The 71596-nt window shown below is 44.1% G+C and overlaps 2 protein-coding genes and 1 pseudogene across 7 annotated transcripts; 2 read left to right on the plus strand and 1 right to left on the minus strand.

The window, feature by feature from the left end:
• The first annotated feature begins 4072 nt into the window (after window positions 1-4072).
• On the plus strand, window positions 4073-44321 carry ZNF496 (zinc finger protein 496). Of its 5 annotated transcripts, XR_013992351.1 has the most exons (12): window positions 4167-4303; window positions 4436-4662; window positions 6046-6160; window positions 6491-6917; window positions 7296-7458; window positions 10156-10232; window positions 33255-33387; window positions 33736-33843; window positions 34348-34461; window positions 38760-39579; window positions 42192-42414; window positions 42552-44321. XR_013992351.1 is itself a non-coding variant. In XM_081034994.1 (10 exons), the coding sequence occupies exons 4-10, from the start codon at window positions 6528-6530 to the stop codon at window positions 39503-39505; spliced, it is 1752 nt and encodes a 583-aa protein (XP_080891120.1). In that variant the 5' UTR covers window positions 4073-4303; window positions 4436-4662; window positions 6046-6160; window positions 6491-6527; the 3' UTR covers window positions 39506-41235. The 5 variants fall into 5 exon arrangements, 3 of the variants coding, with proteins under 3 accessions (XP_080891120.1, XP_080891121.1, XP_080891122.1); XR_013992350.1 differs by having other exon boundaries at window positions 4073-4303; window positions 7296-7479; window positions 42192-44321; XM_081034994.1 differs by lacking the exons at window positions 42192-42414; window positions 42552-44321 and having other exon boundaries at window positions 4073-4303; window positions 7296-7479; window positions 38760-41235.
• LOC308491417 (riboflavin kinase-like) lies at window positions 27023-27749 on the minus strand. Its single transcript, XM_081034997.1, has one exon. It carries the CDS (start codon window positions 27626-27628, stop codon window positions 27158-27160), a length of 471 nt encoding a protein of 156 aa, XP_080891123.1. The 5' UTR covers window positions 27629-27749; the 3' UTR covers window positions 27023-27157.
• Window positions 44322-68988: 24667 nt separating the features above from the next.
• Window positions 68989-69437, plus strand: LOC308491953 (coiled-coil domain-containing protein 90B, mitochondrial-like; annotated as a pseudogene). The gene has a single exon. The product of its transcript is annotated as a coiled-coil domain-containing protein 90B, mitochondrial-like (transcript).
• Window positions 69438-71596: the final 2159 nt, after the last annotated feature.

Raw genomic sequence — 71596 nt, forward strand, 5'->3', positions numbered from 1 at the left:
AACTCAAATCCACACGTTAAGAGTTTGCCATAGACCAGAAGCAATGTGTGACACAGAGCGTTGTCATGATGGACAATGATTTACGGCACACTTTACAAACAAACCTGACAATTGTAGCTCATACCTAACTGACAGCACCGAACAAGTTGAAACCTGTCACATACTGTTACTGAGGTTCGATGTGCCACTTCCTGTGTTGAAGATCCCCATGTTTCCATTGGATGGCACATGAACACAACGGAAAGGCTCTGTTTCACACATCTCTTCTAGTATGCGGCAATTTCTGTCAAATACAGTGTGTCCTCATCCATCTTATTCACTGTGTCTGGCACTGTGTGACTTCTGGCTCTTCCCCAAAGTCAAAATGACAATGAAAAGTGAACATTTTGAATCGATTCAAGACATTGAGGCAGCTATGCAGCGCAACTAAAGACACTCATGAAAGAGGAATTCCAGAGCTGCTTCAGAAAATGAATGCAAAAATGATGGGATAAGGGTGTTCGAAGCAAGGGGGAGTATTTTGAGGGGGATTAATGGCAATGTGTCTTTTACTGTAACACATTTTTTTTAAAACATTCATCCTATTGTTTGATCACACCTCTACATAGTTACTACAATATTATTGACTATATTCCCTATACTGTACTTTATATCCCATGACTAATTTTATAACTGGCAATTTGTACTTCTTAATCCATTTCTTGTTTTTTTCGCCTTTCATGTTTTTCGCCAAACCTCCTAACCCCCTTCCATCTGGCAACCATCAATTTGTCTCTGTATCTATGAGTCTGTTTCTGTTTTGTTTTCTTTATTTTCTTTTTTTAAGATTCCACATTTAAGTGAATTCACAGGGTATTTGTCTTTGTCTGTCTGACTTATTTCATTTAGCATAATACTCTCTAAGTTCATCCATGTTGTCGCAAATGCTAAAACTTCATTTTTTTTTCTTACAGCTGAATAGTATTTCATTGTATACATGTACCACATCTTCTTTCTCCAATCATCTATCGATGGACGTTTAGGTTGCTTACATATCATGGCTACTGTAAAGAAAGCTTCACTGGATCTATCATTTGCAAATATCTTCTCCCATTCAGTAGATTGCCTTTTTGTCTTGTTGATGACTTCCTTTGGGACGCAAAAGCTGTTTAGTTTGATGTAGTCTCATATTTTTGCTTTTATTGTCTTTGCCCTAGGAGACATCTCTAAAAACATATTGCTAATACCAATGTCAGAGTTTACTGCCTATGTTTTCTTCTAGGAATTTTATGGATTCTGGTCTTACATTTAATTCAGTAATCTATTTTGAGTGTATTTTCGCATATAGTGTAAGAAAGTGGTCTAGTTTCTCCTCCTCACCCTGTTTTATTTTCTTTTTCATGGCATCTCTCACCAATGGCATCATATTGCAGAGTCATTTATTTAGTATCTGTTTCTCCTTCTAGCTTCCAGAAGCCAGGATCTTCTGTCCCCCATGGTCTCCCCAAGGATGGCACACAGCAAGCATTTTATAAATGCATACACAATCAGCAGCAGTAATATAAACCAAATAAATACGCAGCTTGACTGTGAGACGGCTGGTGGTCCTTCACCAGGATTTACAGCAGGGGTCCCTTTCTGGTGCTTCACCTGTGGCATCTGACAAGCTCACTTGGTGCAGAGGAGAAGCACCTTCCCATGGCCTCCAGTGGTCCCCCAAGCTCTGACACCCCAAGCACCTTGTTCACTGGCCACCTCCCTGTGAAGCCTCTTCCCCCCCTTTAGGGCCTTTGCTGTCACAGTGGCCTCTACCTGGGACTCTGTTGTCACTCAGGCTTGAGCTTCAGCAGCTCCCAAATCTCAGATGTCACTGTGTGTTGCAATGGAGCCTGCCCTGACTATTTTAATACTGTGACCCAGCACCCTGTTACCTGACCCTGCTCCACTTTCCTTTTCCTCCGCCACAGGATCAGACACAGCAGATCATGCTGTTGATTCTGCTAACTGCTTGCCCCACTTCTCCTCCTTCCACTAGGCAGTTGTGTATATGGAGGGCAACCTGCTTTACTCAAAGTCGACTAATTTAAATGTTAATATCATCTGAAAAATACTCTGAGCACCTGGAAAGGCACCTAGCACTACGAGAGAGCCTAGTAGGTGCTCAGTATCTGTTGAATGACAAATGATCCCACAAGTCCACCCAGTGAGGTAGACAACATCATCTCTGTTTTCTGGGTGAGGAAACTGAAGCACAGAAAGTTTAAGTAGGTCTTAGATTACCTGGTGAGGAATCGAGGCAGGATTTAACCCACGTGCTCTGATTCAACCCCCTGTGCTTCTGGAACTACAGAAAAATGCAGAGTAAGGGTAATTCCTTCGCTGAGGGGGTAAGTTTGCAGGGAGGGCAGTGGGGACTGACCTGATGCTGTGTACCAGCAATCTCTGGGCTCTGCATTTTACCTGCTTTAGGGCTGCACTGGGCAGAGCCATGAGCACAGGTTCTCAACAGTCAGCAGCTGGTGCCCAGCTAGTCACGGCTGGGAGCTCTGGCAGAGGGTCGGCTGGGAGCTCTGGCAGAGGGTCGGCTGGGAGCTCTGGCAGAGGGTCGGTCTGTACCCGCAGAGCGGTGCCACAGGCTGGGCTGGTTGCTAAAGCACAACCTTAGCCTGCCTTGCTGATCCTTGGTTCCTCAGGGGCCAGCTTTCCTCCTAGGCCAAGGCAGCCACCATGGTGCCTGCTTGTGCTCCTGGGCTGGGGTGGACAGGGGCATAACTGAGTTCAGTGAAGTCTGAAGAGGCTGGCTCCCATTGGTATCCACAGGCTCCAGGTAAGCTCTGGGTGACCCTGCCAGTATCTGGCATTTGAGGGAACAATCGCTGTTCACTAAAAAGAGCTTCACTCCTTTGCTTTCGTCCATCTGCTTTAGTCAGAGTCCAGACATCTGACATATGGTAACTCCGAATTACTCCACTGGTCAGGAGTGATACTTTGTAACTTAGGAAAAAAAACAGGAGGCACCAGGCCGTGGAATGTGAACCACAGTGCAAGGGTCTGGTGCCTGGGTCCACCCAACTCCACCCCAGCCTCTTCACCATACCATTTTATTTGGGTTAACTGGTTTGTTCTGCTTGTCCTTGAAATAGGGTCTGCCGGAAAGAGGTGTCTGCAGTGGGTGACTCTCTGGTAGATGTAGACAACCTTCTGTTCCTTGGGAGAGTCCAACTTCAGTGCAGGGACGCAGGGAAGAGAGGGTTGAAGGGAATCCGACTGCTCAGGAATCCGGAATGCGCTTTCTCCCAATCTGAAAGACTAAAGGGGACCCGGGAAGACTCCTCCTGACTTTGGGCTTATGTTCAGCATAGGATGGTGGCAAATCACCGTGTCTGAGGGGTCTGGAGGCTCAAATTCCTGCTTGCCCCTCACTGCCACTTGACTGCCAAAGTCCCCTGACCTCTTCCTCAGTACGCCTCTGCCTCAGTACGAACAGCCAGCCAGCTGCCTGACCAGCCGCCGGGATGGGGTTCACCGGGGCCCCCTGTGCACTCCCCAGCCTTGATCGGATGCTCAGAAGGGCCGTATAGCGCGGTGACTTTCTCAAACTGAAACTCCGCAAATCGGCATCATCCCAAGAGGGTGCGAGCTGACACCTGGAGCATCCCACAGCAGGCGAGGCGGGGCGTGGAGGGTCTTCGCTTCTCCCGTCCTACTTTCCTCAGCGGCCGCGCGCGAGCGGAGAGGCGTTTGGGACGCCTGGGGGTGGGGCCTGCGGGGGCGGTCACCAGGGGGTTCCGAAATGGAGCGGCTCCCTTTCCCGATTCCAGCCTTTAGCCCCGGCTCCGGGATCTGCCCTTCCGGCCGCACACAAGCCCGGGGGGCGCGGGAGTGGGGAGGACAGTGGGGAGGAGCCCCCAGGCGACTGCTCGCTTCGCGCCCCTCGTGCGGACCGTGTCCCCTGCCTCCGCCCGCGGACGCCGTCCCCGGCCCCACCTCCCGCGCCCCGGGCGCGCGTCCACCGCGCGAGCCCGCGGGGAGGCCGGGCCTGGCGGCGGGGCCCACACCCCGGCCGGCGCCGGAGCCGGGACGCGCGCGGAGCGGGGCGGGGCGGCGCGCGGGCCGGGGGTGTCGGGTGTCACCCCCGAGCACACCTCGGCCGGGGGGCGGGGAGCGAACCAGTGAGACGCGGAGACCTCCGCGGTCCTAGAGCGGAGCAGGAAGTGTCCCAGGGGAGGGAGCCGGAGGGTCCGGTCTTTCCTTCCCTCCGCGTCCGGCGGGCTCCGGCGGCGGCCTGGCCTGCGCGGCTTGGCCACGGGGACGCGCCGCGGGGGTGAGTACGGCGGGGCTCCGGCGGCCCGCGCGGCGTGCCCCCGTGCTCCCCCCGGGCCCGCGCGCCCCCATCCCGGAGCCGAGCGTCGGTGGATCTGCGGGCGGGGGATAAGGCAACATGAATGTTTTTCAGGCGCCTCCATTTGCTCCCACTGGTTCCCTCCCAAGCGGAGCCGTGGTTTTCTGGATGAGCAGGAGACGGGGCGCGGCTGGCCAGGCGCGGAGTCGGGCCCTGCCGGGAGCCCGCTTCGGGAAGGACACCGGGAGGCGCGCCTGCAGGGATGCGGAGCAGCTGCGGAGACTAGCGCCGCCGCGGGACGGGCTGCAGCCGGGCGCTGGGAAGGAGTTCCCGGCTGCGAGGTGAGGAGCTCAGAGCGCCTCACACTGCGGGCGCGCGCGCGCGAGTCTGTGTGTGCGCGTGTGCGTGGGGCGGGAAGCGGGGGGGCGAGGCAAAGCTCGCCCTTCCCGGGCCTGGAATGCCTTCGCGGTCCTCTGCGGGTCCTGCTCGGCCCTCCTCCGCCAGCTGCTTTAAGCACGCCCCGCCCCGCGGGAATCCGCCCGCGCCTACGTTCCTTCATTCACGGGCCTCGCTCCTGAGCCTCCTACGCGCCAGGTGCCTGGATGACAAAGAGGAAAGCCACTGTCTGATTAGGGCTGATCCTCAACAGGCACAGCGCTGAGGGTGGGGCCCGGGTCCCCTAGGCTGGGGGGGCGGGGAACCTGAGGAATCCAGACGCCCTTTAGATGTATGTTGGCTGAGTTGGGAGACAGTGAGGGCAGGTGGGGCTGAGAGGGGCTGAGACAGTGTTCCAGATGCAGGAGCAGACAATGAAGGAAATCCACCGTGGGGCAAGCTGTAAGGTGCGCAGCCAGACTCCTTGAATCCTTTTCTGCCAGTCTGTATTTGTTTTATGTTGGAAAGCAAAGTGGTCGAGACACTTGGGTTTTTCTGACTGCCATTCTGTGGCTTTTGTGGCTCTTCTGGCCCTACTTGTCTTTCTGGGAAATAGGAGTGAGGCCTGCATTCCACGCGGGACCCTTGCAGGCCACTGAGTGGTTGGAGGTTAAGGTCAGGCCTCATGCAATTGGAGTGTGGAAGGCCAGTGACTGTGCCCAGGGTCTTAGAGGCCTGAGGGTGGGGCAGGGAACTGTGTGCATCCCCAGTCGTCCTCACTTTCTCTGGGTCCCATAGTCTGTGAGTAGTGACCGTGACTCGAATAGGGCCCTGTGTGTGTTCACTGTGGATGTGGAGGGGCCCTGAGCCTCACTGATGTGGGGGCTGTGCCCCACCTCTGTCCTGCCTGGGGAAGTGTGTAGCGGTGCCTTTAGCATGGTTTGAAGATGACAAGTGTAGGGAAGGCAGGTGGAGCAAGGTTAAGGGTCAAGGCATCTTTAAATATACATTAAAGTTCACCATGCAGAATTTACTGAGTCAGGCGAGACTAAGCTGAAAGTGCTGGTGTTTTTTAAATGCTGGTGTTTTTAAATGCATAGCCGTTATTTTTCTCCAGGAAAGTCTAGGTGTGGCTGTCACTTTTAGTCGTCCCATCTCTTGTGTGGGATCTTCTGCGCCGTGTGTTTACCCCTGTCTCCCAGTGCAGACTCCCGCTGCGCCAGGCCAGCTCTGGCTCTACGACCCAGCAAGCCCAGCACCAGGAGTTGGCCCTGGACTGGCACGGTGGGTTTCTCATCCCGGATGTGCTTTCCAGGCTCTTCCCTGCACATCTGTCTTTGTCTTTCCAGCTCATATTGTAAAGGTCTCAGGGGCGAGGACAGTGACTTTGGCTCCGAAGCCCCAAGATAGCAGCCTGCTTGGCTCGTCCTCACAGGTCCTTTCCAGGAGGACCTGACACCGAAGGTACCACATAGTCTTGATTCCTTGTCTTTCCTGCATGTAGCCCCAGATGCTCCAAACGCCAGTGTCATATTGCAAAGCCACCGCTTTTCTCCTGGACTCTGCTGCCTTTTTTGTCTGCTTGCCCAGTTAGGGGAGCACGTGTTGATGCTTTTAGGGGGTGGTCCTTCTCTCTCTTCATTTGTGTAAGGACCCACCACACTGACTCATCACATGTCCCAGGGTTTCTTCCAAGGGCTGGTCTTTGGGCCTTGTCACTTTCCCCATCGGCACCCCCAGAACCCACTGCAAGAGACCACAGCATTGAAGCCAGTGATTTCTGTTTGGAAATAGGGTCGTCTTCTGCTGCTGACCCCCATCAAATCCCATCATGCCCACAGCCCTGTGCCCCCGAGTCTTGGCTCCGAAGGAAAGTGAGGAGCCCAGGAAAATGAGGAGCCCGCCGGGAGAGAGCCCTGGCCCTCAGGGGGAGCTTCCCAGCCCCGAGTCCTCTCGCCGCCTCTTCCGCCGCTTCCGCTACCAGGAGGCGGCGGGCCCCCGGGAGGCCCTGCAGCGCCTGTGGGACCTGTGCCGGGGCTGGCTGAGGCCCGAGCGGCACAGCAAGGAGCAGATCCTGGAGCTGCTGGTGCTGGAGCAGTTCCTGGCCATCCTGCCCCGGGAGATCCAGGGCTGGGTGCGGGCCCAGGAGCCCGAGAGTGGCGAGCAGGCTGTGGCTGCAGTGGAGGCGCTGGAACGGGAGCCAGGGAGACCCTGGCAGTGGGTGAGCAGAGGGGCTGGGGTGGCAGAAGGGTGGGAGGGGAGGGAAAGGGCAGTCTGGGCAGTGGGTGTGGAGTGGGGCGCCACCCTGTGCTTTGGTGGGGTCATCCGTCCTTTGTCCAGGGCTGAGGCATTGTCCACAAGTGGTGCTCTGGTCAGGCCCACAGGGGAGTTGGTGTCCCAGTAAAGCAGGTTACATTCCCTAAGGGTTCCAAGTAGAGTGATGGTGAAGTCATACCTCTTTCTATCCCTGTCCAAGATCTGGACAGAGCCTTCAGTGGTCAGCAGGCCCAGAGAGGGGGTTTGCCCAGTCCCGGTACAGCCACGGACCCTGGCTAGGGACCTCTCCACCAAGCCCTGAGAAAACCTGTCTGGATTGCAGCTCAAGCACTGTGAAGACCCTGTGGTGATTGACGATGGTGACGGCCCTCGGGACCAGGAGCAAGAGCGGCTGTCAGCAGAGCCCCAGAGCCACCTTGCAAAGAGCCAAGACGCCCAGCCCTTGACCCTGTGTCAGGGCCAAGGGCTTCCAAGCAGACCTCCAGGTCAGCTCAGTGCAGACCCAGGTAGGGAGCCTGGGGGAATGGGGGCAGGGGCCTGCAACCCCACCCTGTGCCTAGCTGCTGGCTGTGGAACGCAGACCTCGAAGACAAGTCCTCCTTGTCCCCGAAGGAGCCACGAACCATTTTCAAGGTCTGGGTTTCTCTCTAAAGCAATTGAATCTGAATCTCCTGAGAGTGTTTGTCCTTTTCACGGTGCCAGTCTGCTCAGAGGGACCACTTCTATCAGGTGCTGCTTCTTAGGCTGCACCGTCTCCTTTCCGGGGGCAGGGTGCATCTTTGGGCTTGTTCATTTTGGGGGACAGCTGGGCACTGGTGCTGTCCCCGCAGGGCCTGTGTCAGGAGCCAAGTGTGACCACGTCCTCTTGTCTCTCCCCAAATCTCTTCCCTGGCTAAACAACTCCAGCTGTCAGGCTTATTATGATGCTGTGAGGAAACACAGAAATCCTGTCGGAGGGAACAGGGTGGTATCTCCGGGTTGGGGCTTCAGTCACCTAGACATGTCTTGACTGTTTGTTCAGAGCAGGCTAGTGGCTAGAGGCAGGTGGTTTGGGCACCAGGTACACTTGGCTTGGAAACCTTGAGCTATAACCCTGGCCGTGCTTTTAAACTCTGCAGGCCTCAGTTTCCTGGTTCTTACTGGATTTCCTGAGGATTAAGGGATTATACCCATAACATGCTGAGCAGGAAGCCTGAGCCACCCATGATTTTAGTTGAAGTGATCCTTACAGGAAGTGTGGCGCCCTCAGGTTGAGTAAGTGACCTCTAAGGAGTGAGGGCTACCTTGGGTGGACTTGCCACATTGTGCTGTAGATACAGATGGAAAAGGACAGCATTGGGAGGCCAGGAGTGTGTTCTTAAGGTTCACAAACGTTGTCCTTGGCATTGTGATAAGCTTTTTAATTAAAACAAAAAGCATATTACATTTCTTTATGTGTGAAAATATGTTGATTTCTGTACAAATCAAATTCTTCAGCCTCTCCTTCATTAAAAGTCAAGATAGGTGTGTAAGTTTTCTAGAAATGCCAGAATGAAATCCCATAGAAAGGGCGGCTTACACAACAGACATTTATTGTCTCCCTGTCCTAGGGGCTGGAAGTCTGAGATCCAGGTGGGCAGGGCTTGTTCCCCTGAGGAGGCCTCCCTCCTTGGCCTGTGGACAGCCATTGTCTCCCAGTTGTCCTGACGTGGCCATTGTTCTGTGTGTGTCTATGTCTTAATGTCCTCTTATAAGGACACCAGTCAAAATGGATTAGGGCCTACCCTAAGGAACTCATGTTAACTTAATTACCTCTTGAAAGACCCCATCTCCAAATACAGTCACATTCTGAGGTCCTGGGGGTTGGGACTTCAACATAGGACTTTGGTGGAGACACAATTCAGCTCATGAAGACAGGCGTAAGGGAAACAACCGTTAGTTCAGATGAACGTAGCATGTGCAGGCAGCCCGGGGTGTGTAGGTGGGTGGCAGGAACACCTAGGGAGGAGCTGCAGCAGCCAATGCTGGTGAAGGTCAGGCATAAACCAGTTACCTCCAGGGGCTTTGGGTCCCAGAATCAGCTCTTCTGTTTTCCCTGAGTTATCAAAAATGGAAAAGGAGGCAGGATGTGTTAGGTATTAGGAAGACCTTAAACACGTGGGTGATTTATCATTGGGAGGAGCCTCCAGTAAAAGCCATAGAAAGCCTAATCTTAAAAATCTTCCCAAAAGGCTAGGTCTTGTGTAGAGGCTGAAAGCTTTCCCAAGTGCTTTGCAAGTGTTTATGAATTTTTGTACCATGGGAAAGGTGGCAGGTATGACAGAGCAGAGTTAAGTGTCCCCCTCATATCCACGCACCCTCCGCACTCCCAGCCTGAGCTTCTGGCAGCGGAGTAAGGTGCTGCCTCCCACAAGGATTCCCCACTTGTCACTGCTGGCTGAGCTGCCCCATGGTCCCATCCTTGATTCTAAATAGCTACTCACGTCCCTGCTGTTTGCTGAAAGCTTTGCGTCCTGGGTCTGAAAGGTGAGGGAACTGGCTTCTCCTGTTGGCTTTGATGCTGATTTAACATGTGACCTGGGGTTAACCTTCAGGAGACCAAGGCGCAGTAGTGCAGCTTTCCAAGGCTTATTCTGTGAAAGGAGCACCTTTTGAAACAGCTCATTTTCACATGGCTGCACCTGGCCTAGGTATGTGGCTCACTACTTACAGAAGCCCGAGCAAGGTGCAGTTGAAGAGAAGTCCTGTTGGAATAGTGCCCCCCGGCCCCAGGTCCCGGTCGCCCAGGTAAGGGACAGTGACGTGGCCCAGTGTACACTCTGCACTTCCCAGTGGTGGCAGTTAGGGCACTGTCCTGCATGTCCTTCTGGAGTGTCACACCTGACCAACTGCCACAAGTATGTGACCCTGAGGTCACCAGCAGCTCCTACTGACACCTCGACCCCTAGAGCTCTAACCATCATTTCCCGTACTGCGGATTGTGAGGCTGAGGCCCCTGGACCTGTGGGAAATTGCATCGGAACTCAGGCAGGGCACGGTGAACCCAGGCATTTCCTGTTAAAGTCCCCATTGTCACGTCTGAAAGCAAAATAACAAGTCCTTGGGGTTTGCCAGCAGCTTTCATGTGCATTGTCTGGTGACCCTCCTCCTGCAGGTGAGACAAGAGACCGGGCTCACGAGACACCCTTTCTCATCTCTTTCAGTTCCAGAAGAGGCTTCCCTGCTTCAGGACGCCAGCTTGAGGGATGCGCAGCCCGTGACCGCCCTCCAGCTGCCCCTGGTGAGTGACTTCTGCAAGAGCCCTTGAAAACCCCACTTGCCTCTGTAAGTGACAGGGCAGCTTTACCAGGACCCTGGCTGGCTTGCTGTCTGCCACACAGGCATTTCGACCCCAGCCAGAAAATCTAAGAGGGTGGATGGACCCTCTGTCCTCCTCCCTATCCTCCTCCCACCATGCAGCCCGCTGTACGGTCCAGCTGCTCGCTGGGCTGGTTGTGACATCACCTTCCGGAGCCTTGTGCGGACAAAGATGGCAGGAAACAAATGCCCTGGCATCCCCATCTGTCCTCCTCTTGGCACTTGGTGTCCCCTCCTATGGAAAAAAGGGAGACCTTTTCACTCTTTGACTTCACAGGATATTTTTATTTAATAATAATCTCTGCAATTCTATTTCATAAATGTTAGGAAATGGAGGGAAAGACACAGGACACTTCAGTGTCGTCACACATGCAGGCTTGTTGGGGGAAGTTCCTGGTATGTGCCTCCCGCGGTCCCGTTTACTTATTCAGGCGCCCTCACAGGCTCGGAGCAGGGGTTGCTGTGGCAGCGTCCTCACTCCCCTCTCTCCAGCTCAGTTTCTGCCTTGGGCCATGGTTTCTGATCATGCCCCCTTCATTTTTCTTCTGAATGCTTTTCCCTGGTTGCATAAAATTGAGTCTTTACAGCGTTGTCTCCTCCCACAAGAATGTGGGTACCACGAAGGTGTGGACCTTGTTTGTGACTGGTTCTTGGCGGGCAGGAGACGGAAGGACACTAGACGCAGTTTGCTCTCAGCACAATACTCTTAGCGGGACTATAAGCTTGGGAGGGCCTGGGCCTGGTGGTGGACGTGTCTGGTGCCTGGAGCTGCGCCCGTGGCACACGCCACATGTGTGCTCCAGCATCTGCTGTGTGCTGGGATAGCTGCTGAATAAAATTACCCAAAGGAGGTAAAACTGTTTTTAATAAAAACTGATAACCTTTGACCAGTAAAACTGCAAGGGGAAGCTGTGCATTTAGTATCTGGAGCTTTGATGTTCATCTCTGAATTTCCCAGGTTTCTGTAGATACCTCAGGAGCAGAAGATAACGGATTTTGATAAGTCAGTGCTGTTTTGTCACTTCACTGAAGACTGTTTCTGCCCAGTGCACGAAAAGTCACCATCATGCAGGCCTTATTTTTTAGGGTTTTTTCTTTTTACTTTTAATTGTAAAATTTATACTTGTAACCATTTTTTTCTTTCAATTTTTATTGGGGAATATTGGGGAACAGTATGTTTTTCCAGGGCCCATCAGCTCCAAGTCAAGTCGTTGTTTTCAATCTAGTTGTGGAGGGCACAGCTCACTGGCCCATGTGGGAATTGAACCTGCAACCTTGGTGTATGAGCACTGTGCTCTAACCAATTGAGCCAACTGGCTGCTCAAAATTGTAACCATTTTTAACGTACAGTAGTGTTTTTAAGTGTTCAGTAATCTTAAGTATATTCACATTGTTGTGCAGCCAGTCTCCAGAGTTTTTTCAACTTCCCAAACTGAAACTCCTCACCTGTACAGTAATGACTCTCCCCTCTCCCACACCCCTGGCCCCGGCACCACCATCTACTCTTTCCATGATTTTGACTGCTATAAGTGGAATCATACAGCATTTGTCCTTTCGTGGCTGGCTTACTTCCCTCAGCATAATATCCTCAGGGTTCATCCATGATGTTGTCTGTGTAGAATTTCCTTCCTCGTTAAGTCTGAACGATGTCCCATGGTACGTGTATAACCCATGGTGTTTATCCTTCATTCTTGATGGACACTTGGGTTGCTTCCACTTTCTGGCTACTGTGAGTAATGCTGCTATGAACATGGGTGCACATAAAGTTGTTTTTTAATCTTTTGTTTTTTTTTAGGTAATTGGAGGTTCATGTGCAGTTGTAAGAAATAATGGAGACCCCTTGTGCCCTTTACACTATGTGGTCGTAGCTTGTAGAAACATAGCACAGTGTTATAACCAGCCTACTGACACTGATGCACACAGGATACAGAAGGACCCTTGGAGTCGTCTTTTGTAGCCACACCCACCCTCTCCCTGGTCTCTGACAATCTCTAATCTATCGTCCATTTCCATAGGGCTGTCATTTCAGGAACATCATACATGGTGTCACATGTAGCACATGTGGGGTGGACTGTTGTCCATCAGCGTAAATCTGGAGCTTTGACCGGGATTTTGCATGTATCAGTTGTCCGTCTTTATTGCTGGGAGGGCCAAGGTATGGATGTACCACAGTTTGTGGAACTGTTCACGTCTTGAGGAGATCTGGGTTTCCAGTTTGGGGCCATTTTTTTTTTCTTTTTCTTTTTTCTTCTAATTTTTATTGGGGAATTAGTGTGTTTTTCCAGGACCCATCAGCTCCAAGTCAAGTCATTTTCAATCTAGTTATGGAGGGCTCAGCTCACTGGCCCATGTGGGAATCGATCCAGCAACCTTGGTGTTATGAGCACTGCGCTCTAACCAACTGAGTCAACCAGCTGTTTCCCATTTTATTCTTTTTCAGATTAATTTTAGCTATTTTAGTCCCTTTGTCTTCCCATGTGCATTTTAGAGTATCCTGCTGGTATCTGCACAAAGTTCCACTGATTTTGGCAGGAATTTTGTGAAGCCTGTGTGTCAGTTGGGGAGCATTGACATGTTCACTCCCTGAGTCTTGGTCTGTGAATGCGATGGGCCTCTCCATTGACTTCTTGGATTTCTTTCATCAAGGTTTCGTGGTTCATAGCGTACAAGTTCTGTACGTGTTCGGTACGATTTGGACCTAAATACTTCATTTTTTGAGCAATTGAAAATGGTGTAATTTAATTTTGATGACAACATACTCATTTCTAGCATAAGGAACACAAGTGATTTTTGTGTGTTTATTTTGTATTCTGTGACTTTGCTGGATTCATATATCATTTTAAGGAGGTTTTTCTGTGCGTGTGTTTGTTTTTAAATAAAAGTCCTCTGGATTTTCTATGTAGACAGTCATGTCATCTGCAAATCAGGACAGTTCTATGTATTTCCAGCTTGTATGCCTTTATTTCCTTTTCTTGCCTCATTCTGTTGGCTAGAACCTCCAGCGCAATGTTGAGTAGCAGTGGTGAGAGGGGACATCCTTGCCTTGTTCCCGATCTGAGGGGGAAAGTGTTCATCTTTCACCAATATGACATTAGCTATAAGTTTTTGTAAATTTTCTTTATCAAGTTGAAGAAGTTCTTGATTCATATTTTTCTGCGTGTTTTTATTGTATGTGGGTGTTCAAAGTTGTCAAAACCTTTTCTGCTTCAGTTAGTAGATAGTGTGAGTTTTTTCGTTTTTTTTTTTTAAAGATTTTATTGGGGAAGGGGAACAGGACTTTATTGGGGAACAGTGTGTACTTCCAGGACTTTTTTCCAAGTCAAGTTGTTGTCCTTTCAATCTTAGTTCAGCTTCAAGTTGTCCTTTCAGTCTTAGTTGTGGAGGGTGCAGCTCAGCTCCAGGTCCAGTTGCTGTTGCTAAGTTGCAGGGGTCACAGCCCACCATCCCTTGTGGGAGTCGAGGAATTGAACTGGCAACCTTGTGGTTGAGAGCCCACTGGCCCATGCAGGAATCGAACCAGCAGCCTTCGGAGTTAGGAGCATGGAGCTCTAACCACCTGAGCCACCGGGCTGACCCTGAGTTTTCTTTTTTTTTTTTTTTTTTTTTTTTTTTTAGTTTTATTTTATTTTATTTTATTTTTACATCCCTCACACCGTGAACCCCCCTCCCCCCATCCACCACCACCCCGACCTCACACCGAGCCATCACATTATACACATAAAATTATAGTTGGCATTCATTAATGTCCAGTCTCTGGTGTACAATGCCATGACCAGGCATCCACAGCATCCCTGAGGTGGTCTCCCAAACAGGACACATGTCCATCGGATACCCAACAAAATCCCCAAACACTATTGAATAAGTTCCCCAAAGTAATTTTGAAAAAACCCTGAGGCCATCCTGTGGTCACCAGCCGCCCCCCAATCCCTTCACCCTTCCCCCCATCCCCAACCCTCTCCCCTCCACCCATCTAACAACTCTCGGTTTTTTGTGTCCCCAAAACTGTTTCTGATTAGTTCATTCACATATTCTTTTCTTTAGGCTGGTAATATGGTGTATTATGTCAATTGACTTTTTAATATTGAACCAGCCTTTCATCCGTGGAGTAAACAAACCCCTTGTTGTCATGGTATAAAAATCTCTATATATAGTGCTGAATTTTGTTTGCTATTATTTTGTTAAGGATTTTGTATCTATTCAGGAGGGGTTTTTTGGTTTGTGGTTCTACCGTGTTTCCCCGAAAATAAGACCTAGCCAGACCATCAGCTCTAATGCTTCTTTTTGAACAAAAATTAATACAAGACCTGGTCTTGGGTGGTGAACACACAATGTGATTTATAGAGGATGTGATACAGAATTGTATACCTGAAATTTGTGTAATTTTACTAACAATTGTCACCCCAATATACTTTAATAAAAAAAATTTTAAAAGACTCTGTATTATACTATATAAATTATTGTATATATTATTATGTTATATAATGTTTATTATATTATGTTATATTATGTAAGACCTGGTCTTATATAAGACGTTTTCTTATATTGTATTAAAATAAGACCGGATCCTATATAAATTTTTGCTCCAAAAAACGCATTAGAACTGATGGTCCGGTTAGGTCTCATTTTTGGGGAAACACAGTAGCTTTGTCTAGCTTTGGTCAAATGGTAATACTAGCTTCATAATATAAGTTGGGAAGTATCCCCTCTTAATTTTTAAAAGAGACTCTGTAGAATTTGTGTTAATTCTTTGAACATTTGGTAGAATTGTCTGGTGAAACCATGTGACCTGGGAGATTTGCGGGGGAGGGGGTGATGAAATGGAAATGGTATTTTAATTATAGGCTCAGCTTCTTTAATGGTTGTGGGGCTGTTCATACCATCTACTTCATAGTGGATGAGCTGTGGTTTGTGTTTTTCAGGGGATTGGTTCTTTCCAATTTAAGTTATCAAATGTGGAGTTATTTGTGGTATTCCTTCATCATCCTGTTGTCAACAGGTTCTGTGATATCTGCTTCATCCCTGATATTGGAAATGTGTCCTCTCTTTTATTCTTTGTCAGTCTTGCTAGCGGTTTCAATTTTATTGATCTTCTCAAAGAATTTGCTCATTGTTTCATTGATTTTTCTCTATTTTGTTTTCAATTTCATTAATTTTTCTTGTCTATATCTTCTTTCTGCATGCTTTGGGTTCATTTTACTATTCTTTTTCTAGGTTCTTGAGGTGGGAGCTTAGATTGTTGATTCGGGCCTTTCCTTCTTGTGTAAGCATTTCTAATGCAAGCATTTTATCACTATAAGTTTCCCTCTCAGCACTGCTTTAGTTACTTCCCACAAATGGTAATGTGATGCATTTTTATGTTCATTCATTTCAGTGTATTTCCAATATGGGAGGGTTCCCCCATGCCCACAAAAAATTCTCAAACCCCAGCGGGGTGTCTGAGAATTCAGCTCAATTCTGACATATCTACCTGGAGAGAGCGTGGACCACACAGGCTGAGGGCTCAGTCCTGCAAGACTGCACACCCACCTCCCCCACTTCAGACGCCAGGTACAATCCCAGGTTGTCACCTGTACTTCTGGCTATAAACCCGAGGTTCCTACAACCTCCTCCTTGGGTTTTGATTAACTTGCTAGAGTGGCTCATAGAACTCAGAAACATTTACTTACTAGATTGCCAGCTTATTATAAAGGATATGACTTAGGAAGAACCAGATGGAAGAGACGCACAGGGCAGTGTGGGAATGGGTGCCGGGCTTCTATGCCCTCTCTCAGCCCACCACTCTCCCTGCATCTCTGAACCCCATCCTTTTGGGTTTTATGAAGGCTTTATTATGGCGTTGTGATTGATTAAATCATTGGCCATTGGTGATTGGTTCAACCTCCAGCCCCTCTTCCTTCCCTGAAGGTTGGGAAGGGGTTGGGACTGTAAGCTCCAGCCCTCTAATCACATGGTTGGTTCTGACCAGCCCTCTTCCTCAGGTGGGGTTCAAAGTCACCTCATTAACATAAAAGACACCTTTGTTGCTCTCACCACTTAGGAAATTCCAAGGGTTTTAGAAGCTCTGTGCCAGAAACAAGGAAGAAGGCCAAATATGTATTATAAATCACTGTATCACAGCAGGCTCTGGCTAAACTGACCTAACGGGATTCTTGTTGAAGACAGGCCACGATTATCAGAGGTCACCTGGGGCTGTGCAGGATGAGGAACCTGATCACATATAGGGGTGATCAGATATGCGTGGGGGTGAGGGGACTCTGGTTAAACTGACTTAGCACATTTCTTGGTAAAGCAGGATTTCTCAAAAGGAAGTGCATAGGTGGGCCCAGGAGTAGGTTCAGGAGCCTAACTAAAGTTTGGTCAAGAATTTTTGTCAACAAAGCTTTTTAAGAGGTTAGTATTACACTGCATATACTCGTACATAACTTATTGCAACCCTTACATTCCTTCACCCTCCCCCTTTCCTAATACAACTGATTTAAATAATTTCTCAGCATACATTTAGACCACATCACAGTGTTACAACTTTTGCTTTAGCTATCTGACGTTATTTACAAAACTTCAAAGGAGAAGGAAAACCTATTGTATTTACCTACTTTGCCTGACTATTTTCTTCCTTTCTTGTGTTCCACGGTTCCTTCTTGTGTGAGGGAGAGGGAGAAATGTTCCTGTCCTGTTCTACAGTCTTTTGGCTGGTCTAATTAAATCTACAGGAGAGAGACTGATAAGAGAAAATCACCAAATTTAGTACATACATACATACATATATACATACAGGGACCCCATATACAAGGGTAGTTCCCACACAGAAAGGTAAAATGAGGTGAATATGTATGTCACTCTGCTCTAAGGCTGAGGTCAGGCACCTGGGGCCTTGGGGAGGAGGGTCAATACAGGACGATAAGAGCAGGTGTCCAGTCATTAGAAGTTTGCGGTATAGACAGGTCATAAAAAGTTATTTCTGGTGATAATTCTTGTTACGGAGAAGGCCCCATTTTAAATTCTTCAAGAGAGAAGTAAGTTTCTCACGACCCTGCAGGGCCTTGATTGGTTGCCTTCAGCTCAGAGTACCCACATACAGGTCTGAGGCGGCCTGTTCTGAACTCTTTCAGGCGTTTCCTTGTTTCTTTTCCGTTTAGCGCATTTCCTTCAGCCAGTGTTTTAGGATAAGTCTGCTGGCGGTAAATGTACTGTATTCGATTCATCTGAGAATGTCTTGATCCCCTTCATTCCTGAAGGGTTTTTTCACCAGAAGAGGGAGGTTCTCAGCTGACCATCCCCTCTCAGCACTTGGGAATACGAGCCCTGCCTTCTGCCTCCATAGCTTCTGACCAGAGACCGCCTGTCTTTGAATTTCCTTTTCTCATGTAGGAAAGATAGCGTGTTCCTCTGGCGACTTTGAAGATTTTTTTCTTTGTTTGTCTTTAATTTTTAGAAGTTTATTATGATGGCTTTTGGCATGGGTTTATTTGCATTACCTGTTTGGTGTTTACTCCACTTCTTGAACCTGTGGTTTTATGTCTCTTTCCAAATCAGGGAAGTCTTGAGTCATTTTGTCTTCAGATGTTTTTTCAGCCCTACCCCCTCTTTCCTTCCAGGCCCTAATGACACAGATTTTACTATTTTGCTGCAGTTCCCCACGTGCCTGAGACTCTGTTCATGTTTTTGTTTGTTTCCTCTGTTGTTCAGATTCACAATTTCTCTTCCTGTCTGCAAGTTGACTGACCCTTTTCTCTGTCCTGTCTATTCTGCTGCTGAGCACATCCCCTGAGCTTTTTATTTCAGTACAAGCATACCTCAGATACATTGCGATTCGGTTCCAGACCAGCACAGTGTGGTGAGTCGCACAGAGTTTTTGGTTTCACAGTGTATATAAACATTATGTTTATACTAGATCGAGGTCTGTTAAGTGTGCAGTAGTAGCATTGTCCAAAAAAATCAGTGTACATACCTTAATTTAAAAATAACCTTGTTGCTAAAAAAAAAAAAAAAAAAATCATCGTCTGAGCCCTCAAGTCATAATCTTTCTGCTGGTTGGGAGGTCTTGCTGTGATGTTGATGGCTGCTGACAGATCAGGGTGGTCCTTGTTGAAGATTGGGTGGCTGTGGCAAGTTCTTTTTTAAATTTATTTTTAGTTTTTAATTACAATTGACATTCATTATTATAGTGATAAGACATTTATACAATTTACAAAGCGATCCCCCTTGTAAGTCTAGTACCCGTCTGACACTATACATAGTTATTACAACATTATTGACCATATTCCCTGTGCTGTATTTTACATCCTTGTGACTATTTTATAACCGCCAGTTTGTACTTAATGCCTTTTCCTTTTTTTCACCCATCTTCCTAAATCCCCTCCCATCTGGCAACCATCAAAATATTCTCTGTATTCTTTGTATCTTGTTTGTTCATTTATTTTGTTTTGAGATTCGACATATAAGTAAGATCATATGGTATTTGTCTTTCTTTGTCTGACTTACATCACTTAGCATAATACCCTCTAGGTCCATCCATGTTGTTGCAGATGGCAAGATTTCATTCTTTTTTATGGCCGAGTAATTTTCCATTGTATAAATGTGCCACCTCTTCTTTATCCAGTTATCTATTGATGAGCACTTAGTTCACTTCCATATTTTGGCTATTGTAAATAGTGCTGAAATGAACATAGGCTGCATATGTCTTTCTGAATTAGTGTTTTGGATTTCTTTAGATAAATACCCAAAAGTGGGATTGCTGGGTCATAAGGTAGTCTTTTTAACTTTTTGAGGAACCTCTTCACTGTTTTCCATAGTGGCTTCTCCAGTTTTCAATCTTATCAATAGTACATGAAGTTCCCTTTTTCCACATTCTCACCAACATTTGTTATTTGTTGATTTATTGATGATGGCCATTCTGACAGGGTGAGGTGATGTCTCATTGTGGGTATTATTTACATTACCCTGATGACTAGTGATGTTGAGCATCTTTTCACATGTCTATTGGCCATCTGCATGTTCTTCTTAGAAAAAAGTCTATTCGGGTCCTCTGCCCATTTGTTAATAGAATTGTTTCTTTAGTTTTGGTATTAAGTTATATGGGTTTCTTATATATTTTGGAATTAACCCCTTATTGGATGTATCATTGGCAAATATTTTCTCCCATTCAGTAGGTTGTCTTTTTGTTTTGTTGATGGTTTCATTTGCTATGAAAAACCTTTTTAGTTTGATGTGGTGTCACAATTTCTTAAAATAAGACAACAATGGAGTATGCTGTATCCATTGACTCTTCCTTTCATGAATGGTTTATATTACATTATATAAGTCCTGGTCTTATAGCAAAATAAGACTGGATTCTTATTTTTGCTTCAAAAGATGCATTAGAGCTGATGGTCCGGCTAGGTCTTATTTTCGGGGAAACACGGAACTTACTTCAAAATTGGAGTCAATCCTCTCAAATCCTGCAGCTACTTTATACAACTATATATAATATTGTAAATATCTGATTGTCATTTCAGTAGTCTTAACAGCACCTTCACCAGGAGTAGATTCCATCTCAAGAAATCACTTCCTTTGCTCATCCATAAGAGGCAACTATTCATCTGTTAAAGTTTTATGATGAGATGGTAGCAATTCAGTCACATCTTCAGGCTCCACTTCTAGTTCCAGTTCTCTTGCTATTTCCACCACATCTGCAGTTATTTCCTCCACTAAAGTCTCAAATCCCTCAAAGTCACCCATGAGAACTGGAATCAACTTCTTCAAAACTCCTGTTGATGTTGACTTTTTTATTTTTATTTTTATTAGGGAACAGTGTGTTTTCCAGGGCCCATCACCTCCAAGTCGTTGTCCTTCAATCTAGTTGTGGAGGGCGCAGCTCAGCTCCAAGTCCAGTCACAGTTTTTAATCTTAGTTGCAAGGGGTGCAGCCCACCGTGGGAATGGAACCAACAATCTTGTTAAGAGCTTGCGCTCTAACCAAATGAGCCATCGGGACGCCCCTCTGGCAGTTCAGCGTCAGCTCATTGTCTTTAATCTAGTAGTGGAGGGCGCAGCTCACTGGCCTGTGTGGGAATTGAACCGGCGACCCTGTTGTTAAGAGCTTGCGCTCTAACCAGCTGAGCCATCTGGCCGCCCCAGTGCTGACATTTTGCCCTCTTGCCATGAATCAGAATGTTCTCAATGGCATCTAGAATCGTGACTCCTTTCCAGGAAGTCCTCAATTTACTTTGACCACATCCATCAGAGGAATCGTATTTACGGCAGCTATAGCCTTGTAAAATGTAGTTCTTAAATAATAAGACTTGAAAGTCAAAATGACTCCTTGATCTGTGGGCTGCAGAATGGATGTTGTGTTCACAGGCATGGAAACAACATTCATCTCGTTGTCCATTGGGTGACCAAATGTATTGTCACTGAGCAGTAATATTTTTAAAAAGCATCTTTTCTAAGCAGTAGGTCTCAACAGTGGGCTTACAATATTCAGTAAACCATGTTGTAAACAGATGTGCTGTCATCCATGCTTTGTGGTTCCAGTTTTATAGCAAGGCAGAGCAGATTTAGCATAATTCTTAAGATCCCTTGGATTTTCAGAATGATAAGCATTGGCTTCAACTTAAAGTCATCAGCTGCATTAGCCCCTAACAAGAGAGTCAGCCTGTCCTTTGAAGCTTTGAACCCAAGCACTGACTTCTCTCTGGATGGGAAAGTCTACATGACATTTTCCAATATAAGGCTGTTTCATCTACATTGAAAATCTGTTGTTCAGTGCAGCCACCTTCATTCATTGTTTTAGCTGGACCTTCTGGGTAACTTGCTACAGCTTCTCCATTTGCACTTGTTTCTTCACCTTGCACTTTGATGTTATAGAGATGGCTTTTTTCCTTAAACCTCACGGACCAACCTCTGCCAGCTTCAAACTTTTCTTCTGCAGCTTCCTCACCAATCTTGGCCATCTCAGAACTGAAGAGAGTTAGGGCCTTGCTCTGGATTAGGCTTTGGCTTAAGGGAACGTTTTGGCTGGTTTGATCTTCTATCCCTAGCACTGAAACTTTCTCCGTATCAGCAGTAGGCTATTTTGCTTTCTTATCATTGGTGTGTTTACTGGAGTAGCACTTTTAATTTCCTTCAAGAACTTTTGCATTCATCACTACTTGGCGAACTGGTGCAAGAGGGCTAGCTTTTGGGCTACCTCAGCTTTCGATACTCCTCCTTCATTCAGCTTAATCATGTCTAGCTTTAAAGTGAGAGACGAGTGACTCTTTCTTTCACTTGAACACTTAGAGGCCATTGTAGGTTTATTAATTGGCCTGATTTCAATGCTGTTGTGTCTCAGGGAATCAGGAGGCCTGAGGAGAGGGAGAAGGATGGAAATGGTGGGTCAGTGGAAAAGTCAGAACAACACTTATCAGTTAAGTTCGCCATCTTATGTAGGTGCAGTTTGTGGCACCGCCAAACAGTGACAATAGATCACAGATCACCGTCACACATATAATGATAATAAAAATATTTAAAATATTGCGAGAATTACCAAAATGTGACTCAAACACACAAAGTGAGCAAATGCTGTTGGAAAATGGCACCCATAGGCCTGCTCGAGGCAGAGTTGCCACACACGTTCATCGTGTGAGAGACACAATGTCTGCATAGCACAAGCAAACGAGGTGTGCCTGTATTGTCGCTTTTAGTTTTAACACTTCCATTTAGTTATTCTCATCATCTTTTGTTTTCTTTGCTGAGACTACTTCTTCACAGAGGCTGTCAGTGTTTTTGTTAGTTTATAGTGGCTTGTAATTGCTCATTGAAGCATTTTTTCAAGGCTTCTTTCTTTGTCAGATAGTTCTCACATCTCACATCTCACATCTGTTGGCCTTTTTTCACCCAGTTTGAGATTCTCCATGGTCTCCATTATCCCAGAAGGGGTCTCCATGGTGGGGAGGGTGGGGCAGAGAGGGGACTGTCATTGGCCAACACGGGCGGAAGTCCTAGCTCCCCACTTGGGCATCCTGAGACCACCGTGGGGGCATGGGGTGGGGGACCTCCCTGCAGCCTGCTGAGGGCGGGGGTCTGGGCTTCCGGCTGGTCCGGCGGTCCTTGGATGTGCTGTAGCGGTTTGCTGTCTAGCGCAGCTACCCCATTCCTGGCCCTGGGGCTGAGAGAACAGTTTTTGTTGGGTTTTATTTTTATCTGTGCCTGCTGGTGTTCCTGGGTTGCCAGCTCCTTCAGCTTTCAGTTTGGTATGTGAGGCAGAAAGAAAAACCAGGGTCCTCACCGCCGTACCATTGCTTGGGGCCCAGGTCCCTAGCAGTCGGGATTTGAGCCGTTCTTAGTGGGAGGAATCAGGGAAAAGTACACCTGCTCAATCTCCAACAAGGCAACAGAAGTATCCTCCGAAAATTGAATTTTAAAGAGACATATTTATTTTCCCCATCCATTCTCGAAAAAATTGGCAAGATTTAGAAAGTGAAAGTATGTTACATATCCCCAGTTACTTCAGAAGATCTCTGAATGTTTTGGTAAACTTTCTTCTGTATTTTTCTCTGTTGTGTCTGTGTCTTGCTGGGGTCACGTTTTTGATCATTGTGCCCTATTTTTATGCTTCTCCCCAAGTGTAAGCATTTCCCCATACGACCTAAAAGCTGAGTGGCTGTGTCAGTGTCGTCGGTGCCTGGGGCACTCCTGGTCATTCACCTGCGTGGCCCTGTGAGCACCTTTGCCTGCTACGTTTTGTTCCTATTTGCAGTTTTGGGTAGATTCTCAGACACCTCCAAGGGTCAAAGGGAAGACAGGTCCATATCTCTTTGGATAATGCACTCTGCCGATTTTCTTCACAATCTGCAGAAGCAACCCTCCCAATGCTGTACTAGAGCCCTGATTTCTTTCATGCTTCGTCAGTAGCAGCAGTTGGCATCTTTCCTCATTAAGAGACTGTTGGGGAGGGAAAAAAACCTCTTTACTCTCTGAGGTTCAGCAACTGGGACTCGGCAAATTGAGCTGACAAGTGACAGATTCATGGGAGAAAAAGGCAGATTCACATGTGTGCCTCATGGGTAAAGTGGGCGGAGGAAGCAGAGCTAGAGGCGCATGTACCACATCCATGGAGAAACCAGGCAAAGGAAAAGGATTTTGAGCTTCAAGGGGCAGTACGTTGTGGGCAGTAAATGTATGTGGACACTAATGGAAGAGATGTTATTTAGTAACTTGTGCTGATGGGCTAAGAGTTTATAGTCTGTGATACGACTTCTGCCCTTCCTGGTCCTTCTTACATGGAAGTTTGTGCCCTGCCTGTAGGCAGGTGGGTAAGGGTGGAGAACTTCTGAGGTTGTCTGTTTCTCAGTTGCGTTCAGCTCAAAACAGTCTATGCCAAACTGGCATATTTTGGGGTGACGTATTTGGTCCCCTTCGAGACCAACATCAAGTTCTGTCCTGCAAGCCTGTGTCTTCCTGAAGCTGGCTTCCATTCTGTGGAACTTGTCTTGCAGGGACAGGCTCCGCCACGCTAGCCTCTTCCTAACAGCAAAGCTACTTGGGCACCCTTTCAAACATAGCCTCTCAGGCTGTACCCCAGACCAATGAGGCAGAATGTACATCTTTACATCGAGTCTGAGAAGCCCCGTTTCAAACTCCTGATTTCAAGCTCCACTGTAGACATTTGTGAAATACTCTGTTTAAACAATTTCTTTTTAACTTTTTCTTTGGAACTAATTTCAGACTTGGAAGATTACAAGAATAGGACAGAGATTTTCAGATACCTTTCACTTTCATTTTCCTACATTCTCTCTGTCTGTCTCACCTCCCGCCCCCTACACATATTTTTCTTCCCCCTGAATCTTGAGAGAAAGAGATGTGGATTTTCAGGCTCTTTTATTTCCTTATTCATACCGAGGGGCATGTTTTTTAAAAGCTAGGACAGTTGTTTACCTAAGCACAAAACAGCAGGTCCTCAAATAACTTTGTATTGTTCAATGTCCTTTCATTATAATGTAGATGAGGGAAAACATTCCCAGAGAGGCCGCTGTCTATGTGGAGTTGGCATGTTCTCCCCACATCTGCATGGGTTTTCTTCTGCATGGGTTTCCTTCTCTGCAAGGGTTTCCTTCTACATGGGTTTTCTTCTGCATGGGTTTTCTTCTGCATGGGTTTTCTTCGGGGACTCCGGTTTCCTCCCTGGTCCCATTCTGAGTGTGGGTGTGGGTGGACCTGCGATGGACGGGTGTCCTCTCCAGGGTGGGTCCTGCCTGTGCCCTGAACTCTTGGGAGAGGCTCTGGCCACTGCGACCCTGAACTGGAAAATAAGGATCTGACTTGTTCTTATTAATCTTTCTTAAATGTCTATATAGGTCATATTTCTTCCAGTGTTTAATATGAGAAGTGTTTGGAGTCTTCATTTAGAAGTTTGGTGATGTTTTTGTGACTAGAAATGTACCGTAGGAACTTCAGTCCAGTTTCATTTATATCAATTAGCCTCTGGTCACATTGGTTTCCTTATATGTTGTTTTGTTTAAAGTCACGGTTTCCAAGAATGCATCATTGATGTTAAGTGGGGACTTAACTATGCATTTATCCCATTCTGGAAATTTAACATTTGAATAATACACATGGGGTCTTCCCATTTCATTGTCTTGGCTCCAGGTGGTCATACTGAAGAGGGAAGACCAGCCCTCCTCAGCTTTAACCCACGTTCAGGTTCATGTCACACATTTTGGTAGTCGTACCAGCTGAGTTGTATCCTTCCCCGGGTGGCATCGAGTGGTGTGCCCCATAGGGGTCGTGACAGCACTGCGCACAGGGTAAGGGCCTTAGGTTATTTTTAATAGGACATACATAAAATTTGGGTATAATTGTTTCTGTAGATTTTTTTCTATTAATGATGTTTTTGATCTTCACAAAAATGATCACCGAAATGGTGTCTATGTCTACACTTTTACTTTTCAAAATACATTTTTTAGTTATAATTTGCATACAATATACCTATTTTAAGTGTAATATATAGATAGTTTTCACAGGTGTCTTCACTCATGTAACCATCACCCCAATCAAGATATGGAACAACACCCCAAAATTCCCCTTGTGCCCCTTTGCAATAAAGCCATGCTCTCATGCCCAGGCCAACACTGACTTCCTTTTTGTTTCAATAGATTCACTCTTCCTTGTTCCAGAATGTTATATCAACGGACTTATAGAGTATGTTGTCTTCTGTGTCAGTCTTTTCTTACTCAGCCCATTGATTTAAGCATATTCACATTGTATCAGTTACTTGTTTCTTTTCATTGCTCAGTATTCCATTGCACGGCTGTGTCACAGTTGGTTTGTCCATTGACTTTGTACATAAATGTTTTGGTCACTTCCATTTTTGGCTGTTTGACTGAAGCTTCTATGAACATTCACATGCAAGTCTTTTTGTGGATGAATGTTTTCATTTCTCTGAGGTAACTGCCTAGGGTTGAGGTTGTCTGTGGTGATTTACCACTTGCACTCTTGCCTGCAGTGCATAACTTCCAATTGCTCCACGTCTTCACTGTCTCCTGGTATTATCATTTTTCTGTTGTTTAACTAAAACTTTATTATTTATGCCTTTCTCCCAAGCTACAAGCACTCTTATTAAATTACGTTGTGCATACACAACCACAACAGTTTGTTTGCTCAGGAACATATAATTACATTAAAAATAAATAATTTTCTATTTCGTAGTTTAATTGGTTCTTATTAAATAGTTTCCCTAGTGGGGAGAACAAGTATTCTGTATTCTTTAACTGGTGTATGTAAATGTAATGCTATGTATTCATTTAAACTTTGAGGAAACCTAAAGATGAAGCTTTCAGGTTTTTCTAAACTTCAATATAGATAGGCCCTTAATCACTGTTTATATAGTGGAGTGTAGAAATAGATCAATCCTTTGTAAGTCATAGGATGTTCTAAATGAAAAACCTGATACTGGCAATTGTTTAAAGGAAAAAAGAACTGCAGTCAAGAAGAATGTTGCATATCTACTCTTGAAAAGAGAGAAGTGTTATACAACACAAAAATGAGACCTAGAAATCAAAAATCACTTATTTTAATGTTTTAAAAACAGACATGAAAAAAATGATGGGCAGAGGGAGTTGAGACCAATTCGAACTAAGGCAGCTGTAACAAAAATGAACCCAGTACACTGATTTGATTTCATAAAGGAAATGACTAATTAAAATTTCACAAGTCTTCATGTTTGTGATAATATATTAATGCACAAAATATCAAAAATAGTATGAATTTTGCCCTTCAGTTTATAATAAACTATCAAACCTCTATTTAATGCATTTGCTTTCATAAGCCTTCCTTTTTAGCAGCTTGTGCTATATAAGTGCATACATACTGTGTTTCCCCAAAAACAAGACCTAGCCAGACCATCAGCTCTAATGCGTCCTTTGGAGTAAAACTGTAATTTAATATAAGACCAGGTATTAAATTAATCTTGGCTCCAAAAGAGACGTTAGAGCTGATGGTCCGGCTAGGTCTTATTTTCGGGGAAACACAGTACTAATATTTAACTGTGAGAATTACAGTTTTCATCTCAAACTAGTGACTTGCCCTTTTTACCCATAGCTGTAAGCATTTCATTTCCATTACAAGACACTTAAGACCTTTCTGGTGGTGAGTTTTAATCAACACATTACATAAAAAGAATCTTGATTTTTTAAATGAATCTTTATAGCACTGCAGCATGATGGGTTTAATTGAACAGTTGAAATATAATGTAACTACTTTGTACTGTTTAAACTAATTCACAGCTGTAGGAAAGTGTTTGATTTTAAAAATATAACCAAGATGAGACTGCATACTTATGAGCAGTAAAATACTAGAAAACAGAGGATAAGTAAATAAGATTTTTTTTTCATCAGTGGCCATTCATTATTTTGCTCTTAGGAACCTGGAAGAAATTGTCTTCTTTGAGTTTGAAATGTTCTGGTAAATCTAGTAGTTTCTTAGCTTCCTCAGTATCACCTTGAATTGCTGAAATAAGTGACTCTAAGGAATCAAAGTTCTTTTCTGGTCTGAGGTAGCCAACAGTGGCCACATTGAGGATTTCCCTATAGATGACCTCTTCAAAGGGATGCATGTGAGTCTCCATGGGCATCTTTGTATTCCATCCTATGCTCGCCACCATCATGTGGACAGCTCCACTTCCAGCATTGGGCCAAACATCATAAATGCCAGTGGATCCATCAGCTGGAAAATTATCTACTACTTGCACAGGAGAATTAGCTGTGGGGGTGCCCAGCTGCTTGGAGCTGTGGCCAAAGCCCCACAGCACTTGACCGCAGCAGAAGTAAGGCAGGTGCCTCATGACACCATCCCTTCCAGGCATGGGCTGCGGCCCAGTCAGCGGGTCCACCTGTCCAGGCGATGCCCAGACCCCATGAACCAGCCAGGGGACAGGAGGGAACTCTGCTGGCGGGCGGGGCAGATTCACAGCAGGCCAGGAAGCCCTGGGGACATGCTGAGGCAAGGCCTGTAGCACTGCTCACCCAACAGAAGCTGCCCAGTGATGGTTTTGGTGTTGTCATTTAAAAAAAAAAAAAAAGTATTTTAGCCATAAAAATGCGTATCATTGTGGTTCAATTTGCATTTCTCTGTTGACTAATGAAGTTGAGCATCTTTTCACCTGCTGTGGATCATTTGCACATTGTTTGTGAAGTATACAGATATTTTCCCTATTTATTGAGTCACTTGTACTGTGTTTTAAGAACTTTTGGAAACATATTCTGGATAGAAGTCCTTCATCAGATGTGTATATTGGGAATATTTCCTATCAGTCTGCGGCTTGCCTTTTCATTGTTTTAATGATGTCTTTTGAAGATTGGACATCTTTAATTTTGAGAAGGTGCAACTTACTGATTTTGTCCCCTGTTGAATTCCTTGGCAACCTTGTCAAAGATCAGTTATCCACATACTCCTGAGCACGTGGGCTCACCCGCGATGAGCTATGTTTTGAACCTTTGTGCCAATACCACTGTAACTTTATAGTAAGTTTTGCAGTGGGGTAACGTGAGTCCTCCAGTTTTCAAAATTGTTTTGGCTGCTTCTAAATGCTGTACATGTCCATATAAATTTTGGAATCTTCCTGGAGTTTTTGTTTGGGATTACACTGAATCTACAGGGTGTTGTAGAACAAATTGATATCTTAACATGTTAAATCTTCATTTCTTTGGTTCTTCAGTGTTCAGGTGGGGCACATATAAACATTTTCCTTAAGAATCCCATGGTGTTTGATACCATGTGAATGGTCTTGACATATATATTATATATGTATGTGTATATATACATATATAATACATATATTTCACCTTCTGATTGTTCTATATAGAATATAAAAATACAATTGATTTTGGTACATTGACCTTCTATCAAGTAACCTTGTTAATTTTTATTAGTATGGTAGTTTTTCTGAAGATCCAGAGGATTTTCCGATTGGGTTGTGGGATTTTTGGCTTCTAGGCCAAGGTGTTCAAAGTGTTTCTAAGTCACAGTTTTATGTATAATGACAAGATGATTGTTGAACTTTTATTACCTTTTGTTTTGAATCTTCATAAAAGCAATGCTTGATAATAGTATTTTAATGTACTAGTGAATGTAACTTTTTTCATATGTTTTAAAATATTTACTTTCTTGGTTCCCCCTTTTTTAAATTGGGATGAAAGGCTCTTCAATTGTGTTATAAGGGCTCTGTATATTTTAAGTCTTCTTTGCCTCTCATAAATGGTGTACATTTGTTCTTAGTTTGTCACTGGTCTTTTCATTTCATTCACGTTGTTTAAATTACTGGAGGTATTTATAATTTTTATGTGACCGTCGTCCCATTCTTCTGTTTTTAGTCTCTGAAAGCTATTTTTTCTTTTAGTACTTTCAAGGTTTTTATTTTTATATTAGTTACAATCAAGGATCAGAATCTAGTTTCATTTCTAAATAGTCAACCAATTACATCAGGTACATTGGATAAAAATCATCTTTCTCTTTCTCCATTGATTAGGGTTCTGTTTTTTTCTTGTAGATTAAATTTTTATGTGTACCAAATTTTGTTTCTGGACTTTTTCTTTTCTTCTGTGTTGGTATATTTTTGTTCCAAAATCACATTTCTGATTTTGAAGCTCTTTTACCAAAATTATAACCATACTAATTTGTTAAACATTTTCTTGCAGTTCATCCCATGCCACGAATATTACTGATTATTTATACCACCATAAAGTCATTGCAACATATTTAGGATCTTTTTAAATTTTAAAATTGAAATGTTTTCTTTTATAATAGTGAAGTATATCTACAATTTAAAACAAACTGATTGAAACATAGGAAAAGCAATCCATTAGAAAATAGAAAAATGGGCAAAGAAAATAAACAAGATCTCCAAGAAGAAAAAAACGCTACGCGCCAGTAAACACCTGAAGGGTGCTCATCGGAGGTCCTTCCATGCTTGTGATCGCTGGGCTCCCACCGCAGAGCTGGAACCCAGGCCGGCTGCAGCACCCAGTGTGGGTGGCCGCCTGGGGAGCGTAGCCCGGGTGCGCCACTTGAACGCTGGTCAGTATTTCATGTCGGCGAACACGTGTTCCCCGTGGCCCAGTAGCTCTTCTACAAATCTATCTCGCACTCACACTTGTGCACGGACGGGGAGACCGATGAGAGGCTTCATCGAACTGTTTGTTGCCTGTAATAGCAAAGTAAACACGATCCCAGACTTACGGTTAGAAACCGCACTTAGATGTTTAAGTTGGACCCTTTCCCGACGGGCCGTGCGCATGCGTCGTCGGTGCCCCCTCCTGCTGGGCGTGCGCAGCTCCCCACCCGCCTGTGGTCCCTAGGTCGGCGACGTGCAGCGTGCTAGCAGATGCATTTTCGACTTAGGATATTTTCAACTTTGGGTGGTCTTATCGGGACGTAACCCTATCTAGGTCGAGGAGCATCTAGCATCTGTACTGGGAAAACCTACAACACTATTGATAGGAGAGGGGGCGTAACCTCAATAAACTAGAACTACATACATGCGTATGAAAAAACCTTAGAACGGGAGTGTGAGGCAAGTTCAACATTTAAAAACTCACGATACAGTATTGTGACATAATGTCAAACTATATTCAGATGCAGTTGCAGTTTAAAGGGCCTGCACTGACTGTAAGCACCAAACCCCGACTGCAGCCTCCCTCTGGAGAGGTCTGGGGGTGGGACTGGGGGCAAGAGAAGCTGAGACCACATTCCACCTGTGACCCCCCCCCCCCATACCTGAGGCAAACACTGTAACCTGTGAGTAGTTTTTATATTTTGATATGGGTGTGTGGACGTTATTTTGTTTCAATTTTTAATAAAACATAAATTATCCAGGCTCAGGGTAAGTCTTCAGACACTAGAGAAAAGCTTAAAGAAGAAAAGAAACATCACATGAGATTCTACCAAATGGTGTGTTCTACATTTTTTACACACACCTGTACATGTACCTCTGAAAATGTCCTGGGAATGGAATTACTGGGTCACAGGGTGTGCTTCTGTTACATTCTCCCAGAACTGTCCAGAAATGTGCATTTCCCCAGACCTGTCTTCCTACATCCCCAAAGATCCAGGGGAGCATTACACTTAATCTCATCCTTTCTAACCAGATGGGTGTAGGCCAAGCAATTATTTATAAGCATATGACTTTTGTCATGAAAACATAGTTCTGTTGAATTTCACTTGTATACCTGATGATTGACATTTAAAGACACAATTTATGTTTAGCAAGATTTCTAGGACCCATTAGAAAGCTTTAACCTAGCAATTCCCAGTCTTAACTTCTTCTCACAGTCTCCTGTGGAACTGTCATAATTTTTTTTCTTGAAAAGGTATTATTATTTCATACTGTGTTTCCCCGAAAATAAGACCTAGCCGTACTATCAGCTCTAATGCATCTTTTGCAGCAAGATTATATAAGACCTGGTCTTACATTATATAAGACCCGGTGTTTTATTTTATATTACATTATATTATATCCAGTCTTATATTAAAAATAAGACTGGGTCTTAACATTAATTTTTACTTCAAAAGACGCATGAGAGCTGATGGTCCGATTAGGTCTTATTTTGGGGGAAACACGGTAGTTCTAAAGACACTCAATGATACCATTGAACTGGCGTTAATATTTTCAGGTACTGCAGAGCAGTTTCTAGACCATGGCTCTTGACACTTTGGCTGGGTAGGTCTTCGTCACATGGGGCTGTCCTGGGCACTGTGGGATCTCGAGCAGCATCTCTGTCCTCCAGCCCTAGTGGTGACAAACAAATGTCTCAGGCGTTGCCACATGTCCTGGGTGCAGAATTAGTCCCCCTTGGATGAGAACCAGGGTGCCATAGGAAGTTGTGCTGATGTGAGTGAATAACTTTTTTCTTAGAAGATTCACGCAGATGCATGTTGCATTAATGGATCGTGGTGCCTGCAGTTCTTCAGTGATTCAGATGATAAGGAAACATGCCCACTCACCCACATGTGAGGGGGAGAAATATGACAAATGGGCAAAATGTTAATGTGGCGCATCTAGTTCAAGGACTCTGTACCCTTTGTGCTCACTGTTTTATTCTCTGTTATCTCTAGGGTTAATGTGAAAAATCAAGGTGTGTATGTAGGGGAGGAGGAGTCCAAGGCAGCAGAGGACGGACATACACTGAAAACTCCTTTCCCAGCCCTGTGCCCCAACATCTGTCCCCGTCCCACAGGGCAACCAGACACGTAACCTGTGATCTTCCAGACAGCTAGACAGATGTGAGGGCATGTGTTTAAAATAGGAACTTATTCATTCTTTAAAAAGATACTCTTATACAATATTATATGGGTTGCACTTTTCCCCACAATTTTATTTTAAAGTCCTTTCCAGTTGACTATATAAAGGAATTATGTTTTGTAAAAAAACCAAAAGTGGAATTTTATTTTAAATGCTTTTATTGAAACACTTTGTAGAAAATATGTGCCTTGTTAAGCCAATGTTCAGAGAATTGACATGTTAGGTAGAGATATGATGTGTGTTTCTGTTCTGGGATTAAAAGGTACAAACAGAAATGTCATTCTTTCACATCTCCCAAATATTCTATCAAGTAATCAGAGTTCCAGATCACTATGAAGTGAATAAGTTTTCAATGTCATTTATTGTTACGATCAACCTTTTGTCATATTAATACATGTATTTACAGGAAGTTTGAGACCCTAGCTTCATGCTTCAACTATTAAAGACCTATATTTCCATTTTGTAAAAGACATTTATTTTTATGGTCTCCTGGTATTATATGGATATGCCATCATTTTTTTAAAATTAAAATTAATTAGATACAGCCCCATGATCTGTGACTCAGAAGTGTAAGGAAAGTCCCTGGCACGCATAACCCCAGGTCCCGCGAAGTTGCCACCGTTACAGACTTTTGGACACCCTACATGTGGGGCCTAGGTCGCCTGTACACAGGTGTTTTTCATGTGACACACGTCGAGGGCTTCCTCCTCAGTGCAGAGGCCCTTGTTCCCTCTAGTGGAGGTGAACTCGTGCCCGGCAGAATGTCGTGGAATTAATCAGCGCTCTGTTGATGGGCACAGAGCTCGTCTTCAGTCTTTATTGTCTGTGATCATCTCTATTGACAATGTTATCTATGATCATCAATGCTGCCGTGAAGCGGCCCATGTGGACCTCACGCTGCGCGCGTGCAGAATGTCTGGCGGGCGGAGCACACGGTGACATTGCGGGTGCTCCGCCGCGCTGAACCGCGCGTGCGCCCTGCCAGCCCCTTCGGCATCGCTGTTTGGCTTAGACCAACGCTGGCAGGATAGGAACCAGGTGGATGTCAGACGAGCTGGGGAGCAGCCCTCTGCTGACTTCCGGCTGCACGTGTTGTGGGGGCTCTGCCCTCAGCCCCAGCTCGCTCCCCTTGTTGGTAGTATCTGTCCCCAGTTGGTCCCCAGACTGAGGCTTCCCTGTTCTGTGGTTTCAGAACCGGGTTTCTCCCTTCAAAGACATGATCTTCTGCTTCTCAGAAGAGGACTGGTCCCTTCTAGACCCCGCCCAGACTGGCTTCTATGGGGAGTTCATCATTGGAGAGGACTGCGGGGTCTCGCTGCCACCCAGTAAGACTCCCCCCAACCCCTGAGGCCAGGAGCCTGGCGGCCCACATCTGGTCTTGCAGTCCACTCCCCAACCCTGATGGGTGGTCACCTGCCACTATCACATGTAACTCAGGCTTACCAGGTGCTTTGTGGAAAAGGCCAAATGTAACACCCCTCCATGCATCTGCTCTTTCTGTCCTTCTTTCCCGTGGCCTCTTCATTTCTGGCCCTCTAACTTCGTGGTCTGACATACGCCCCACACCCACTGCTCCCTCCTGGCCTCCCTGCATGGCCCTGTCACTGCCATGGCCTGTCACATGTCTCTTCAGATCACTGAGGAATGTGTGTCCTCCCCTTTTCTGTGAGCAGATGACCCAGCTGCCCAGCTGGATCTATCCCAGGGCGAAGAGAACGAGCCACGAGTTCCGGAGCTCCAGGACATCCAGGGGAAGGAGGCCACCCAGCCCGTCTGCTTGGGTGAGTCATGACTCCAAAATGGGGGGAAGCTGCAGGCGGGCTGCTGCCTGCCATCTCTGTGCAGTCTTATGTCACCTGGATTCTGTCTTAGTAGAACGTAGAACATGTCTTGCCTCCTCCCCAACTCCTTGCGGAAAGGGTGTGGTCACACTCTGTCAATCAGGCGCTAGGACATGATGGCTCTGCAGGCTCTGTATTCATTTATGCAGCGTCTGTGAGGGGCATGGGGGCCTCTGGGAGTCCCAGCACACAAGTGGAAATGACTACAGGGATGGCAGTGGCTGGTCCACAGTCAGGTGACAGGGCGGAACCAGGACCCATGTGGGTTCCAGCTAGCTTCAGAACCCATGTTGCCTGCTGACTTACTCGCTTTACAACCACTGAGTGACGACCGAGAGGGAGCCCAGGGCTGCCTCAGATCCCAGCCAGGCGTCTATTAAGATGCCTCCCCAGGTGGTGCTGTAGCTGCAGGACAAACTAACTTCCATTTTCTTCCCTGGAAAGACTTTCCAAGTCTCCAGCCATTCCAGGTAGAAGAAAGAAGGAAAAAGGATGACGTGCAGGTGCCAGAGTTCCAGGCCTGTGAGCAGATGGCGCTCACTCAGAGCGCCTGCCCAAGTAAGGACGGCCTGGAGGCGTGGGGAGTGCGTCTGTGTGTGCATGTGGTGCCGTCGGCAGGTGTGTGTGGGCCTGGGGACGGCGTGTCTGGTGTGCTGCATGTGTGTGGCGTGTGGCCTGCCCGTGTGCCGGGGAGCGACCAGGAACTGAACTCCCTGAGGTCCCTGCGGATGCCCCTGGGGTTGGTCAGCGGCTTGCGCTGCTTCCCTTTTGCTAGGGCCTTCCGGCTGAGGCCCAGTCCCCTCTTAGTCCCCTTGCAGGTGAAGCAGGGGAGATGCAGCATGGCTAGCCATGTAGGAGTGTGCTTTTCCCTGAGCACGGAAGGCTGGAGTCCTGGGCAAAGTCTTGGAACGAAAGAGCAGCATTGCAGAATGGTACAACAAAAGGGATTCTGGAGCGTGTGTGCCCCACCTGCCCTCACGGGGAGCCAATACGTGCACTCATTTTGCCAAAAGCCACTGCTTCCAGTGGCCGAGGCTAACATAAGGTCATCTTCAATCTCCTCAGGGTTCAGGTGTTCTTCCGAGCACTGAACCCTGCTCTCTGGTTCTTTCTTTTTTCTCCTCTGTTAAAAATTTTTTTTTCAGTTCCAGTTGACATACAATATTATGGCTCTGGTTCTTATTTGAACCCACTGTGACACAGGTTTTCCACAGCTGTGGGGACTGACTCATGCACAGTCTCTTTTACCTGAGATGTGTTTTAGAGGCAAGATTGGCCTGGTATTGTGGTACCATGTTTCCCCAAAAATAAGACCTAACTGGAAAATAAGCCCTAGCATGATTTTTCAGGATGACATTCCCTCAACATAAGCCCTAATGTGTCTTTTGGAGCAAAAAATAAGACCCGGTAATTACACCTAGCTTCGTGCAGGGCTCACTACCACTTCTGTTTGCCCGATTGTGTTTAGACAAAAGGGGTATCACATTTATGGAAACCCACAGCAGATCCAGGAGGATGACTCCTCCCAGGCTGAGGGTGGCCATGCATAGGTGCCCATCTCAGTCGGGCTTGACAGTGCTTGTGCTGCATGTGCCCTTCGGCCCTCTGCCCACCCATCGCCTGTCTCATGCTTTGGAGGGTGCCTGGCTACGCCACAGGGAGCTTCCAGGCTCGCTCTCCCTTTCCTGGGCTCTGATATGGCAAGGTGCCCACGGCACAGGACAGGTGACAGATTTCAGAGAACAGGCACCATTGTTATCTGGGTAGCTCCTGTCCACATTCTCTGACAGCAGGTGAGGGGTCCCTGTCCCCATTGCTGCGGGACTCATGCAGGATGCCGCCACCCATTCCATCAGCACCAGTGTGAGCAGCGCATTCTAACACTGCTTTGAGATGGACTCGCTTGTATTTCTTTGTTTTCCCTGTGGAACGGGTAGTTGCTGTTTAGGCCTTGTTTCTGTTTTTGCCCTTCCCCCATCATGCTGGACAAGCTGGCTGTATGTCCCAGGCCTCAGGGTAAGGTCCCCACGCGATCTTGTGCACTGTGTCTGGACAGACCTTCTGAGATAGGTGCTGCCAGTGGGCACGACTCATACAGCAACAGCTGGATCTGGGCGGCTGAAACAACGAATTTATTTCTCACCGTTACGGACGTGGGCAGGTCTGAGGTTAAAGCACCCGCGAAGCCTGTGAATGGTGCAGGCTCTTCCTGCTTGTAGAGGCTGCTGTCTGGCCATGTGCCCGCCGTGCGCTCACGGCCTTTCCCCAATGCGTGCTGGGGGAGCTCTGGTGTCTCCTCTTATGAGGTCACTCTTCCCAACTAGGGCCACCTTCAAGGCACATCTAGTGCTAATGACCTCCCAAAGGCCCCCCCCCTCCTAACATCACCATACTGGGGATTAGGCCTTGAATATATGCCTTTGGGGGGACACAGGCGCTCAGCTCCTGATGGGCACTGTGACGTCTCCATCCTGCAGCTGAGGCACATGATCTAAAGTTGCTCGCGCAGGGCCCACACTCAGGCTGTGGGGTCAGACTGCAGAGGTGACCCTGGGCAGTCAGGCCCAGGCGAGGCTCTTCATGGCACATCTCCGAGCCATCACCTGCCTTTTCTATGAAATCAGAATTATGGGTCCAAATCCATCGCCTCTTATTTGCACATAATCCCTCCCCCCCCTTTTTTTTAAACCTTGTGAGTCTTTCAGCACATGAATTCCTTTTCACATGTTTGAAATGTAAATACGTTTATTCGTCTCCTTTTTGTTTTTGTCTTGCAAGAAAGCCTCCCCATCTTAACACTATAAGAATGTATGTTGATACTGCATTTGTCATTCTGCTTTTTCCCATCTGGCTTCCTGTCCTCCCGGCTTCCCCCTCGGCTCCTTCAGCCCACAGGTACTCTTAGGGAGTTACTTGCCAGCCTGGGCAGTGCCCCTACTCCGCTCGCTGATTGGGCTCAATTCCCCAGAAACCTTTGGCAACTTTCACTCTGCTTTAATTTTTCCCCCTGTAACAGAGACAGGAATCATAGCTGTCTTGCGGGCTTATTGTGGAGGACTGCATGATTTAATACACATAAAAGCACACAGACCCGCACTCTTGCCCATTTCCCTACTGTTATCCTAAAAGCCAATTCATGGGACCCCTCCCACACCCCACACAGCCCGTTCTGTATTCCTCACTGCTGAGCTGAGCACTCTCTGGCTTGACTCTCTGGCGTTTTGGGCACACCTCGGAATCTCGGCTCATCTACTGGGAACCCTTCATACTGCTGTATGGCTGGCCCACAGCAGCACTATTGGTTGTTTATTCCCCTTTTAGAAACTCTGCATCTAGCTGATTTGAGGGGATGTCATCCTGTAGGCACTATGTTATTCTCCTAGGACTGCCATAACAAAGTACCACAGACGGGGCGGCTCAAACAGCAGGAAGTGGTAGTTCACAGTCCTGTGGGCTGGAAGTCTGAGATCAGGCTGTCAGCAGGGCGGGCTCCTCCTGCAACCTCTGTTCTTGGCATGTAGACGGCATCTCCTCCCTGCACTCTCACAGGCCATCTCTGCGTGTCTGTGTCTTAATCTCTTGTAAGGATGACAGTTGGATTAGGGCCCATCTTAATGAGCTCCTTTTAACTTAATTACCTCTTGAAAGAGCCTGAAACCAAATGTAGTCACATCCCAAGGTATTTGGGATATGGACTTATAATAGGAATTTTTACAGGATGCAGTTCAGCCCTTACCTCTCCAGCATCTGGTGTGACGGGGCCAGACTATCAGACAAGATAGTCCTCTACAGAGCTCTCCTGATTACCTCACCTCCATTCCTGGCTTCTCCTCACATAGTTAATTAGAGCCATGGTTGTCCAGCCAGACCCTTGGGGCTCTCCCACTTTGTGCAATATGGATAGACTGAGGATTCCCCATGTCTTCCGGTCTCCTTCCCACTCCCCACTTGCATTCTTCCCAACCCTCTTGCCCTGTCTTCTGATGGACACACCCCCTTGGCCCTGGCACTGCCCGGTATCTCTGCCTCTCTCCAGCCCCACCTGCCCTCAGGTTCCTGAACCTGTCAGAACCCTCCTCCCTGTAGAAATTAAGTCCAAAATAACTATGTTCCTACTGATGTCTTGAAGGGTGCAGCACCACTGCCCCCTGGTGTAGACCTGAGCCCCTCATTTCAAAAAGTGAGGAACAGAGGCTCTAGGGGACCGTGTGATGGGCTCCAGGCTGCAGGGCAGGACCTCACAGCCTCCGGGCCGAACACCTACCTGCTCCCCATGGTGCCTCCTCTGAACACCACAGACTAGGGGTCCATTGAGTTAGCCCACGTTGTCAAGTCCAGGACGTCCCTTCTTCCCATTGCCATTGGTGGCCACGGGCAGGCCTCAGATGTGACACTGAGGGAGAGGTGACCCTGGGTGCTCTAGGACCGTTGAACAGCGTTGGCAACAGACAGCCCAGCAAGACTCAACTGCCACTTTGTGTGTGTGTCACCAAGTTTGCAATGTGTATAACATGGCAAATAATATATCATCGGTTATATCTGGGAACAACTGATGTGCACATGGTCGAGACTTTATACAGATAAATACAAATTCCTAGAGCTTGGAGGGGTCTCAGTCGCCAGAAAAGAAGAGGATTGGGGCTGGAGCTTTTGGGGAAAAGGGCAGGGCAGAGCGGGTTGGGGCAGGAGAGCCCTACGCAGGGCGGTTGGCAGTGTACAGTGTTGGCTCCTAGGCTACAGCCTGGCGAGATGTGGCTTTCTGGGCCAAGAGCATCTCCCTGGGTGGGGGGGCGGGGGTTCTCGGGGTGGGGTATGGCCTGGGCGGCACCACTGACCTGCATATCGCTTTCCTGCAGCCGGAGGTGACGCAGCCACCCCCCAGAACGGCCTGGATGAGGAGGTGACCATTGAGATAGTCTTGTCCAGCTCTGGGGACGAAGACTCCCAGCTGGGCCCCTACTGCACGGAGGAGCGGCAGAGCCCGGTGGAGAAGCAGCACGGCCTCCCCGCTGCCCAGGAGAGCGGCGCGCCGGTGGGCGGTGAAGTCCAGACCTCCGGGAAGACCTACGTGTGTCCGAACTGCGGCAAGGTCTTCCGCTGGAGGGTCAACTTCATCCGGCACCTGCGCAGCCGCCGGGAGCAGGAGAAGCTGCACGAGTGCTCAGTGTGCGGGGAGCTGTTCAGTGACAGCGAGGACCTGGACGGGCACCTGGAGGCCCACGAGGCCCGGAAGCCTTTCCGGTGCGGCGCGTGCGGGAAGAGCTTCCGCCTCAACTCTCACCTGCTCTGCCATCGGCGGGTCCACCTGCCGCTGGGAGGTGATGAGCAGGAGGGGGCGGCGCCGGCAGCTGGGGTCCCTGACCCCGACGCACTGCGGGCGGAGGGCCGGACCCGGCTCGGAGTCCGGTGCTGTGACTGCGGGAAGGCGTTCCAGCGGCCGGAACACCTGGCCCGCCACCGCAGCAGCGTGCACCTGAAGGACGAGGCGCGGCCCTTCCGCTGCCGGTACTGTGTCAAAAGCTTCTCGCACAACTCCGACCTCCTGCGCCACCAGCGCCTCCACATGAAGCGCCGCTCCAAGCAGGCGCTGAACTCCTACTGAGTGGCCCCGGACACCCCCACCCCAGGACACACCTGTCCCAGGAAAGACCACATCCTTCTGCCCTTTGCTCTCAGGTAGAAATGAGATGCTGGCCGACTAAGCATCTCTTCTGTCTCTGCTGTGCCAAAAAGCAGGGAGGGAGGCGTGTTACCACCAGCTTTGCCTTGCCCTGTGTTTCCAGTCAGAGAGAGCCCCGTCCAGTGCTTCCCAAGCAGGCAGAGGGACTGGGCCGCCCCACCGAGGGGACCCCCTGGGGTCTGCCCCTTGCCACTGACCCACTACACTCCATCCTGCCCTGTCTGAATCCCCGTGCTCCCATCCTGGGGTTCCAGTGTAATTGCACTTCCCATCTGACTGCAAGAAGCTGCGGTGGGATGATGGGCATGTGGGGAGCAGAGCCAGGCACACCATGTCTGCTAATGGCATCAGAAGTCTGAGTCCCCATCACTATCTGGCCCAAGGAACACCCACAATTATCAGGCAGCCCTTTCAGGGTTGCAGCTCCTTGCCAAGGGGACTTGTGTCACCTTTTTATTTGTAACAGTGGCTGCTTCTTAGGGATTGTGAGCTCACCAAGGGCAATGCCCACATTTTAAACTGTATGTTGCACACCCTGCCCAAATGTTTCTTTGTATCATGAAGGTCCCGGTAAATGGTTGTGGGGTGGAAGTAGAGTTGTCATCATTTGAAAGGCACTTAAGTCACCCTTCCCATTCTGTTGTGTCTGGGGCAGCGCAAACAACCTGTGAGGTCAAGCTGTGAGTGTCCGTTCACTTAGCATGCTGGTTGTATTCGTTTGCTAGAGCTGTCTTAACAAAGTACTAAAAATGGGTAGCTTAGGACAACAGAGTCTTATTGCCGGGACTAAAGTGGAAAGTCTAAGTTCAAGGGCAGACTGGGTCCCTGTGAGGGACGGTGTGTTCCACGCCTGTCCTCCAGCTTCTGGTGGTTCTGGCAGTCAGTGGTGTTCCTTGTAGAAAAATCACCCCATCTCTGCCTTCATCTTCACGTGGTGCCGTGGTGGTCATGTCTATCTCTAAATTTCCCCTTTTCAGAGGATACCAGTCATTGGATCACCCCCCTCCCCACTCCAGTATGTCCCCATCTTAACTAGTACATCTGCGGTGACCGTATTTCCAAGGAAGGTCACATCCTGGTGCACTGGGGTTAGGATGTAAGCATGAATTTTTTGGGGGGGAGTAGACAATTCAACCCACAGCCCCAGATAGTGTGGCAACACTGCCCTCATCCCCAGTTTACAGATGAGTCAGCAAACTCAAGTTGGCTTGCTGTCCGTTCCACTGGAAGCAGCATTTAGACCCAAGTCTCTGCTTCCTAGGCAGGTGTCCTCCGGACGATAGCTTGGAAGTTTGTGGCCTGGATTTCTGGGCTGAGAGTGACGGTTGGCAGTGAAACCTCAAGCAATGGAAACCATGGTCTTTTTGTTCCTGGAAGACTGGCAATGTCAGCCAGGCTCAACCCCAAGAACGTGTGGGCTGTGGAGTGGCGGTGGCTGGATCAAAGCCACCAGGTAGGCATTTGGTGTTATTAGTACGTTACGTCCATTGGCAGGCAGCAAGGCTCCTTGTCACCTTAAGACGTCATTGCCACATTAATACGTCACTGCCACATACCCAGTGGAAGAGCCACAAGGTTTTATAATTCCGATTACTGCCAGTGTAGACACCTATACACTCAGAGGCAGTAAATGCAATAAAACCATTTGATCATACCCTCCACAAGAAATAAATATTGGGGCTCTTAGTTTGTAAATAGTTTGCCTCTTATATTGACCTGTCAGGAAGAGGGGAAAATATAAATCTGTAAGGTCAAGGAGGGGAAAATTCTAAGTAGAAGCCAGGCTGCACATTTACCCCATCCTCCTGCACTCTGCGCTCTTGCCCGAGGTCCCAGCAGTGGGAAGGTTCCCTCACCTGCTTCAGATGTGGTCTAAAGGAGGAACATTGCTCTACTTACCAGTGTCTTACCTGTGAAATCAGATCCTAAATAAGACACAAAGTTAGTGTAATGGAACTGAACCCCACAAGGAGGCTATGTGTCTTGAGTCTCCCCCAAATGCTGTGGAGAGACCCCAACTCACCCAGCATACCAAAGCGCCTACCTAACCAGAAGGTCACTTCGTCCCTGGATTCAGAAGCTCTCCTGGGTGCTGTAGCTAAATCGCGTCCCACACGAGAAGCCAGTAGAGTCGGTTATTTGCACTGGGGAAAGTTTTAGGACACGGGAGCTGACCACTTGCTCCCTCCCCCGGGCCATGAAAGTAGAAACCCCACATCTAAGAAGCATCTGCCCTGTGTTTCTCGGGTTCCTTGGTATTGTTCCCACTAACTCAGGTACGTAAAAACTCACTGAATTAATATCCATGTTAGACTTGCTGTTTTAGTTAATGTGTGTAGCACAGCTGAAGAGAAGGTCAGGTAGCCTGACAAGGAGAGCGTGAGGTGCGTGGATGCTGAAAATAGCCTTCTGGGCATCAGACATCACCTTGTGACACTTTAGGAGTCAGGTAGATCATTCTGGTCATCCAATCTGACGCCTGTCCTGAGGAGAGGATGTCCCGGCTTCCCAACACCAGGGGTAGCTGGCACTCCTGGTCACGCCACGGCTGGTGAACACAACCTCGGCCATTCTCATGTATCCTCTGTCTCCTGACCTCTCTCCCCAGCTGGGTGATGTGGCCAGTGGTGGGAAGGTCCCTTGCCATTGCTGTCACTGTGTGGCAAACATGGAAGAGAAGGCGCGAGTGCACACCTGACTTGGAGACCGGTCCTGGCATTCCTCTCCCGGGAGATGCTTGCAGTGTAATGTAGGGGACTTGGGGATACTTACATTGCTACATCTTGTCAAAATGTGAAGAGGTTGGGACACCTGCCCTGAAGACATTGCAGGTAAGCCGAATCAAGCTGAACCCCTTCGGAACTGTGTGTGTGTGTGTGTGTGCTCTCGGAAGGGCTGGGGCCTGCCCCCAGTACACTCATGGTGATTTCAGAGTGAGATTCCTGGATATTTTTAAATGTTTTTCCAGAAGAAGATCTGAAGTGGGAAAGAGTATCACCTCATGTGGAAATCGTGCTGGCACTTTTCATCAGCAGCAATTGTACAGGGACAGGGGGTGCCGTACCAAATTTATCCTGGTCTCCCTTTTGGCCATTTTTTTTAAATGGCTTTCCTGATGTCAGGGTGATATTCTGTGGCCAGTGTCTGAAGCCTTCACCAGCAACTTCCTTTAATCACCTGTGCTCAAGAAGCCAAATTTCTGCCCAGATGTGCACTCACCAGGTTTGTAGAAGCAGAACTGGGTGCCCCAGCAAAGACAGCAGGATGTGGCTGAAGACTCCTGCAGCCCTGGCTGAGCTTCAGGCTCTAGATAGCAAGGATGAAGTCAGAATAAAACTGGGAAAGACAACATCGTTTTTAATAAGACGCTGGAGACTGGGAAGAGGACTTGCTTTACCTGGAAACACATAGGAGCTGCTCTTACTACTCATCCCTCTCCTTGACCACCTTGGTGGCACTCTGGTCAGGGACTTACCAAGGACAGGACGCCTTGGCTTGGCTGCCATGTGCCAATAGGTGGACATTAAGGCCTGTCCTCAAATGGACAGCTCTTTTTGGGGCCCCAAAGCATTGCTTTGGGGACGGTTTATGCCAACAGGGCTGCAGCAGCAGCTCGGTGGTGATGGTGGGTCCGTTTCAGGGTATCGTGTATCCTAGCGCACCTTTTGTCCTGGAAGCACTGACTGCAGCTAGCGTGGGCATCCAGCTCTCTAATCGCCTGCTCCTCCCCAGCCTGTGTCTGTCTGTCCATCTGTTTTCCAGAAGGGAAGAAGCACAGCGGAGATAACTGATGGCTCTGATTGCAGCACTGTCTGCAGGTCCCTGAGCACTTTCCTGGAATCACAAAACCGCTCGGAGCCTCAGAAGTGAGCTCAGCCCTGGATCAGAGGCCACTAGCAAGGACAGACATGTGCGTCCTGCCAGAGTTGGTGTGAACTTGATCATGCCCCCCTGTATTTGTTAGATGAACCCAGAAGCAAGAAAAGAGGCTCAGAAAGCTTCCTATGGCCTGGAGGAAACTTGGGTGTTTACGTCTCAGGGCAACTGCTGCATGTCAATCGAAAGAACTTGGAAGAGCTTTGGCACATCAGCTCACCTAAGCTTCACTACCATTTTGCAATGTAGGTACATTTATTACCTTCATTTTACAGAGCAGGCAGAGTGGCTAAGGAATTTGCTTGGGGACACACAGCCGACCTAAGATTCCAACTGAGGCAGCTTGTCTGGGCAGTGTGGGCATTTCATAGTGTGCTGAGCGGCTGCTGCTCACTAATGACTTTTAAATACTGTTGTGATAAGTGCTACAGATTAGGAATACAGAGAGAATCTAACTGTGGGAGTTCAGAACCAGTCACCCCAAGATGTGCCTCTGTGCTATGCAGATTATTTTGAGCTAGAGGCCACCAACCCCTTGGGCTCAAGAGAACCTTCCGCCCCACTTAACTACCTAGAAGATACTGAATTACCGGCCTTGCCCATAATAACAGTGTTGGAGATGACCTCTTTTGACCCATCTGTAGGGCAGGACAAACTTCTAGTTATTGAGCATCTGCTTTTTTTTTTTTTTAATCATTCTTCAATGACCCTCTGAAGCCCCCCAGGCACCTTACTCATCCCTAGCTCAGGGTGTCTTATGTACCTCAATCCCCCTTTCTGTCTCTGACCCTCTCCTACACGTTGGGTCTCTGACTCTCATCCCCATACATATGTGTACATTAAATTTGGTTATTTTCTCTTGCTGATCTGTCTCATGTCTATGTGATTATTAGTCTGTCTGACAGAACCTTGGGGGAGAGGAGTTTCTTCCTCCCCACAACAGGGAGGCATCCTTTGGTCTGTGGGGCCAGGAGGGGTTTCCATAAGAAGTAACTCTGAAAGTGAGATGGGTAGGTAAACAAAGGCAACAGAATAAAGAGAGGGGACAGGGCTTTCCACAGCTGGAAGGACAGAAGAGAGCAAGCCCAGAGTGGCACCAGACCTTGCAATTTACCTTGAGAGTCCATTTTGGACAGAAACGTGGCGTGGCCAGGTTTGTGTTTTCAAAGGTGACTCTGCTGCAGTGAGGTTCAGGGGAGAGCAGTGGGGTACAGAGGAGGGAACAGTGGGCTCATGGGTCAGGGGCAGTGCTGGAAATTTGGGAGAGGTGAGCTTCAAGGCTGTTGATCTAGGACAGCTGAGATACCAGCTGGGAGCTGCATGGCAGCAGTAAAGGTGCAGAGTGGCAGAGAAATTTGAGAAACGTGGAAGGGAAGCTGGAGAAGACTTTCAGCTTCTGACTTGAACAGAAGGGTGAAATCCCAGGGGAGGAACGGATAATTCAGCATGAGTTCAGTGTGGGATTGCTGAGTTTCAGGAGAGTCACGAGGATGAGCAGCTGGATGTGTTTATCTGGAGAACAGAGAGGGCTTCAGGCAGCAGGGGAAACACTTGTCACTGTAATTAGTGAGGTAGATGAGATGACCATGGGAGAAAGACAAGAGAGCCAGTGTAAGCCAAAATTAATTTTAGACTGTAATAAAGAAAAAGAAGCATTTATTTGAGCAAAAGGAGCTGCAGCCTGGGAGACACAGGTTCAGGTAGCAACCTAGTGTGTTCCATTGAGACAAAAGAGAGGCCACCTTTTATAGGGAAAGCTCCTGCTCAGGTTCCCAATTAAGTCTGTTTTAAATGACGTATCCAAATTATGCAGTTCTGATTGGACAGGGCTAATTGGAAAGAGGAACCCAGGCTTCGCTGCAGTGGTTGACTCAGACAGTGTGAACTAGCGGGGCAGCGAGCGTGAGGGAAGCCCAGAGTTCAGTCTGAGATTTTTTTCTGTGAACAGAGTATGTGAGGAGACTATCAGTAAATGGCCACAGGTTCTCATTATTCATGAAACTTGGATTCTCAGTTGACCATGGGGAGGCTATCTCAGCAGACAAATTCTTTCACAGGGTCCACAACTGGATGGAGAGTCTTAGATACATCTATGTCTAAAAGACAGAGAGAGCCCATTCGATGACTAAATGTCATGTGGGATCCTGCGTGGCCCTGTGGGACAGAAAGAGGACATTAGGGGAAACTAAGCAAACCTAAACAAAGTGAGGACTTTAGTTAATAAGAATGTATCCATATCAGTTCATTAATTTTAACAAATGTGTCACACTTAAATAAGATGTTAATAATAGGAGAAAATGGACACAGGTTTTATGGGAAATCTCTATACTATCTTATCAATTTATTTTATTTTTGGTATATCTAAAATTGTTCTAGGTGAATTCCACTAAATATTCAAAGAAGAATGAATACCTATCCTACTCAAACTATTCCCAAAAATTGAAGAGAAGGGAAGGCTCCCAAACTTATTTTACAAGGCCACATTAACCTGATACCAAAACCAGACAAAGACATCACACACACACACACACACACACACACACACACACACACACACACACACACAAATTATAGGCAATATCCCTGATGAAAATAGATACAAACATCCTCAACAAAATATTAGCAAACTGGATTCAACAATACATTAAAAAAGATCATACACCATTATCAAGTGGGATTCATTCCTGGGATGCAAGGTTGGTTCAATATTTACAAATCAATTTACATGACACCATGTAAACAAAATAAAATATAAGAATCATATGATTATATCAACAGATGCAGGAAAAGCACTTGAGAAGAGACAGCATCCATTTATGATAAAAACTCTCAGCAAAGTGGGAATAGTGTGAACATATCTCAGCTTAATAAAGGCATATGTGACACACCCACAGCTAACATCATACTCAATAATGAAAAGCTGAAAGCTTTTTCTTTAAAGATCAGGAAGAACACAAAAGGATGTACACTTGTACGACTTTTATTCAATATAGTATTGAAAGTCCTAGTCACAGCAGTTAGACAAGAAAAGGAAATAAAAGGCATCCAAACAGGAAAGGAGGAAATAAAACTGTCATTATTTGCAGATGACATGATACTATAGAGAGAAAACCCTAAAGATTCCACTAAAAATCTATTAGAACTAATAAGTGAATTCAATAAAGTAGAATGATACAAAATTAATATTCAGAAATTTGTTGCATTTTTATATACCAATAATGAACTGCTGTTCATTAAAGAGCAATTAAGAAAACAATCTCATTTACCGTTGCATTAAAAAACAAACAAACAACAACAAAAAAAACTAGAAATAAATTTAGCCAAGGAGTTCAAAGACCTGTACTTGGAAAACTAGAAGACGCTGAAGAAATTGAAGAAGACACAAATAAATGGAAGCATATACCATGCTCATGGATAGGAAGAATTAACATTGTTCAAATGTCCATCCTACCCAAAGCAATCTACAGATTCAGTGCAATCCCTATCAAAATACCAATGGCATTTTTCACAGAACTAGAAAAAATAATCCTGAAATTTATATGGAACCACAAAAGACCCGGAATAGCCACAGCAATGTTGGAAGAGAAACAATGTTGGAGATATCATGCTACCTGATATCAATCTATACTACCAGGCAACAGTAATCAAAACAGCATGGTATTGGCATAAAAACAGACACATCAATCAATGGAACAGAATAGAGAGCCCAGAAATAAACCCACACCTATATGGTCAATTAATCTATGACAAAGATGGCAAGAATATATAATACAATGGGGTAAAAACAGTCTATTCAATAAATGGTGTTGGGAAAAATTGATAGATACATGCAAAAAAATGAAACTAGATCACTTTCTTACACCATATGCAAAAATAAACTCATAATGGATTAAAAGACTTAAATGTAAGACCCAAAACCATGAAACTCCTAGGAGAAAACATAGGCAGTAAAGTCTCTGAATTGCTTTCAGCAATATTTTTTTGGATATGTCTTCTCAGGCAAGGGAAACAAAAGAAAAAATAAACAAATGGGACTACATCAAACTAAAAAGTTTTTATAAAGCAAATCATCAACAAAATGAAAAGACAACCTCTTGAATGAGCAAAGATATTTACCAATGATACATCCAATAAGGGATTAATACCCTAAAAATATAAAGAGCTCATACAACTTAACACACACAAAAAAATAAAAACAAAACAAAACAAAAAAACCCAAAACAACCCGATTAAAAAACAGGCAGGAGACCTGAATAGACATTTCTCCAAAGAGGACATACAAATGGCCAACAGATATATAAAAAGATGCTCAATATTATTAATCATCAGGGAAATGCAAATTAAAACCACAATGTGATATCACCTCATACCTGTCAGAAAAATTATCATCCATAAATCAACAAACAAGTGTTGGTGAGGATGTGGAGAAAAGGGAACCCTTGTGCACTGCTGGTGGGCATCTAAATTGGTGCAGCCAGTATGGAAAACAGTATGGATGTCCCTCAAAAAATTAAAAGTAGAATTGCCTTATGACCCAGTAATCCCACTTCTGGATATTTATCCAAAGAAATCCAAAACAATAATTCAAAAAGAAATATGCACCCCTATATTCTCTGCAGCATTATTTACAATAGCCAAGATATGGAAGCAACCGAAGTGCCCATCAATAGACAACTGGATAAAGAAAACATGATGCATATATACAGTGGAATATTAATTGGCCATAAAAAAGAATGAAATCTTACCATTTGCAAGAACATGGATGGACCTAGAGGGAATTATGATACGTAAAATTAGTTAGACAGAGAGAAACAAATAACCAGTGATTTCACTTACATATGGAATCTGAAAAACAAAATAAATGGAAAAACAACAACAACCAAAAAACAGACTCATAGATACAGAGAACAAACTGATGGTTGCCAGATGGGAGGGAGGTTGGGGGGCTGGATGGGAAAGGTGAAGAAATTAAGAAGTACAAATTGGCAGTTACAACATAGTCACGGGGATGTGAAGTGCAGCATAGGGAATATAGCCAATAATGTTGTAGTAACTATGTATGGTACCAGGTGGGTACTAGACTTATGGGTGGGTCACCTTGTAAGTTATATAAATGTCTAATCCCTATATTTTACACCTGAAACTATGTTATTGTATGTAAACTTTAATTTAAAATATATTAATTTTAAGAACTTCTAAAATAATAAATTTTATTTAAAAATTGATGTGAAAACTTTTCACCGGCACCATATCATCTGGGATTCCCGGAACGAGAAACAACTACGTCTGTGAACAGATGAGACACTTTCATCTGGCAAATGGCCATAGCATTAAAAACTTCAAATCACACACTGGAAAATTATTCTTTAAAAAAAAAATTAATCCTCCTCATAATATCACAGAGAAAACCTCCCTGTAATTACAAGATATCTTCATCACTCTTTTGATACTTTGTGATCTCTCATTATTTAGAAAAAATACACTCATAGTTCTAGGCAGACATCATCTGAAATGTAATAACATTGTTTTGTTTTCTTTAAGGCTTTTTTTTATGGCAAATGATACTAGTTGTCTTTTTGCACTAGTGATATGAAGCTTTCTTTAAATAACTTGCTTAAACTTTTTTTTTACTTTTTTATTGGGGAATATTGGGGAACAGTGTGCTTCTCTAGGGCCCATCAGCTCTAAGTAGTTGTCCTTCAATCTTGGAGCTCAGCTCCAAGTCCAGTCACCTTTTTCAATCTTAGTTTCAGGAGGTGAAGCCCACCATCCCATGCGGGAATTGAACTGGCAACCTTGTTGTTAAGAGCCCACGCTCTAACCTACTGAGCTATCTGGCCACCCCTTGATTAAAATTTTTAGAAAGAAAAATATTAAGTATACTAGTTGAGCATGTTGAATCTTACCACAGTCCTATGACTGCAAATGAAAGGAATCCTGCCACACTTTGTGTTCTAGAAACAGCTTCTAGCAAAGAACCCCCTTCTTCATGTGATTTGTGAAGACATATGGCTACCACTTCATTTACTGTAAAAATATAAACTGAGCCACTTTTAAAATAGAATCAGAACTGCCATCTCAGAGGAAATGCCTTGCAGCTCTTACTCCTCAAACCTTGGGAATGTTCAAACTGGATAAAATAACCTTTGGACTCGGCCTGATTCAACACTTGTCCCAGAGAACATTTGCAAGGATAACAAACAGATATTATGAGAACTGGACTGAAAATTGAAGACACTCTTTAGAATTTGTGTCCCTATGTTGGCTTATCTACACCTATAGAAATTTGTTTCTTCTGTTGATATAACTGTCCCCCTTCCCTTTCTCATAAATACCCATGGCCTTCGCCTCCCAATTTGAACACTGGGTTTCTGCCTGAATCAGTGCTTCCCGAATAGCTATTCTTTGAGATGTTAAGTAAATTCTCATTGCCTCTTACTCTGGCCTTTCATTTTTAGGTTAACATTACCTAGGATAAGGCCAGGTGTGGCTATTCCAAATCGCCATGCTTTGTCCCATATGTGATTAGCTGAAATGCTTGCCCTCACTGATTGGTCAGAACAAAATACTTGTGAGTCAAGGTTTGGTTAACATTCTTCCTTCCCTGGAATTTGGACCCTCCCACCCCACCCCCTTCAGGCTGAACCAGTAGAGGTCCGTCCGTCCTGAGAACGGTCTAACCTCAGGGTAAACCATTGTCTGATCTGCTGTCCGCTGGGGCTGCCCTTTCACCCCACTTCCCCACACCCGGTTATTTCCAGCCTTTATTCACTGCTCCTGTAGCGAGATGCTGGGGGGAGCATTCTTCCTGTTGCACTAGTCCATCCCTTACCTCTTCCCATAATCCTTTTGAATAAAGCCTCTTCTAAGTCCGGATTTGTGTTATTTGTTACGCAGGGATTTAGAAAATGGCAGTATTATAAAAGTGTTCTGTGAATAAATGAAGAATCCGAAGTGCTGTATTCGTGAAACAAAACAAGCTGGAGTTTGAGGATAGAATGTCCCACATTCTTTTTGAATCCTTGCTGCTTGCCTCCATGCTGTAATGATTGAATTCCATGAAAGACAGGACAACAGACCCCAAATGGAGCCACTTAGGCCAAGTCTCAGGTCACCAAACTGAGACAACTTGATTTCGGTTTCAGCTCTCTCAGGAATGGAATCTTAGACCAGCCCGTCAGGACGGCATGCCCAGCACTAGGGAGGCATCTGCAGGAGAAACCCCTGCCATCCCCTGAAGGAAGCAACCTTGCACTACCCACCCGCTTTGCCTGGTATGACTTTTACTTTCTGTTTCTGCTCCTTCTGTCTAGAAAATGCTTTTATTTTCTACAGCTCCTCGGAGCTCCTTTCTATCTGCTGGACTGGAGGCTGCTCGATTCATGAATTCCTAAATAAAGCCCATAAAACCTTTAAAAATGTCTCAGTTAAATTTTGTTCTTTAATAGCTTCAAGTTTCTGTTGCACACTTTTGCATCACCAGGGCCTGAGGGACCTAGGTAGAGCAGGCATTTAATAAATACGTCTAATGAACTGATCTAAGCGATCTTGCCTTGTGACACAGATTCTCTCCTCAATCAAACTCCACTCACACTCTTCTGGGCACTTTTTTTGGACTTTCACATTCATCTCTGCATTGTCCAATTTTAGCAAGGATCCTGATAAGTCAGTTTGATCGGAATCCCCACCCTCAAGATATCTGATCACATTTGCTACCGATTTGGGTTCGTCATGTCCCACCATTCCCTTGATGGAGTCTGATCACCCTGGCCTGCCTTCAGCAAGAATCCTGTTGGGTTGGTTTCGCCAGAACCCCTCTTAACCCTGATGCTTCCAGTTAATCATTTTCCATCCATTAACCCCAGCCTGCTCCGTGGCTATAAATTTTTTCTTTTCCTTGTTGTTTTCAGAGTTGAGTCAATCTCTCACCCCTACAGCAGAGCCCCACTGCAGCAGCCCCCCAGTATACCTGTTGCAATGGCCTCTGGAATAAAATCTTCCCTGTTGTTGAGGCTCAGAGCAGGCTGCCCCAAGATATGCCACAATAGTGTATTTGATTATTTTAAATTACAGTTATTGGAAAGCAGCCAGTGCAAAAAGTGCATACAGATCCTCCTCTGTCCCCCCGAAAGCAGGGCATAAATGTCCCAGGTGAGACGTGTTGGGCATGCAGCAGGAGGAGAGAAGCATCCTTACCAGCAAAGCCAGGGACCCAGGGCTGGGAAGCTTATATAAACAGGCCTTGCACTCCTTCACTAATTTGTCACCCTAAACTGAATTCTGCTTGGCTTCCTTAAAGTTTCTTTGTTCTGTCAAATTCTCACAAACTTATTAAGCCATATTCAGGCCAGGCACAGAAATCTTATCTGAAAAGCCATCTTATCTTGGTCCTGTCTTGCTTTATCTCCTAGGGACCTGTGATCAGGGGCTTGGACAGTCAGGACAATGACCTGGGGCCAGGGTGTGGAGCTGGAGGGCTTGTCATGTCCTGAAACCCTTTGTCAAGGAAAACCCACTGTAGTATTACCGCCTCCTATAAAACTCCATACCCCTCTTTGCTTGGAGAGGTTATGATCTTTTCCCTCTGCTCTAACCTGATCTCCAGCAGCTCAAACACGCCAAATAAATTCTAATAGACCAATCTTGGTTTCCCGCAACTCATTCCTTCAGCCGTACCTAACAATTTGGTGGCTTGTACCAGGTGCCGCCTTCGTCTACCCTTCGGCGGATGACTTAGGTAAGTCTTCCCTCCTTTACCCTCTGACTTGGTCAGATTTGCCCTCCACGGGATCTGAGGAAACAGACAGTGGGATGCCCTGCCGGTTTCCCTCATCCTCCCGGTGATTACGAGGGTCTAGACTTTATCTCCTTTTGCCCCCCTATTCCCTTCCTTCATTACTATGGGCTCCGGTTCCTCCTCTTACCCCAGGGCCTCCACTTTGGGGATCCTTTTGGACCACATTAAGAGAGGACTTTACCCCATTTTAGAGGCTAAACACCTCATTTCCTTTTCAACTGTGGCCTGGCCACAATATAAGCTTGATAATGGTGAACCCTAGCCACCTACCAGAACTCTTGACCTTGATGTTCTCTGAGATTTAGACACTTGTCTCCGCAGGCAGGGTAAATGGAGCAAGGTCCCCTCCCTCCTGGCTTTCTTGGAGCTGCGATGGGACTTGTCCCATTTCCCACCTAAGGGTGAATCACGCCTCATAGGTTTAGCTTCAGCCTCTTCTTCTCCCTCTGCTCCGGAGCCCTCACCCCCCAATCCTGATCTTTTTGACGCCCCTGATTTTTCTCTCCTCCCCGACCTCTGTTAGTTCAACTCCCCCCATCATATCAACCCGCTGCTCCCATGTCACCACCCGATACTTCCTCCACTGCTGTCCGCCTGCTCCTGACCTTTCTTCCCCTCCTCATACCCCATCTGGGCAGCCTTATGCACCCCCAGCCACCACATGCCTCTTAGGGAAGTGGCAGGTGCTGAAGGCCCTGTTAGGGTCCATGTCCCTTTCTCGACGACAGACATGAGTCAGATTGAATCTAAGCTAGGCATCTCCGAGTCAGCCCCTGATATTCGCAGGAAGCTTCAGAAACTAGAGAAGTGTCCTCACACACCCCAAACAAATCTTTTGGAACTGGCCTTTAAGGTCTTCAATAATTGAGACGAGGCCTTAGAGATGGTAGCCGCAGCACTTTCCCAGCCTATTAGGCCAGGCTGGCCCCAAAGGAAAGAACTGGGACCCCAATCCTTTGCACATCCTAATCAACCAGGTGCCTGCTTTAAATGTGGCCTCCAGGGACACTGGAGCCGCTCTTAACCTAATGCAAGGCCTCCTACTAAGCCTCCCCACCCATGTAGCCGTGGTGGCCACTGGAAGTTGGATTGCCCTCAAGGCCCTCAAGGCTCAGGAACATCCACTTCCTGGCCCCAGCCAAACACCACACCTGCCACAGCACCAGCAGATGGAACTAAACTTTCCCTCCTGGGGATCCTCGGCACCAATGAAGAATGAAGGGGCCCGGTCTCATCACAGGCCTCCACCTCTGCCCTACGCATGAGGAACCACGGATAACTCTCCTAGTTGCCGGTAAGGCCGCTTCTTTCCTTCTAGACACCGGGGTGGGGGGGGGTGGGGGGGGCACTTACTCAGCACTCCCCAAGTTTTCAGGCAAGCTCTCTCCCTCTCTCGTCTCAATTGTGGAGGTTGATGGGATACTTTCTCACCCCTTGGCCATCTCACCCCTTTTATGTTCCCTAGAGGGACACCCTTTTAAATTCTCCACCCCGCTTCTTCCCCTTGCGTTATACGCTGCAGGGACCACCAAAGGGGCTTTGGCCTTGTTGCCATTGGTAACAACAAGGCTGTTAGGGAGGCACGCCTGGCTGCCCTCCTCAGCTCTCCAGAGCCTGTTACCAGTCCTGGAGCCATTTGGAAGGGCCCCTGTCTTACCTCTGCCAGAAAACTACCCCTACTATCCATGTCCCTTCTCCCTATTGCCCTTTCCCACCTCTGTGCTGCCGCCCCCTGAGCCCCCGTGCTCCAACTCTCTTCAGCCCATTTTGCTACCCTTACTTAGGTAAGTCCTCCCTCTTTCACCCTCAGATTTGGTCAGATTTGCCATCCGATACAAGACCTAGTGCTAGGCCTGACTGTGTCCTGGGGCCAGGCCCCTGGGTCAGCCATGGGCAGGGACGCCTGCTCCCATCTGCACTCTTCCCCTCTGCCGGACCTGAGGAAACCGACAGCGGGACGCCTGCCATTTTCCCTTGTTCTCTGGGTGATTAAGAGGGTCTAGACTCGACCTCCATTTGCCCCCTATCCTTTACCTGACCCTTCTCTGCTATCTCCCCTCCCCTGGACATGGGAACTGGGAAGACAATTTTTTTTAAATTAACATCTCTGGCATTTTAGCTGACTAATTGCTCTCTAATCTAAGCTCTGATCTCCTCCCTCCAGGTTGAGAGCCCCCCCCCCTTTTTCCTTGAGGGTTTGTTTGGGAACATAGCCCACCCCTTTGCTTCTGACTAACTCCCTTACTACATAGGCTCCAAAACCTCTCTTCCAACCTCATCCTATATCCTCAGGACCTCCGAGTAGCTCTGGTTATTCCCACTCACAGGCCCCTTGATCCCCTTGTTGCTCCTCTTACTTGTTGGCCCCTTCTTGTTCTATCTGCTTATTAACTTTATCTTGCCACGCTCTCATAAGAGGACCGTTATAGCCCCCACACCCAAAACTCTAATTAGGGACCCTGATCGATGCCCCTGCTCAGCAGGAAGCAGTTACAGAAGACTGACCACCATCCCTTTTCCTAAGAATAGTTACCAAACCCAGAGGGGGAATTTGTTAAGCCATATTTCTGCCAGGAGCAGAAACCTTATCTTAAAAGCCATCTTATCTTGATCCTGTCTTGCTTTATCTCCTAGGGCCCTGTGATCTGGGAGCCTGGGTGGTGGGTGGCGATCTGGGGCCAGGGTGTGGAGCTGGAGGGCTTGGTTATGCCCCGAAGCCCTTTGTCCATGAAAACCCCCTGAAGCATTGAGGAGAAACAGCCGCATTTACACCCTCCTATAAGACTCCACACCTATAAGACTCTTTGCTCTGGGACGTTGTGATCTTTTCCCTCTGCTCTAACCTGACCTCCCGCAGCTCAAACACGCCAAATAAATTCTAATAGACCAATCTTCATCTCCTGCGACTCATTCCTCTGGCCATGCCTAACACTTATTTCTTTGACTAAAAAGTATAAAAAACCTGCATGCCCTGGTCACTTCTTAGGCCATATTTCTATGGAAACTCTGTGCACACATCGTTAAGAATTTGCTTTTTTCTGTTAATCGGTCGTGTCAATTCTCATTTTCAGTCCTGCCACAAGAACTCAAGAGGATTAAAGGGGGGAATTCTTCCCTCTCAACAGTTTTGGCAAGCCAGCCAGGAGAACCACTGGCTGGAAACAGCTTCCTCCTCAGGATGACCACAGCTGTGAGGCCCTGGGACACGTGACAAGAGCCAGCAAAAGGTAAGCATGCTTACCACATCAGCTTCCTGCATCTCTGTCTGGAGGCAAAAGTTGTGAAAGTCCTTTTCTCTTTTTCTAAATTGAGTTTACCAGGAGAAGATATTTATGGAAATAATTCTTTGGGCCTAAGAACTTTGGTATTTGGTAAATGAGTACTCTTCATTTTTATAGGTCCATTTCCTCCCACAGATGGTCTGGTGTCTCTGTTGTGTCATTTGTCATTAGGAGGAAAAACCGTAGGACAAAGCTGCAGGCCCATGAACCTGCTGTTCAAGCCAGCCTCACAGACTGATGAATGAACGGTTCTGATCAGACCGGCATATGTGTAGACAAACTTTGCTATGTGTCCTCTATGTAAAACGTTGTATGAGGTTTTTGTGGTTTTTTTTCTTCTGTCTTGTTCTATGTCCTGAGAGCTTGGTTTTATGACCAGTGAAAATATTTTCTCTGGTCTCCGCCAGCCAGAAGGTGCATTTACATGGTACATCTGGTGACCAGCCAAATAGATTGGAATTCTGAGACACTGCCACTAGCAGCTCTTTCTTCAGCCATGTCAACTTCCCCCTGAAATTTATCATAAGCGGTCCCAGTCCATCAGGGGCCCTTGTCACCTCAGCCTTTGTTGCTTTGTTAGTGTCACAGATTGGTGGCTTTGTGATCAGCGTCGTGGCATTTGATGTTGCTGTGAGAGACCAGAGGCGCCACCTTCACTACACCATTCTTACCCCTGTGCGGAAAAAAAGACTTTGCTAATTCGGACTAATTCTGGGAGTGAACTTTCTGGGTCTTGTGAGGGCTACGTGTTTTATGCTCTCCTATGGGACACCTCTTGCGTCCTTGGTTAAGCCATAAAAAGCGAATTGGTTTGTATCACTATTAAGATCTTACTCATCAATGACCAGATGGTGGATCCTTTAAATTGGAAATCTAAACTAAAATTTCTTTTTTGACAGTTTCTTATTGGCACTTATGGTAAGACCAAATTAAAGATGGATATAAGAGATATGACTGCTATCCTTGGAAACTCCCTGACAAGGTGAAGAAACAGATATTAGACTTAAAACACAAACCCAATGTAAATTTCCCTTCTTTTTTTTTTTAAATCAAACTTCTGCTCTTATATTTATACTTAATTTAGTTCTAACAATAAAAAATATTTTATGTGAAAAAGTAATTTGGAAATAGATGTAGAAACTTGTAAAATATACTCAAGCACAGTTATCTTTAAAGGAATATGCCAATAAACATCTGATTACAGATTACAGAAAAAGCACTTTAATTTTAAATTGTACACTCATCCTCTCAACAAAAAAAAAAAAAAAAAAAAAAAGAGCAGATAAATTGTACACTCATCAGGAGCCAAGATAATTCACAGCTTTATCTTGAGTCCTGACTAGTGTGCAGTAGTTTTTATAGTCCTGTCACAATGATGGGTGACATTTAATATACAGTGAAGGGCAACAATGAATTATTATGCACTTGGAAGTGGATTACTGTTTTGTGGGATGTTCAATGTTAAACTAATCTGTCAAACAGCTGTTATCACATTAAAATGAAATGCCAATTTTGTCATGTGCTTTTGCCAACTTGCCCACCTTTTACTGTAACACCATTTCAGTTTTACCTTTCCATAAATTCCCCTTCTTAAAAACCACCCCATCTTCTCAACAAATTCCTATACACTCCTGCCAATAATCAGCCAGAGGCCAATCAATGTTCAAGGGCTAATAGAAGCAACTGTCCTTGTCTTACAAATCTCTGCAAAACCAGAAATGTAACTCTACAAGCAAGTCAAAGCCTATCTATCTTTACCAATCCCCAAACCTCATCTATTCCTCTCAAAAATGCTTGTAGATATGATAAAAGATCAGGATATTAAAAACAAAATTGTCCTGTACTTAAGAAAAGAATGAAAGTTTAATCAGTAATTGCTGATAATAAACAAATATACCCCAAAACTCCAAAGAAAAAACTTGCTGTTTTTAAATCTTGTCATGTCCTTGAAATGTAAACACAGCCCTCCATCTCCCAGATTAAAATAAAAAATAAAAATAAAAAAGAGGCCTTTTTAAAAAAATACAAACTGCTGAAAGGGCGCTCCTTCCGAAATTCTAGACTACTTAAAATTATTTCCAGCGACAAACACAAATCTTAAAAGTCTTTTCCACAAATAATAAAAATCTTTAGCCATCTGAGAAAGTAAATTTATCCCAACTGGTATTTATTAACTAATAAGTTTTATATTGTTTTAAAACAGAGCTATAAGATGTCTGTTTGTGTTTGTATGTTTTATGCATGTACATTATAGATACGGTGTTTTTCTACCTCTGGATGGTATTACTAATTAATTTGTCAGAGCTCTATTTAATGGGCTAAACATACAAGAGTTTATATAAATTTAATATTAAAATTTTCAAAAATGTCATAATAATTAACTCAAATGTTTTATCTTTAAGTTAACATGATATAAAATAATCTTAGGTAAATAAAACTAGTTTAAGTTGCTGGTTTAATAAAAACATGTTTCTAGAGTTATGCAGATAAACAACTTTTTATTCTGCCTAGGCTTATTAGTCAAATAAGTTTATGTTGTCTCTATTGCAAAATTTGTCAGCAAGTAAATAGCCTGGGATAATAGCTGGCTTTGTCTAATGTCTAATGAAATTTTATGTGTAATCTAAACAGAATTGTTGAAAACAAATGATTCTGATGTAAATGAAATAAGAGTTTTTAAGTGCAACAATGATATTTTATGGTATATGTACATAAAAATAGTTTCCAAAATCTTTTTTGGTAACTTGAATCATTAGAGTTTTGCTAAGTTAAATTGAATGATAAAAATTCATTGAGTATCTAGGTCATTATCAAATAAAAAACTGAACATAGCTCTATCTACTTTTGACTTTCTATTCCAGAAAAAAACTGAAGTTTTAGTAAACATGTTTTATGTGATGCTAATACATTTTTATGAGAATGCACATTTCTAAAAAGTATTTACATGTCTGCCAATCCACGGAATGCTAATATAAAAGACAATTTTTAATTGCTTAGAAATTAAGGATTCTAAGGATTAAGAATTCTAATTAAAAATGTGGGGGCCGGCCCAGTGGCTCAGGCTGTTAGAGCTCTGTGCTCCTAACGCCAAAGGTTGACAGTTCGATTCCCACATGGGCCAGTGGGCTCTCAACCACAGGTTGCCAGTTGAACTCAACTCCCGCAAGGATGGTGGGCAGCGCCCCCTGCAATTAGCAACGGCAACTGGACCTGGAGCAGAGCTGCGCCCTCCACAACTAAGATTGAAAGGACAACAACTTGACTTGGAAAAAGTCCTGGAAGTGCGCACTGTTCCCCAATAAAGTCCTGTTCCTCTTCCCCAATAAAATCTAAAAAAAAAAAAAAAAAATCACTGGTTGCCAGGGGTTGGGGACAGGGGAAGAATGAATAGGCAGAGCACAGAGGATTTAAAAAAAAAATGTGGTTAAAGTAACTAGAAATAATAAGGTACTCTACATATAAGAAAAATAGAATGTATTTTGGGGTAAAATGTATATGAGATATGGGGATGTTTTTATCAAGAGAAAGGAGAGTAAGTTTGTTCAAAAAAAAAATCTGGTTTTGAGAGAGGAAATGACAAAATCTGAATGTAAAAAGAAAGTTATAGAAGGTTCATAGAAAAAGGATCCATGAAAATGAATTTCATGCATGTCAAGCTGGCTAAGATTGAGATGGATTTATTTAAGAATGTGTTGTTGCCCCTGACCCGCCCACTGCTCATCCTCCACCGCCCCCCCCCCACTCCAGTTCAAGCCCTTGTTCCTCAGTCTAGTTGTGTAGGACACAGCTCCCTGGCCCATGCTGGTGTTATGAGCCTTGTGCTACCACTGGCAGAGGCAGTTGGTCGCCAGTCGGTTGGCCACTCACAGCAGCTCGTGGCACCTCTCGCCAGCTGGCTGCTCACCCTGGCTGTCGGCCACTCACGCTGGCCACTGGCCACTCATGGTGGCACATGTAGTCTACGGCAGCACACAGAAGCTCACACCAACCCCTGGCTGCTCACGGCAGCCCAGATCCAGGAACAGCCGTTGTTCACAATCTTAGCTGCAGAGGGTGCAGCTCACTGGCCCTTGTGGGAATGCAACCAGCGACCTTGGCTGAGGAGCAGGGCGCTCCAACCACCTGAGGCCCCTGGCTGGCCCAAAGAATGAGTTTTAATGTCAAAAGTACACTTGCACAATTACAATTTGTTTTTTCTCTTTGTTAAAAAGATAAAGCTTCTTTGCCTTTAATTTAATCTGTCTAAGAATAAATATTCTGTGTTGTTTTGTTTTGTTATCAGAGTTTTTATTATTCGGAAAGGCTGAGTCTCCTACATATTAAAAGAACTAAGCTTTTGAGAGTATGTAACCTTCTATATTTGCCTTTGAAATCTTTCTTTGGTTAAACGGATAATTAAATATTGTTTCCTAGTGATCTATGATCCTATTCAGTCTAATGTCCAAACCTTTTATACTTTTGACAACCTTCCTGAAAAATCCAGTTCTAAATTAAGTCTTTTTGACCTGAAAATAACTGAGATTTTTTATAGGGTCCCTTCCCAATCTCAAAAGATTGGGAAGATATTAAACTAATTAGGTTTGCTTGGTATGTTAAATTACATGGGAAGCATTGCTAAATGAATGATGATAAACCTTCTTAAGCTATATCGAATCAGTAAATGTTACTAATACAAATATTCTATAGATTATATAAATTTTAAAAAAGTCTGATATGTCCTAGTGTAAATTTATCTGTCATAATCCCAGTTATTAACTTAAAATGTTGTATGTCACAAAAATAAGCAAATTTCCTTGTCAGTTCCATTATACTTACATCAGCTCTTTTCATAATGGCCATTTTAAGTCTTTTATTATTTACAGAGTTATTGTTTTACTCTGATGCTCTTATTGTTCTTGCAAAAGTATTTCATCTCCAGAGAAATTCATGGAAAGAAATCTAATGAGTATTCTAGAATACAAGTTTCTGTTAATTTTCAAATCATACCACTGAATTTATAGAACCAAATGGAGAAACTGAAGGCTTCGTAAAACTTCTAACAGAAGATTAAGGTCAACAAAAATTAATTACATAGGATTGAATAAATTGAGAATGATTATAATTTTTACGACTTTTATTTATAATATTGCTGTATCCCCCCCCCCAAAAAAAATATAAAGAAACCTTTCTTTTTAGCTATCTATGACTTACAGTGGTTTGGTAAATTATGCCTTTGTGAGCAATATTGAAATATTTACCTTTTTCTCCCTACGTAGACTCAGAAACTCTCAGTGAGTATTTTTATTTTCATGGCAATAGTTATTTGCATAAGTTTAATTTTAAAAATCTGTTCTAATAAATGGAAACATTGGTTCTGTTGCCAATTTTCATATTTGAGGTGGAGAGACTAAAATCTGACCAGAAAGCCTTAAGAAACTAAGGTTGACTTTATGGAACCTCATGCCCTGGAAAAACTGGTGTGGTACCTTGCTTACAGTTTCCAGCAATCTTACCAGGTGAATAAGAAAGGGCACTTCTTGGCAGACACCAGAACTTCAAGATATTTTGGGAACCTTGAGAAGAAAGGAATTCACCCAAGTCTATAGGTAATATAGGCAAAGTCTGATGGCAAGTCCTTGGCTTAACCTTTCTTGGTATCAAGAGGCCTTTAAAAGTTCAATCTGTAATGACACTGAATTGTACACTTATGGTTCAAATGATAAATGTCATTTATGTATAACTTACCATAATAAAAAAGAACTGAAAAAAAAAGTTCAATCTGAGATTCCTTATTAAAAGTTCTAGCAAAGCAGATTTAAAAGAGCCTATATGATCAGTCACTATTTTTGCTACACTTAATTAGATTTATTTACCGAACAAGTTAGTCTTAATTTGGCTATTTTTGTTAAAAAATAAAGGTCATTTTGTCTTTTTGGTTTTGGTTTTTAATTAAAGTTTATTGGGGTGAAAATTGTTAGTAAAGTTACATAAATTTCAGGTTTATGATTCTGTATTACATCATCTATAAATCCCATTGTGTGTTCACCACCCAGAGTCAGTTCTCCTTCCATCACCATATATTTGATCCCCCTTACCCTCATCTCCCACCCCCAGCCCCCTTACCCTCTGATAACCACTAAACTATTGTCTGTGTCTATGAGTTTTTGTTTCTCATTTGTTTTGTTCTTTTGCTGTTTTTGGTTTATATACCACGTATCAGTGAAATAATATGTTTCTCTGCTTTTTCTGTCTGACTTATTTCGTTTAACATTATAATCTCAAGATCCATCCATGTTGTCACAAATGCTCCTATTTTCCTATTTCTTCTTTTCTTTTCTTTTTTTTAATTAAAGTTTATTGGGGTGACAATTGTTAGTAAAGTTACACAGATTTCAGGTGTACAATTCTGTATTACATCGTCTATAAATCCCATTGTGTGTTCACCACCCAGAGTCAGTTCTCCTTCCATCACCATATATTTGATCCCTTTTACCCTCATCTACCACCCCCCTCCCCACTTACCAGAGGGTAATCACTAAACTATTGTCTGTGTCTATGAGTTTGTATTTCTTCATTTGTTTTCCTTGTTCCTTTGTTGTTTACAACCAAAGTGTCCTTTGATACATGATTCGATAAAGATGTGGTATATATACACAATGGAATACGATTCTGCCATAAGAAAAATGAAATAGTGCCATTTGCAACAACATGGAGGGATCTTGAGATTATTATGCTAGTCTCTGTTTTAGCTGTGGTCTGCTAGTGTTTTGACAGAGATTTCCTTAAATACCTGGAGGAAAAGATAAAAAAAGAACCAAAGCATCCTCTGCAGGTCTCTGCACTTAGGTTCAAGCATGGCGTCCATGCTTCGATAGCCATTGACCAGTCTGCCTTAGAGTTTATTTTTTGCTTGTGCTGGTCCTAGAGATGAGTCAGACAAAAAATCTGAGTCTTCTTAGGTCCCCTCTGAGTCAATGCTCCTCCTGTCCAAATTTCCTGGCACATGTACTCTTCTTTTCAGTGTCCTAATTTTTCAAAGCAACTTTTTCCCCAGCTTGCCTATCAGGATTTTAGTGTCTATTTGTTTGCCTCAACTGTAAAATTTTGCCCTAAAATGCAATGTTTTATTCATTTGCTTTACAATGTTCTTTTTTAATTTTAATGACATATTTTATTTTATTCAATGTAACCTAAATATAACTTCAATACAAAAATGTATTTGAAAATCAATATAAAAATGATCAGTGACATATTTCACTTTTTTCTGTATTTTGTTTTTTATTTTTAGTATATTTTTTATTTTTCAATTACAGTTGACACAATATTATATTAGTTTCAGGTGTACAATATAGTAATTAGCATTTATATAACTTATGTGGTGATCCCCTTCAGATCAAAAGACAGACTGAAAGTAAAGGGATGGAAAAATATATTTCATAAAAATTGAAATGGTCTACAATGTTTTAAAGAGAGTCCTCTATGTAGCTGTTTTTCAGCCCAGAGAAAAATAAAGGTGAGCGTCTTACAGTAGTGTTTCAAGTAAACCCAAGATAATTCAAAACAGACAAGCACAATTCTTCCAGAATCACATCTCTCCTTCCTTTTGATCTTGATCCAAGGACCAGGGTCCCACACAGGGAGTGTGGGCTGCCATCTTCAGTACCACTGCCCAACAGGAAACTGGTGTGCAAGAGTAAATAGGACACCTAGAGTTCCCTACCACTTTAAAATTTGTCTTTTTAGATACAGTGTTCACTTGAATTCTGTAAACATTTGACTTTTTCCATACTGACAGTTAATTCTCACTGTTTTTGCTCAGTTTTTGGTGTTTATGCATAGGGATGTGCCCTTGGAGAAATTTACTGATCCATTTTCATCGTCACTCCCCAAATTTTCTTTTATAGTTTTTTTTTTTTTTGGTTGTTGTTCAGATCAGAGTCAACTCAATGACCTCTCTTGGACTTCAGCTAACAAAAAAACATAAATTCGTGCTTCTAAACACCCGAGGCAGCTTGAGTACCTAGGTAGCCAATATTTTGATTTCAGATGTTTCAGAACCCAACTAAAACATTTTGGCTCCTGACCACAAACTATGACTTATTAAATTTGCATTATGTTAAGCTGCGAAGTTCATGGTAATTGGTTATACAATATAAAATGAATACAGCACACAATGTTGCATTGTTTATTTTAGAGATTGTAGGATTGATTAATAAACAGGGTGAGTTTGTCACTAAACTTTTACTTGTTTTATGACATTTGCATTATATCAATATCTTTCCTTTTTGAGTGACACTGAAAATGGGGCCAGGAACATTTATATTTTTAACACCATTCAGTCAATGCCATTCATTATTCATTTTGATGTCCAAATTCTTTAGCTTTGCCTTTGGAAACCCTTAAATGCTATTTTCTCTGTCTTTTTGCTACAGTCTCACTAGTGTTGGAATAAGTTGCTTTTTGATAAGGGTCCATTTTGTGTATTCCTTACTGAAAACCAAGGAATCCTGTTAGTCTTACAGGGACATAGATATTCAGAAATCAAAACCTGGCTATAAGGTATGCTCATTGTTCTTGCTTTCACCTTACCTTCAGCCATTTTGGTGACGAAAGCTAGGTAATATAAGTCATATGTTCGTATTACTATCTCCAGTTGATGTGTTTGAGTTGATCCTATGTTATATCTGTGTGGAAGGTAGAATCACAGTATAGGAGTGTTGTTTTACATGCCATGATGTAACTGCATGAAAACCCAGATGTGAGCATTGTGGATTACGACATTGAACTGTTTTCAACTCAGGTGTCCCTGTTTCCCCTGCTATACTCTGAAAAGAAAATAACTATTATTTCCCTTTGGAGACTCCTTCTTTCACAAACAACCAGACATTACTATGCTTTAAAGATAACCTGAGAATTACTCATCTGGGCAGACCAGGTAATGACCGCCCTTCCATATAACTGCAGCTTGACTCTCTCATATACAGACACACCCTCAAGGACCACCCCACGTCACTTTATTTCCCAGTCTGAGCAATAGTGAGAAGGCAGTGGAAAAGGAACTTAGATCCAAGTTCTTGGTTTCAGTGATTTGCCTTCCAGGGTCTACCCAGGCAAACGTGGGAGGTGCACTTTATCTTTATGTGTAGAATAACATATAAGAATGCTCAGAACAAATGTGGTAGAATTTCCATGAAAGGCTCACTTCAGCAAAAATTTTCTAGAAACCATCAATTTCTAAATTTTTATTTATCTGAGTGAAACCTTCTATATTCTTGTTATGTCAGTTCAGACACTGAATGTTAAGCAGACTGAAAATTTGACTTTAATTCTTTTTGAGTACTTATTTCTAGTATCTTCTGTGGAATATAGTTATACTAAATGTAAGCCATTTTATTTCTTTAAAATGTTTATTTTGTCATGAATTCTGAAGGCCTATGTATTTCTTCTCACTTCCTTTTTGAAAATTTTGTGCATACTATTCTATTTTATATGTCCTAAGGATGTTGTGAGGGAGTAAGTAAAGTGATAGAATTATTTTACTTTTGTGACATAATAGTGCTAGGTTTTGTTTGTTTTTTTTAATGCATAGGATGATATAATTTTAACAGGTGGCAACATTTTTATCTTTTTAATCATTGTAATTAGTGAACAAATTCTTATTTCATATAACATGTAACTTGAGGTATTTTCTTCCCAGTGATTTAGTTGATTTCACACTTAGGAAATTAATTCATATGTATTTAGAAAAAAGCATAAAGTCTCAACTATAGATTTTGTTGAAATATTTTAATTTTACTATTTTAATTACCTGAAGCTATGAGATATGATTAACAAAGTACTTTATATTAGTCACAGTTCCTTTTCATAATTAATGAATAAAAGTAAGTTAACATAATTAGGAAAATTTCCTTCCTCTAGTTCAAAATATTTTATTTATTAATGAAATTTTAATGTACTTTCTACTCAAAACTTGAACTGTTATTTAACAAAATATTTTTAAATAAAATCAGGTGATTTACCACAAATGTCAGGTTAGTAATCCATTGCTAACTAAACTCTAAATGTCTTTTATAATTTTTTTCTTTCAAAGGAGAGAATTGTGGCCGGTCCATGAACATGGTGAATAAAGACAAAACTAGTATAGCAGGGTTTTTTCTTCTTGGCCAGAAGAAAACCTTCACTTACAGCCATACAATGAGAAAATTTCCAGTTGCTTTTAAACTTATTAAAAGTGCAAAATTCCTTTCTCCTCTGCTAATGTGATGCCAGCTGATCTCATGAAGAAGAGAGGACAGGCTGAGTTTGGTGATCCCGAATTATAGATTTAAAATATTTTGTTTCCTTCAGCTGACACTTTCAAGGCCCTAACTGTGAGGAATTTAATGCATTGTATGCCCATTTTATGCCACCCGTGACACAATGAAAATGAGAGCATAAGACTATGCAAATTGTTTGACAAAAGGTATCACACTTTGCTCTCATAATTTCTGTAATGATCACGAAAACAAAAGGAGACTGAAATGTGAGTTTCCTGTTAGAGTGATATTCTCCTTGTGGCAGAACTCCTCTGAGTTTTTCTATCTCTGCTTCCCTATTTCTCCACCAGGCTGTAGACATGCAGGGATTGTAAATATCCTAGTAGTAGGATAGAACCTCATATTCCAGTCATCTGTGAAAGACAAGAGACAGTCTGTGCTGTGGTTTTGGGCATCAGTTTTCAATCATTTATTCAATACTCCCTAGTGATCTCTTTGGTAGTGCATTACAGTTGAATATTTTACAAACAAATTTGCACACCTTTGCTTTCTTCACATATTCCAGATGCTTTTCTGTAATTTTCTCCATGGTTTTCCTGTTTTGGGGATATACAAACCACCTGAGCCACCAAAACCCCCTTCTCACAGTGTTACTCTTACCTCCCCAATATTCTTTATATTCTTTATGCTCATTATTTTGTTGAACAGACCTTTTCCATATGATAATAGAGTAAATAACAAAAATAATCATAATATAGACCAAAATGAGAATGCTAACTAGTCTGATACTTAATATGTGGTTCATATGATTCACTTTTACTTCCTTAGATTCTGACAGCCTCTCAGTCAGCTTCTCATGATTGTGGCATGAATCACATGATTGGACACAATTTAGGGTCAGCCTTGGTGCTCAACTCTGAGCAAATGGTGTGCCATGGAAATAGGCTGTTGCCCCCGTCAAGGTGAGACCTTGATGCTCACTGGGGCATACTCCTACAACCTTCACCATCACCATGGGGTCCAGGCTTCAGTCACTAAAATAAAAATAAGGTTTTGTTGTTTTTCTGCAGAATCCATCCATATAGGCTAAGTGTCAAGATACGTGTGAGAAGTCACTCTTATCGTCAATAATTACTGTTCAGCGAAAATGTCTAGATCATTCTTCTTGGCTAAGATTTCTTGTTCCCTACAAGTGCACCAGAAAGGGAGATCTAGAGAAGATGACCAAGGGTGTGGGGCACATGCTTTTGTTTGGATCTTTTACTGCTTTCATTTGCTTCAATTTTGTTTGGCAATTATCCGAAAAGCAGGCTTTTCTGCATGATAGGGTTCAAATTCCTTCCTGTCCTTCAGTTACTTATAGGGAAGGTGGGAAAAAAACAAATACTTGCCATTCACAGGGTAAATGTCACTATGGAAAGAAGCACCGTTTCTGTGGGAGCCTAGGACAGGTCACATTCAGAGCAGCGTGTGGGTGGGGGAGGAAAACAGACAAGCAGCATACTGAGAATGGCATGATTGAGTTGAATCTTGAATGATGACTAATAAACTAGTTGGATTCAGTCTATATTTCAGGTCTAGAAACTACTGATACCAGATCACAGAGGTTGTTATACACAGTGGTGATAGTTGTTAATATGGCAGAAATGATGCTATTCTTACCAGATCTCTTGTTTTTCTCCACATATCTTTTTTAAAAAAATTCTATGAAGATGACCCAACTTCCTAGTTATGTTGACATAAAAAAACTTTTATCCACAAGTCACTTTGAAATCTCAGCAAACATGTTCCTTTTTGTTTTCAATTTTTTTTTCAATTACAGTTCACATACAATATTATGTTAGTTCCAGGTGTATAGCATAATGGTTAGACATTTATATAATTTAAGAAGTGAACCCCCCATAAGTCTAGTACCCATCTGACACCATATATAGTTATGATATCATTGACTATATTCCCCATACTGTACTTTACATCCCCATGACTATTTTGTAACTACCAATTTGTACTTCTGAATCCTTTCCTCTTTTTTACCCCCCCAAACCCCATCCATCTGGCAACCATCAGTTTGTTCTTTGTATCTATAAGTCTGCTTCTGTTTTCCTTGTTCATTTATTTTGTTTATAGAGTCTACAAATAAGTGAAATCATAAGGTATTTGTCTTTCTCTGTCTGACTTAGTTCATTTACCATAATACCCTCTACATCCATCCATGTTGGTGCCAATGGCAAGATTTCATTCTTTTTTATTGCTGAGTAATATTCCACTTCTTTGTTCATTCATTTACTGATGAGCACTTAGGTTGCTTCTCTATCTTGGCTATGGTAAATAATGCTGCAGTGAACATAGGGATACACATGTCTTTTGGAATTAGTGATGGGTTTCTTCAGGTAAATATCCAGAAGTAGAATTCCTGGGTCCTTCTTTGTCTCTTGTTATAGCCTTTATTTTAAAATCTATTTTGTCTGGTGTAAGTACTGCTACCTCAACTTTTTTATTATTATTATTTTCATGTAATATCTTTTTCCATCCCTTTACTTCTAGTCTGGGTGTGTCTTTTGATCTGAAGTGAGTCTCTTGTAGGCAGCACAGGTAAAGGTCTTGGTTTCTTATCTATTCAGCCCCCCTATATCTTTTGATTAGAGCATATAATCCATTTACATTGAGAGTAATTGTTGATAGATATGTAGCTATTGCCATTTTATTCATATTTTTTATCCTTTTCCCTCCTCCTCCTGCTCCTCCCCTTTCTCCTCATGCTTCTCTCCCTCTTTCTTTTTAAAGAAGTCCCATTAACATTCTTTGTAATATTGGTTTGGTGGTGATGAAGTCCTTTAGCTTTTTCTTGTTTGGGAAGCTTTTTATCTGTCCTTCAATTCTAAATGATTGCTTTTCTGGGTTAGAGTAGTCTTGGTTGGAGGTCCTTGCTTTTCATCACTTTGAGTATTTTGTGTCAGTCCTTTCTGACGTGCAAAGTTTCTGTTGAAAAATCAGCTGACAGTTTTATGGGAGCTCCTTTATAGGTAATTTACTTGAAGGATGTAATTTGAAGCCAGTGGATGTAACGCCTTTAAAACAAAGGAAATTAACTTTTGATACCCCCATGCATTGGTTCAGGACTTAAAAACTCACGGATCTGGCCGACCACTAGCAGAAACGACTCTGTGAGCATTAACCACTTTATCAAGTGTCAGCTTGGATACTTTCTATAAGGAGATGGCCACTCAAGCTCAACAGGAAATAACGGTACAACAGCCAATGGCTCACTTGGACTCCATCAGGAAAAATATGGCCATCTTAGAGAAAAGGGAATTGCAAATCTAAGAGCAGAGAATGAGAAAATGAAATTTGAATGATAACAAGTAAAGCAACAAATGATAAACCAAACAAGTCAGAGTGGGCATCAACCTAGAAAGGAGCAGAATAACAGATATGTTTACAGATCAAGAAAAGAAACTTATGGAAGCAACCACAGAATTTATCAAAGAGGATACCAAAATCAGAAGTATTATTTTGGAGACCACTAAAGGAATTGACACTGAAATTGCTTCTTTCAAAACACTGGTGGAATCTAACAAACTTGAGACAATTTGTTCTCTTGCAGCCTCGTGTTTACTTGCTTGGCAATAGCACTGGGATTTTATAGAATTGAAAAAGAGCCCTAAAGTAACTATACTATGCCCCTGGGGCCGCCACTATGGGCTTTTCAGAGACTTCACCAGGATCGGTTGACTTTGAATATTGAAAGTTGCAGCAAAAGATTATTTAAAGTACTTATTGACTAAAAAGAAAAACTTTAGAAAAAGATGTATTTTATCTGTTTTTTAAGTGTCTGTTATGTTAAAAAGTTGCCATTCAAAACCTGATTAATTTTGTCTTTATCCTTTTGATAGTTCATAGAAATCGAATGAGAGTTGTTTCTGTGTTTGCTTGAACAACTGTGTAAATCATATAGGAAGGATCTCTTTGGTAGCTAATGCCTACATACTTTGTTATTATTTTCTACTTTCCTAACAACTACTGCACAATTACCTTTTCATATAAAAATATTACAACAAAGTTGTTTGGATTTTAAAAGTGACTTACCCGAATGCAATAATACAGTAAAAAGATTATTCATCATGACCAACTGGGGTTCATCCCAGGGGCACAAGGATGGTTCAACATATGCAAATCCTTCAATGTGATACATCATATCAAAAAATAAAGGACAAAAATCAAATGATTATATTAATTGATGCACAAAAAGCATTTGACAAGATGCAACATCCATTTATGATTAAAACAATTAATAAAATAGGTATAAAAGGAAAACACCTTAACATAATAAAGGCCGTATTTGACAAACCATCAGCTAATCTCATAATTAACAGTGAAAAACTGAAGCCCTTTTCTCTACGTTCAGGAACACAACAGGGCTGTCCCCTATCACCTCTACTTTTCAACATAGTGTTGGAAGTCCTCGCCAGAGCAATCAGGCAAGAGAAAGAAATAAAAGGCATTCAAATTGGGAATGAAAAAGTTAAATTGTCACTCTTTGCAGATGACATGATGCTATATATAGAAAACCCTGAAGACTCCACCAAAAATTATTAGAAACAATAAATGAATACAGTAAAGTTGCCAGCTACAAAATCAACCTACAAAAGTCCATTGCATTCCTATATACTAACAATGAAGTCTCAGAAAAAGAAATACAAAATGCAATTCCTTTTGCAATTGCAGCAAAAAGAATAAAATACTTAGGAATAACTTAACCAAGGATGTGAAAGACCTGTATGCTGAAATCTATAAGACATTTTTGAAAGAAATTGAAGAAGACACAAAGAAAGGAAAGACATTCCATGCTCATGGATTGGAAGAATCAACATAGTTAAAGGACAAAATAAATAAATAAATGGTAATTGCCATATTACCAAGGCAATATACAGATTTAATGCAATCCCCACCAAAATCCCAATGGCATTTTTTAAAGAAATAGAACAAAAAATCATCAGATTTGTTTGGAACTACAAAAGACCCTGAATAGGCAAAGCAATCTTAAGAAAAAAGAACAATGCTGGAGGTATCACACTCCCTGACTTTAGCTTGTAGTACAGGGCTACAATAATCAAAACAGCATGGTATTGGCAGTAAAACAGACACATAGACCAATGGAACAGAATTGAGAACCCAGAAATAAAACCACATAAATATGGACAGATAATTTTTGACAAAGAAGCAAAAGACATATAAATGGAGAAAAGACAGCCTCTTCAATAAATGGTGCTGGCAGAATTGGAAAGCCACGTGCAAAAGAATGAAACTGGACTGCTATCTGTCACCATGTACCAAAATTAACAAAATGTATCAAAGACTTAAGCATACGACCTGAAACAATAGACTGCATAGAAGAAAACATAGATACTAAACTTATGGACCTTGGGTTCATAGAGCATTTCATGAATTTGACTCCAAAAGCAAGGGAAGTAAAAGCTAAAATAAATGAATGGGACTATATCAAACTTAAAAGCTTCTGCACAGCAAAAGAAACCATCGACATAATGAAGAGGCAACCAACTGAATGGGAAAAGATTTTTGCAAACAGTGCCTTCGATAACGGGCTAATATCCAAAATATACAAGGAACTCATTCAACTCAACAACAACAAAAACCAAACAAACCAATTGAAAAAATGGGCAGAGGACCTGAAGAGACATATCTCCAAAGAGGACATACAAATGGAAAATAGACATACGAAAAAATGCTCAACATCACTAATCATCAGAGAAATGCAAATAAAAATGACAATGGGATATCACCTCACCCCAGTCAGAATGGCTAT

The sequence above is a fragment of the Rhinolophus hipposideros genome (genome assembly GCF_964194185.1).
Source record: "Rhinolophus hipposideros genome assembly, chromosome: 23".
In the NCBI taxonomy this organism is placed as follows: domain Eukaryota; kingdom Metazoa; phylum Chordata; class Mammalia; order Chiroptera; family Rhinolophidae; genus Rhinolophus; species Rhinolophus hipposideros.

Bases quoted from the DNA above. Each gene is read 5' to 3' on its own strand.
- ZNF496 (XM_081034994.1), top strand. From the start codon at position 6,528: ATGCCCACAGCCCTGTGCCCCCGAGTCTTGGCTCCGAAGGAAAGTGAG. The intron at 6,918-7,295 runs GTGAGCAGAGGG...TCTGGATTGCAG, and splicing joins CAGGGAGACCCTGGCAGTGG to CTCAAGCACTGTGAAGACCC. The intron at 33,844-34,347 runs GTGAGTCATGAC...TTCCCTGGAAAG, and splicing joins CACCCAGCCCGTCTGCTTGG to ACTTTCCAAGTCTCCAGCCA.
- LOC308491417 (XM_081034997.1), bottom strand. From the start codon at position 27,628: ATGCCTGGAAGGGATGGTGTCATGAGGCACCTGCCTTACTTCTGCTGC.